General features: G+C 46.0%; 1 long non-coding RNA gene across 1 annotated transcript; it reads left to right on the top strand.

The window, feature by feature from the left end:
• The first annotated feature begins 43219 nt into the window (after positions 1-43219).
• Positions 43220-67976, top strand: LOC139075614 (uncharacterized). Its single transcript, XR_011526218.1, has 3 exons — positions 43220-43318; positions 67077-67226; positions 67886-67976. It is a non-coding gene; the product is annotated as an uncharacterized lncRNA (long non-coding RNA).
• The last annotated feature ends 4113 nt before the right edge of the window (positions 67977-72089 follow it).

Below are 72089 nucleotides of genomic sequence, written 5' to 3'. Positions count from 1 at the left end.
AAAGTAACAAAAGGGCAATAAGTACACACTTATCAATAGCTACTTTAAATGTCAATAAGCTAAAGACTCCAATCAAAAGGCATAAGGTAGCTGATTGGATTAAAAAAACAAGACCCGTATATATGCTGCATACAAGAGACACACTTTGAACCTAGAGACACTCACAAACTGAAAGTGAAAGGATGGAAAAAGATACTCCATGCAAAAAGCAATGAAAAGAAAGCTTGGGTAGTAATACTTAAATCGGACAAAATAGACTTTAAAACAAAAACTGTAACCAGAGACAAAGAAGGGTACTATGTAATGATAAAGGGAATGATCCAACAAGAGGATATAACACTGTAAATATCTACACACCCAACATAGGAGCACCTAAATATATAAAGCAACTATTAACAGAAATAAAAGGAGAAATAGACAGTAACACAATAATAGTAGAGGAGTTTGACACTCCACTTACACCAATGGATAGATCATTCAAACAGAAGATCCATAAGGCAACATTGGCCTTAAACGACACATTAGACCAGATGGACTTAGTAGATATATATAGAACATTCCATCCAAAACCCACAGAATACACATTCTTTTCAAATGCACATGGAACATTCTCCAGTGTTGATCACATATTAGCTCACAAAACAAGTCTCAATAAATTTAAGAAGATTGAAATAATACCATGCATCTTTTCTGACCACAAAGGCATGAAACTGGAAATCAACTACAGAAAAAAAATCAGAAAAGCCACAAATATGTGGAGATTAAACAAAATGCTACTTAACAATGATTGGGTCAATGAAGAAATCAAAGGAGAAATCAAAAAATACCTGGAGACAAATGAAAATGAAAACATGACATGCAAAAACTTATGAGATACAGCAAAAGTGGTCCTAAGAGGGAAGTTTATAGTAATACAGGCTTACATCAAAAAATAAGAATAATCTCAAATAAACAATGTAACAGTGCACGTAAAGGAACTGGAAAAAGAAGAACAAGCAAAGCCCAAAATTAGTAGAAGGAAGGAAATAATAAAAATCAGAGCAGAAATAAATGAAATAGAGACTAAAAAAAAAATAGAAAAAAAATCAGTGAATCCAAGAGCTGGTTCTTTGAAAAGATAAACAAAAGTGACAAACATTTAGCTAGACGCATCAAGAAAAAAAGAGAGAAGGCTCAAACAAATAAAATCAGAAACGAAAGCAGAGAAAGTACAATGAACACCTCAGAAATACAAAAGATTATGAGAATACTACGAAAAGCTAAACACCAACAAATTGGATAATCTAGAAGAAATGGATAAATTCTTAGAATGATACAACTTTCTCAAACTGAATCAAGAAGAAATAGAGAATTTGAATAGACCAATTACCAGTAAGGAGATCAAAACAGTAATCAAAAACCTCCCAAAACATAAAAGTTCAGGACCATATGACTTCCCTGGTGAATTCTACCAAACATTCAAAGAAGACTTAATACCTATCCTTCTCAAACTCTTCCAAAAAATTGAAGAGGAGAGGAAGCTTCCTAACTCATTCTATGAAGCCAAAATTACTCTGATACCAAAACCAGACAAGGACAACAGAAACAAAGAAAATTACAGGCCAGTGTCACTGATGAACATCGATGCAGATATCCTCAACAAAATACTAGCACATTGAATACAACAATACATTAAAAAGATCGTACACCATGATCAAGTGATATTTCTTCCAGGGATGCAGGGATGGTTCAACATCTGCAAATCTATCAATGTGATACACCACATTAACAAAAAGAAGAATAAAAATCACATGATCATGTCAACAGATGTAGAGAAAGCATCTGACAAGATGCAGCATCCATTTATGACAAAAACTCTCAATAAAATGGGTATAGAAGGAAAGTACCTCAACACAACAAAGGCTATATATGACAAACCCATGGCTAATACTATTCTCAATGGATAAAAACTGAAAGTTATCCCTCTAAGAACAGGAAGAAGATGAAGATGCCCACTTTTGCCAATCTTATTTAACATAGTATTGGAGTTCCAAGCCAGAGCAATCAGGCAAGAAAAAGAAATAAAAGGGATCCAAATTGGAAAGAAGAAGTGAAGCTGTTACTATTTGCAGACGACATGATTTTATATATAGAAAACCCTAAAGAATTCACAAAAATACTTTTAGAAATAATAAATCTAGACAGTAAATTTGCAGAATACAAAATCAACATACAAAAATCAGTTGCGTGTCTATACACTTAACAAAGAAGTAGCAGAAAGAGAAATTAAGAATACAATCCCATTTACAATTGCAACAAAAAGAATAAAATAGCTAGGAATAAACTTAACCGAAAAGGTGAAAGATCTGTACACTGAAAACTATAAAACATTGTTGAAAGAAATTGAAGAAGACACAAAGAATTGGAAAGGCATTCCGTGCTCTTGGATTGGAAGAATTAACATAGTTAAAATGTCCATTCTTCCTAAAGCAATCTACAGATTCAATGCAATCTCTATCAAAGTTCCAACAACACTTTTCACAGAAATAGAACAAAGAATCCTAAAATTTATATGGAACAACAAAAGACCTCGAATTGCCAAAGAAATCCTGAGAAAAAAGAACAAAGCTGGAGGTAGCACACTCCCTGATTTTGAAATATACTACAAAGCCATAGTAACCAAAACAGCATGGTACTGGCACAAAAACAGACACACAGATCCATGAAACAGAATCAAGAGCCTAGAAATAAACCCGCACATCTATGGACAGCTAATATTCGACAAGAGAGCCAAGAACATACAATGGAGAAAGGAAAGCCTCTTCAATAAATGGTGCTGGGAAAAGTGGACAGCCACAGGCAAAAGAATGAAAGTAGACCATTATCTCACACCAAATCCAAAAATTAACTCAAAATGGATTAAAAACTCAAATGTAAGACTGGAAACAATGAAACTTCTAGAAGAAAACATAGGCAGCACACTCTTCAACATCGGTCTTAGCAGCATATTTTCAAGTACCATGTCTGAACAGGCAAGGGAAACAATAGAAAAAATAAACAAATGGGACTACATCAAACTAAAAACCTTTTGCACAGCAAAGAAAACCATCAACAAAATGAAAACACAATCTCCCAATTGGGAGAAGATTATTTGCAAACCACATATCTGATAAGGGGTTAATATCCAAAATATATAAAGAACTCATACATCTCAACAACAAAAAGCTAAGAACCCAATTTAAAAAGGGGCAAAAGATCTGAACAGACATTTCTCCAAAGAAGATATACAGAAGGCCAACAGGCACATGAAAGGATGTTCAACATCACTAACTATCAGGGAAATGCAAATCAAAACTACAATGAGATATCAACTAGCGCCGCTCTGAATGGCTGTAATTAACAAGACAGGAAACAACAAGCGTTGGAGAGAAAGAAACTCTCATCCACTTCTGGTGGGAGTGCAAACCGGCCTAGCCACTATGGAAAACAGTATGGAGATTCCTCAGAAGATTAAGAATAGATCTCACATATGATCCAGCTATTCCACTGCTGGATATTTGTCCAAAGAACATGAAAACACAAATGCATAAAGATATATGCACCCCTATGTTCATTGCAGCATATTCACAGTAGCCAAGACTTGGGAGCAACCTAGGTGCCCATCAATTGACGAATGGATAAAGAAGATGTGGTATTTATACACGATGGAATACTATTCAGCCATAAGAAACAATGAAATCCGGCCATTTGTGACAACATGGCTGGACCTTGAGGGTATTATGCTGAGTGAAATAAGTCAGAGGAAGAAAGTCAAATACCATATAATCTCATTCATGAGTAGAAGCTATAAACAACAAAAAACAATCACATAGAGACAGAGAGTGGATTGGTGGTTACCAGAGGGGAAGGGGGCAGGGAGGAGGGCAAAAGGATTATTAGGCACAGATGTGTGGTGACGGACGGTAATTAGCCTTTGGTGGGTGAACATGATGCAGTCTACACAGAAATCGAAATATAATGATGTACACCGGAAATTAAAAGAAAAAAAAAAAAGAAACCTCAGGCCAGCAGTGAGAGAGTAACAACAGGTTTCAACACATGTATGTTTCTGGGGATATTGAGATTATGGTTTGGCATTTTCCATATTAAAGAAATGAGAGATTGCAAAAGAAGAAGAAGGGAGGCGGGAGGGGGAGGACGAGGGGGAGGCAGAGAAGAAGAAGTTAGTTCAGGCCCCATCTCCAGAAATGCTGGTTTAACTGGTCTGAGCAGGATCGAGGGCATCGGTGAGGTCTGAAAGCTTCCCAGGTGATTCTAATGCACACTGAAGACTAAGAACCAGTATTTGAACCTACATAAAAAACATCTGATGCAGCTGATGTGAATTTGCTATTGTCCACCTGATACATAGGAGAAGAAGTCAAATATGCTCATCCTTCATGATGACATGATTTCAGCGTCTTTTGGTTAATTAATGAAAATCAGAGTGGTTCAACATCAATGATATCAAATAAAATTGCTGTTTGTTGGGCAATCCCTAATGTGTGAAAGGGCAGTCCTCTAAAGTCAGTTCAGTTATACCCGATGGAAGGTCCATTCCCAGCAACTGAGCAAGGAGGTGGCACCACCACCACCCTGCAGGCCACTCCATAGTTACATTCCATTTTGCTTGGCCTCCTGGCACTGTTTTGCATCTGACCCATTTTCTAAGCCAGATCTTGGTCTCCTACCAATTCTGTGAGACCTATATCTTTGTAAAAAGATCTTTTTTTCCCTTCTTTTTGCTTAAAATAGTCAAAGGCACTTTTTGTTCCTTGCAAGAGAAAGATTCCTAACTGATGCTTTGTCGTACCTCTAAAGGGTATGACAAAGAAAAACGTGACCAGTTTTTGTAAACATTTCTAAACCTAAGAACATAAAAATTCAAGAAGAAAAAAGTTGAGGGTCTTGCCCTACAGAAAATAAATATTACAAAGTATATACAAAAAGATAAGTGGAATGGGACAGAAAATCCAAAAGTAGACTCAAACATGTAGAAACTCAGGTGTCACAGAGACGCATCACATGTTGGAGAAAGGATAGACTGCTCAGTGAATGGTGCTAGGGAGAACAAGCTACCAAGATAGGGAAATAGGTTACTTCCAGATGTATTCAAAACTCTAAATGTAAACAGCAAAACTTTAAAACATTTGGAAGAAAATATGTCAAATATCTTTATGCCATCATGGTGGGAGAGGATATTTTAAAATGAGATAGAAATACACCTAAAACTGAATGGGAAAGACTGATGTACTTGACTACAGTTAGGTGAAAAATTTTATATGAAAAGACACAATGGACTAAGTGAAAAGACAAGCCATGAATTGGGAAAAGATTTGCAATTCATGTAACCAGACAAGGACTAGAACCTGGTATATATAAACAATTTCCACAAATCAATTAGATACAAACAGACTAAGAGGAAAACAGGCAAAGGATATGAATGGGCAAAACACAGAAAAGAAAAACTGAATAGCTAGTAAATATGTGAAGACATGTTCGTCACTAGTAATCAAGAGAGTGTCAATTACATAGGAATGAGTCAGTTCATAGTCAAAAAGCGTTGACAATGGTGTAGAGAGATGGGAACTCTCAGACTGCTGGAGGAAGTGTAAATTGGCTCAAAGACTTTGGAGAGCAGCCTGGCAATATTTGGTCAAAGTAAAGATGTGCACATATCCTACCACCCAGCAGTGCTGCTTTTATGGTTCTATCCTAGAGAAACTCTCATGATGGAAAATGCGTGAAGGTGCTCACTGTCGCTTTGTTTGTATCGGCAAAAGAAGGAAAAATGAATGGGGCCAGCCTGGTGGCATAGTGATTAAGTTTACACACTCCTCTTGGGCGGCCTGAGGTTCGGATCCTGGGCATGGACCTATGCACTGCTTATCAAGCCATGCTGTGGCAGCTAGCCCACGTATAAAACAGAAGAGGATGGGCACAGATGTTAGCTCAGGGCCAGTCTTCCCTAGCAAAAAGAGGAGGATTGGTGGCAGATGTTAGCTCAGGGCCAATTGTCCTCAAAAAAAAAAATAAGGAAAAATCAAAATGTCTGTCAATAGTAAATGGATAAATTGTAGCATATTTATATACCATATATACTATATAGGAGTGAAAGTTTATGAACTAAAGCAACATATTTCATCACAAATGAATGCCAAAAACATAACATCAAGGTAATGGGGAAAAAGCAAGTGGCAAAATTACATCATTTAAATCGATATCAATTATTTTAAATTACTACAAACAGTATTATCTATAGGAAAAGTACAAAAACATGGTCAGGAAGAACATTCACTAACTTGAGGATAGCGGTTACACCTGGCGAGGGAAGATGGTGATTGCAACCACGGAGCCTAAGGCAATGAAGTTATATCTGTAATTTCTCTTCCGACCTGGGTGGTGATACGGTGATGCTATATTATTTTTTGTACTAGTTTCTCATATTTTAAATATTTTTGTTGATAAGCTCCCCAACTTGGCTTTCTTTCCTTTTAACTAAGATACTCCTTTGAAAGTTCTCATGCCCAAGCACGTAGTTATTTTAGTTACCCACCTGGGATCCTCACCCTGTGTTATTTCTTGCTTCAGTTATGAAGCCCCTGGTAATCCTGGCCAAGCTGGCGGGAGGGCAGAAGGCCGTCGCACATTACCAGCGTCCTTCCACCTTCCTCGTCCCGGTAGTCAACAAATCTCTGTGTGCCTGTGTTCCCCGCAGCCTGGTGCTCCCTCATTACCTGTCTGTGTTTGCTCTCTCCTGGCCACACTTACAGCTAACACCCTCTTCCTCTGTTAGCCTGCAGTTGCTCTCACTGCATTCGGGTCCTATCTTTCCCCACCCACCAACTCTATGAACACTCTCTGTTTATAATGCACGTTACTGATGGGACTGTTCATATCAGGATGGAGAACGGACGTCTGTGTAACTCCCTCTCCATTCTCAACTTCTCCTACCACGGGTTAGTAATCACCTTTTGCGAATATTCCTCAGATATGTCCATCATTTGTGTGCCTCTTCTAGTTGTGAAATACAGTATATTGCTATATTTAATGTCTACCATCTATCTATCCATCCATTTTAGTGTCACATTCCAGAAGCAATCAAAAAATAAATTTTTTTTCATGAGAGATAGGTAGTGGAAATAGGTTTATTAAAGGGATAATAAAGATCCCAGATTGGGTATATATATTTCCAGATTTTTTCTTAACAACGATTGTATTGTTCACTATATAGTACTTTGAAACCTGCCTTTTCTCTTAATAATTTATTCCAGACATCTTTTTCAGGTCAATGACCTTAAGCCTCATATTCCCAGTAGCACTTGCAAGCTGGAACAGGCAGGGATGTTCCCAAGATGACATCAGGCATCCCTTGTTACCTCTGGGCCTCTCAGGCACGCCCACCCCAGTTTTTCTGCCTGGCTCAGGGCAGCAACAGCTTGCAAGGGGTGTGGGCAGGGCTTGGACGTCCAGGCTGAGGCATTGACACAAACGCATTCGAGGCCTTTGGTCTTGCTGAGGCGGGGCTGGGAGCGGAAGGAGAGGGGAGCAGGCTGGGAGGTTATCCTCGCACCATCACATCCTGGCGTGGAATGCCGAGGAGTCTAAGCATCTTGTATCTGAGTCTGGTCTCTAGGATGATACAAAGATAGAAGGGTGGAATCTATTTACTAGTTTGTTAGCTTGATTTAGAACTTAAATATTTAGACACGTGCTAGGTAAGCCTCTTTTCCTGGACTGGCAAATCTTAGAGATCGACCTGTGACCTTGTATATATAATTTTTAGGCAGCTAATTTTGTAGCAATATTTGCAAATTGATTAGGAAATCATGTGTTTCCGGTATCACCTTTCAGATTCACAGGTTCGAGCACAACCCTGTTTCTTAAATATCTGTACTTGAATCACACTTTACAGATTATGAAGAGTTTCCATATATATCCATGATTTAACTCAAACTTCTTCTGTGTTGAAAGGGCAGTCGCTTTTCTTCTCTTTACACTGCAGGCGGTTTCGAGGTTCCTCAAGGCTAAATGGCCTGCCCACATCTCACTTCACCAGGTCGGCTCACGGGTCCTCAAGGGTTCTTAACTTCCCCATGCTGCTTGTCAGCGCCATCCTTGTTACAGCTTCCCTGGGGGCTTCACAATCGAGAGCTCTTCTGAAATGTTTGCTAGGATGGCCTGTTTGAGAATTGCCAAGTGCTCTTTCTTTTTTTTGAGGGAGGACGTAATCATCTGTGTTGTATTAAATATAAGAAAAATAGCCACATTACGATGCTGATATGCACATGTGAAATTCCTTGATTTATATGATAGGTTTTTTATTGAGATATAATTGACATATAACATATTAGTTTTGCGTATACAACATAATGATTCAGTATTTGCATATTTTGCAAAACGATCACCACAATAAACCTAGGTAATATCCGTGACCATACACAGTTACAAAAATGTTTTTTCTTATGACAAGAACTTTTAAGATCTACTCTCTTGGCAGCTTTCAAATATGCAATACAGTATTATTAACTATAGTGGCCACACTGTATGCTATATCCCCAGGACTTTATTTTATAAATGGAAGTTTGTACCTTTTGACCACCTTCACCCATGTTGCCCACCCCCTGCCTCTGGCAGCCACCAATCTGTTCCCTGCATCTACAAGCTCAGTTTTTGTTTTTAAATTCCACATATAAGTAAGATCACACAGTATTTACTTGTCTCTGTCTGACTTATTTCACTCAGCATAATGCCCTCAAGGTCCACTCATGTTGTCACAAATGCCAAAATTTCCTTCTTTTTTATGGCTGCATAATATTATATATATATGTGTGTGTATATATATAACGTTATATATATATCACTTTTTTTATTCATTCATCCATTGATAGACACTTAGGTTGCTTCACTGTCTTGGCTATTATAAATAATGCTCCAATGACTATAGGGGTGCAGACGTCTCTTCACTGTGGTGTTTTCATTTCCTTCAGATAAATACACAGAGAAGTGGAATTGCTGGATCTAATGTTAGTTCTAGTTTTAATTTTTTGGGGAACCTCCTTACTGTTTTCCATAATGACGGCACCAATTTACCTTCCCACCAACAGTGCATAAGGGTTCCCTTTTCTCTACATCCTCACCAACACTGGTTATTTCTCATCTTTTTGATAACAGCCATTCTGACAGGTGTGAAGTGGTATCTCTTTGTGGTTTTGATTTACATTTCCCTGATGATTAGTGGTTTGATCACCTTCTCAAGTGCCCATTGACCATCTGAATATCTTCTTTGAAAAAATGTCTGTTTAGATCCTGCGCTCATTTTTTAATTGGATTGTTTGTCTTTTTGGTATTGAGCTATATAAGGTATTTATATATTTGGGGTATTAACTCCTTATCAGATATATGATTTGCAAATATTTTCTCTCATTCAGCAAGTTGTCTTTTCATTTCGTTGATGGTTTCCTCTGCTGTGCAGAAGCTTTTCAGTTTGACACAGATGCCACTTCTAAGAAGGCTGTTCGTTTGCCTTGTTACCTCTTCTAGTTGTGTGATTTATGACAAATCACTGTACTTGTGAACATGAGTTTCTTCATCCAGGTTGGGCCAGCAGTCCACTCTCTCCCAGGTCCATTTCCATGGGTCTGTGCTTTCCTGGAAGAACCTCTTGTGAGGCAGGTAAGAAGCAGAGGATAATTCTTCTCGAAATCAGTGGCAGGAAAACACCATGAATTTCCCACGTCCCAACAATAATACTAAAATAGGAACAAAAAAATAAAGCAGACATTTAACCCCTTGAGTCCTTCACTTCATGCCAAGTATGTGCCTTGAGTCCAATGCACTTCCTGCATTGGCAGCAGTGGCATGGCGAGATCGTTTGCACTTTCCAGCTTGCATGGGCGCAGGGGAATGTGGGGGTTTGTCTGCAGCCCTTTGATCTCATCCGCCTGCCCACCCAGGTTTCCTTTACAACTCCTTTACGCCCAGCCCCTCATTCCCATATAACCCAAGACCTGAATTTCTCTCTTTTCTTTCTATCAAATCAACCAAGCCTATGTCTTTGCGCCTACAGTTGCTGCATGGCCCGCTGAACTCATTCAGTTAGGGTAGGAATAGCGGCCGGTCACTTACGTGTGACCTCTTTGTCTTCAAACTGTTGACTTACCACTGTCAGAGTAGACCTCAGAGAGCACAGACTTCTGAGTCATCTCTAGTTAGTTCCCAGACTGAAAGGTTAACTGGGAACGTCTGCGTGTAATTCTCTTAACTCGGGAATACATTATTCTTGCAAAGGTTTTAAGCAGGCCTAGTACCCTTCACCACTCTCTCCTCCCCTGCAGCAGCAGTTTCATCTCCATCAGGAAGGGACACACAGCTGTGCCTCTGCTCAGAACGCAGGGACCCAGCCCCGCTCCAGGCCTTTGAGGAAGCCGTTCCTCCACACGGGCAGTCTGGGAACAGACCGGCCCGCCGGGTGACAGCTCAAATACCTCAGCAGCTTGCACGGCTTTCACGAATAAGACCAAACACCATGTTTTTCTCAAGACATCCTTGAGCGCTCTGAGCTCGGGCTACCGACCGGCCCTGTCTGTTGTGGGGTTCACAGTCTTCCCCGGGTCAGGGCTGCCACAGGAGCAAGGACATGCTGCTCCTGTCATCGCCTCCCACCACCCAGGCCTCCAGCCTCTCTGCTGTTTCCTCTCTGCTCCCCACAGCCAACTCTTATCAGGCAACTGCCTCTCCAAGTGCTTGTTACTGTAAACCCCAAAGGATTCTGAAGAGAGGATGCTGGAAACATGCAAGGGTGAAGACTAAGAGAGGAGGGCTCTGGGGAGCAGCCAGATTTCTATGTGAGTGGACACTGTTTGGCTGACTGACCACTTGACCTTAGCCCCAGGCCCCTGGGAAAGCGCTCCCTCCTCTCTTTCCTTTTATTTATGGCTTCATGCAAGCTTCCTATTTATGTTAACTTTCTGACAGAAAAAGGCTTTTATTTGGCCGGATACCGAAACTGGAGGATTCTACCCCCTCTATGTGACCAGCTGCCACTCTTGCAGGCCTGTCACTCTGCCAACATCTCAACTGGGTTTCAAGGTCTTTCCATTTGGAATTTTTAATTTTAAACATGCTGAGGTATTTGATACATGAAATCTCTGTGACGTGATTCTGGAAAATTCAGCTGTACCACACCCATTTTCATCATTGTTAATTAGGATGAAAGTTTAGTAATGAATATTGAATATTTCTTCCCTGTTTGGATTTTGCACACAATGAGGAAAATTGCAAATGTATGAGGTTGGCTTCGTGACTATCTGAACACAGCAAATCCCGAAACCAGGTTAGACTAACCATGCGCTGATTTACTAAGGTTAGATTTCCGAAGGGCGAGTTTTTCTATTCTAAATGGCTGGAAAGAGAGCGAGAGGCAAAGGAAGCCAGGGGCCAATGTGCAGGTCCGTGTCTCCCATGGCAAGTCATGGCAAAAAGAAACTAAATTCATACGGGATGATAAGGCTTCAGTTTCAAAGTGAATGCCCTCGGCTTGACCTCTGCTCCAGCCATGTCAACAGAAGGGAGACGGGAGAGCCCCTGGGGGCCTTCCAGAGACACCTGGGCTCTTTGTCACCCTGTTCTGCTGCTTCAGACACCACAGAACACAGAAGCAAACTCACGACACCGTCCTCTGACTAAAAGGCTCAGGGTACCACTCCAGAGGTTTCCATTTTTAATTTGTGAGTGGAGCGGCTAAGCTTTCAGGAATAGGAATTTACAAACGTAAATTGAGGCTTTGTAAATGGGCTATACCCAACCCTGGAGACAGAAAGCTCTGGAAGTATTTGTCAGGGCAGGTGGAGAAGAAGTTCCACAGACAAAGGTGCGACCCTTCTCGGTCAAGCCTGGCTCTGCTCCGTCCAAATGTGGGAGGGACCACTTTTTTGTCTGCAGAGAGCATTTCGCTGATTTTGTTTATTCGTTTGCCTTACGTTCAGGGAGCGCTCTGCACAGCCCGTTGGGTAATCACCAGTTACTCCTTTCCTCTTCCTTCCTGTTAGGCGGGCACCCCCACGCTTCAGAGGAAGCTGGCACCAGATGAGAAGGACTCTGCCCAGTCTGAGTCAGCTGGAATATTAAATTAGAGTCGAGAGACCAACTACGTGTATGAAGAAGTCAGCAATAAAGGATTCTCTGCGATTGGTGTCCTTGTGTTGTCGGTCTGGTGCTGTCTGTGCTCCCAGCCCTTCCCAGCCCTTTGTTCCCTGCTCCCCACTCCATGCTTGCAGGTGGCAGCACGAAAGTGCCGACCTCTGAAATCAGCCCCCTGAGACAGAGAAAAGCATTGCGTTTAAATCAACCTGTTCGTCCTTCACTGTGTTTCTCAAGAAGAGGATCAGAGATAAAGAGAAATATGAAAATTTGAGGTAAAGGGTGATGATGGAGAGATGAGAAAAAGTATCTTTGGAGATGACAACAAAGGAATGCAATAGAACGTAGGGCAGTCTGGTTACTGGGTCAAAGGAAGCTGCAGAGAAACAGGAAGAACAGTGGATAAAAAAATTACGGAAAAATCCTATTACTGTAGCCAAGTGAATGACACATCAGAGATATAATGAAAACAATTGCATATGTTGAAACTTTGTGAATTATCAAAGATTTAAAACATCTTAAAATGTTTTAAAATATTTCTTTATTGTTTGAAAATATTTAGAGCTTTAAAAAATATTTCCAAACCCCACCAAATGAGGACATACCCAAATTTCTAACCCAGGTGATAGTTTTGAAACATAGAATCTGAAAGCAGTCCTTTTAAAAGGAATAGGATGCCTTTCATGTTTGACATAAAATTTCCACGTGCTTTAGCGGTAACGTGATACCGAATCTCTTGAAATGTGCAGGGATTGAGGGCAAAGCTAACACAGCATTCAGAGTTTTAAATAAATGTATAACTTTTTGGAAAACAATATTTTGTTGGTTAGTTTTCAATGTCTAAGTTCACCTGTCAGCCATAAAGATGGGAACTTCTGCTTGTCAGGACTTGATGCCTCCACGAACTTGCAAGAGATGAGTCCTGCCTTGGCCCGCTTGCTGACCCACAAAAACTGAGAGGAAGAAGCCCAAACAGCCGTGACAGCTCACTTAAACACGCGGCGGCATTTGTACAAGTCATTTCAGATTTTAAACCTAAGAGCTGGGGTCCCGTAGGAACACGGCTCCAAATCGGGCTCTTAAAATCTGGTTTTGGAATATGATACATTGCTGACCTGTCTGTCATTGTGGGTTTGCTTATTAGGCAACTGTGTGCTCAAGAAGTGGGAGTAGAGGGGCCGGCCTGGTGGCTCAGCGGTTAAGTTCGCACGTTCCACTTCTCGGCGGCCCGGGGTTTGCTGGTTCGGATCCCGGGTGCGGACATGGCACTGCTTGGCAGCCATGCTGTGGTAGGCGTCCCACGTATAAACTAGAGGAAGATGGGCACGGATGTTAGCTCAGAGCCAGGCTTCCTCAGCAAAAAGAGGAGGACTGGCAGTAGTTAGCTGAGGGCTAATCTTCCTCAAAAAAAAAAAAAAAAAAAAGTGGGAGTAGAAATCAAGATTGGACAAAGAGGTTTTTTTTTAATGCCGTACATGGGACATTCAAAACCTGTGTAGGAACCACGCGATTCTTTGTTACAATAGGATGTCCTCTGGACAAACAGTTATTCTTAAACTGGTCAAACTCTCCTGATTCCTGAACTTAGGTAAAGCATCTGTGGAAGACACTGGGGGGTGAGCTTACAGAGGGGGAGCCCATCCTGTGTAATGTTCACTAAGATTTATCCCACAGAGGGTGCCAGCGCACGGCCCACCTTCTTCCACAAGAGGTTTCTCTTCTCCCCCAGATGGCTCAGCTTCCAACTTAGAAAAGATGAGACGTGACTTGGAACCATCGATCTTTAGCCAATAACTATGTGTATAGATGTTGAGGACTTGAGGTCCTGCCTGGTTAGGGGCCAATCCCAGGCACTAACGGCAGCCATCGGGGATGAGACAGTCCAGTTGTACCCAGTAGGCTTTTTCCTGGGGAAACTGCAGGCATAAATCGTGTAATCTGAACACCGAGATGTCACAAATCATGATTTATATTTTTCAATATTATTTGCAGATATATAAACTTGCAGTAACTCTATCGTCCCAGTGATGAGCAAGCCCATCTTAAGAGCAAGCACTCAAGATTTCTAAGTCGACCTTTTCAGGCCAGGACGACTTTGCCCTCGGACATGGACAGGAAGCCTGGGCTATGCTTTTTATGGATAGGGTCTATGTCTTGCTCCTTGTTCTGGAGCCCAGCACAGTGCCTTGTCCAAAGCTGGTGTTCAATAATTGTTCATACAACTAAATTGGGGAACTAAATTCCTAGGTGGCCTCACTTGCTCACCATTCATTCTATACATTTCTATCATTGTCAATCGTCCTGATACATTGCATATGAAAAAAAGGCAGACCTCTCAATCTGGCTTTGAAAGCCCCTATTTCAGGCCTTAAAACCTAATACCCTCTCTGATATATTCTTCCATTAATTCTCTAGGTATCCCCTGAATGCCTTCTACACATCCGCAGTAGCACCTATTGATGACAAAGACAGCACCTGCCCACAGGAAACATAGACCATTCAACTGATAACAGGTGAGGGGAGGGGGGAGGAAGGGGCATGTGGGCCTGGGCACCGTGTCACCTACCTTGACTGCTCTTTCACCCACAGACTGGCCCCGCATTCTTGTCTCAATTCCTGGCCTTTCAAAGCATACTTTCAGGCTGAAAGTGTTATTTATATATAAATAGAAGGTAAAAAACTGAAGAGACGCCTGGGTCTGACCAACTCTGAAGGCAAGATGGGAGGTTTCCTGGGTGGAGAGCGAGGCGGGTGCGTCAGAGTTATGAACAGTTCACAACTGCGTTGACAAGATTTGCTCTCAAATTTGATTGGCACGCACACGGGTATGCACCGTATTATAATTTATATCATGTCTGTGTCTCGAATACCCACAGTAAGTGTATTTCAGGAAGGCGTCATTTGCCTTCCTAGCATGCCCGGCTCTGCGTCTTGCCCCGGCTGCCGCCTCTTTGCTGCAGACAGCACGTCCGTCTCTCCCCTCATCCAGGCCAGCTCCGGCTGCCGGGTGGTGCCTGGCATTTTCTGCTTATGCCATGTCTACTTTGCACCCACGAAGCACTCTTTCACAAAATGAGTAAAAGCAACAGCTCCGGTGTCTTTATTCCGAACTTGTCTAGAAATACGGTCTTCAGGCCTCGCCCTTGCTTCTGAAAGGTCGCGTCCGTCAACAGTCGGTAGCCACACAGCTGCACTAATGCTTCTAGGGAAACTGAGGCAGGGTCAGGACTCTCACCCAGAGGCCGTCTCCCGTCCCGACGGAAGGCAGCCTGGCGGTGTGCCTGCTCTTGTTTGCTGTCTGTTTTTGGTGGTGAGGAGGATGGTTTTCTCCCTTCAGGTGGCAGCCCTTTCATTTCCTGATTCACGTCTGGATTATTTTCATCTCTCTGCCTTTCCTGAGGTGCAGCAAAGCACCTACATGGCCTTGTCAACGATCACAGAGAAACACTGTGCCAGGGAGGGCGGGCTTTGCGGCTGCATCCCCTGCCATCTCTTGTGCTTTCTGGTTTCAGCATCATGTCATGCAGAGGCCTTCAGGGGCGAGTGTACAACAATGATGCAGGTTTTGGGTCCCTCAGCCCTCTTACCCATCCTTATCAACTGCTCCAAGCTGAGCAGACACCAAGACCCCATTCGGATCGCCTTTCTGTACACTGAAGCCTTTTGCCACATTGACCTTAATCTCCTACCTTTCAGGACGTTCACACAGCCCTAAGTATCTTTTTTCTTAGAGCTCGGTTTTCCCTCTTTGGTGTGATATTTCTTTTGTGGGAAAGTCTTGTCTTCGTCTACTTGGGCTGCCATAACAAAACATGATTGCCTGGCTAGCTTAAACAGCAGAAACTTATTTGTCACAGTCCTGGAGGCTGGAAGCCTACGATCAAGGTTCTGGCAGACATTGTTCCTGGTGAGTGCTCTCTTTCCGGCTTCTTCTGCTGTCTCTTCGCAGCTGTGGCCCCTTGGAGGAGGGAGCTGGGCCTTTCCACGCCTGGTTCTGTTCATCACACAAGGAGATTACCGAGGTAGGTGCAACAGTTCCAGAGTCAATGCTGGCCTTTCCTCCTGCTCCCTGATAACTCCTGCCCCGTAGATGCCTTCATGCTGTGACAGTGTGCTCGAAAGTCATTTTAGCCACAGATAAATATGTATAACTAGATGAACTACTCTATTAATGCAGGTTGCAAATATAATAACCATCACTATTTTTCTAAATAATTGCTCAAGCCCTCATCTCACCTATTAACCAAAAAAATTCAGTATGTTCTTCAAAAGGCTCCCTTCCAAAAGAAAACACACACACCCCAACATATTTTCCAGGAACCCAAATGGTAACCACCCAAGATCATGGGCCTGGCCCTTGCTGGCCCTCAGCGTTGCCATTGCACACAGGTCATGAAGAGTACAGTGGACATTTTCCTCACTGCCGCCAGGAGCCTCCCAGGGACTGATCTCTCCACTGGCCAACCAGGATTTTTTTTTTTTTTTTTTAAGATTTTATTTTTTTCCTTTTTCTCCCCAAAGCCCCCCGGTACATAGTTGTATATTCTTAGTTGTGGGTCCTTCCAGTTGTGGCATGTGGGACGCTGCCTCAGAGTGGTTTGATGAGCAGTGCCATGTCCACGCCCAGGATTCGAGCCAACGAAACACTGGGCCGCCTGCAGTGGAGCGCGCGAACTTAACCACTCGGCCACGGGTCCAGCCCCCCAACCAGGATTTTGAGACAAGAGGAGTCCCCTCTGCCAAGGACCCTCTCCCAGCTGGGCTCCCAAGGCTACTGTTCTGACTGCTCAACTCATTTCCCAAATGCAGCTGGCCCCCGCACCTGGTGCAGGACCACTGCAGGCCTCAGGATGCCATCCTTCCCTCCCTCGGGCTCCACCCCAAAGGCTCAGGCAGATTTTCCTTTTAAACCTACAAAATGCAAAGAGTCTAGCTGCCCTCATCTCCCTTCTCCAGACCACGGGGCTCCCTTCTCCATACCACCCACCCTTCTAAGGGGGCACCCCTCCTTGCCTCTATTTCAGGGGAGGTTGCCTTCAGTGACTCCAAAACGATGGAGAGAAGGAGGAATCTCACAGCTGGATCTCTGATGAGCATCCCACAGCACCAGAAGGCCTGACAAGCACGAAGAAGTTCACGCTGGGCTGCTGGGGATTGAGGAGAGCCCCGGGAGGCCAGGACTTCCCAGAGTGGACTGTGGAAACCCCTGGCCTGGTGGGTGCTCGGCCTTACTGAGCTCCTGGGTCACAGCGGTCTTCTGGGGCTCCATCTCAGTCCCTCGGGCCCTGGGAAATGACACGTGTCATGGATCCTGCAGTGCTGCACCCAGACCCCACAGGGCGCTTGGCTGCTGACCACTCTCCCCTCTGGGACTTACCCTTGGCCAAAGAAAACTGCCTTGCCCCAGGTCGTGCCTCCTCCCAGAAAGAGTCAGCATCCTAAGAACGGTCAGTGCCAGGGTACAAAATCCAGGTCTCTCGCCTCGATTTGGGGCATCTGTAAAGGGCACCCCAGTGCTGAGCTGCCTGTGGGACGGGCTGAGGCATCTGCTGCGACCTCTCGCTCTGCCCAGTCCCACTTGCACGCCCCATGGACATCGCCCTGAAGCTCTCTCCACAGCACCTCCTCACGACAGTCTCAGCTCAGGGTCTGTTTCCAGGGATCCTGACCTGTGACAGCTACTCATTGTGGCACACCCTACACCCAAGCCCAGCATGGCCAGGGCCACATCTTCTGCAACCAGAGACATGAGATTAAAAGGGTGAAACCGGAGCTCCCTCTGGCCAACAAGACCGTGATATAAATAAAACATACTGGAGCTAAGTTTGAAGACATTTGACATTTGAGGCAGAAGAGCTACGCGGACTGAGATGGTTAACGGTGGCAGGTGGAATCCACACGCTTTATCTCCTCTCCTTCCAGAGATCCCAATGAAATCATAGGAAAGGAAGAAACAGTATGTAATTGCAAAATTAATGACGAGAATCACTAACAGACACAGCTTCAGCAAAACTGCCCTGTGGGAACCCAGGGGCTCCAGGGAAAAGAGTTTGACAACTCCGGGTAAACTAAGGGACGAGAGACTTCATCTGCCCTTAAGTGGTTGTGTTCCCTTCCGGGAGGGGGGCTGACATCTCTCAGCCCCCCCTGGGGGCCCCGCATGGCCTGAGTTGGACCGTAATTCAGCGGCCCTTTAATCACTTTCTTATCTGAAACCGGAGGCCTTAGGGACTCAAGTTAAAAAGAGAAGCACATCCTAAAACAATCCAGGGGAATGGAGAGCCTTGAGACTCCTGGGGTTTGTCACAGTCGTGAGCATCCTTCAAAACAGCGAGAGGCAGTCTCAGTTTCAGGCCGAAGCACCTGAAATGCTTCAGGAGACTGTTGGCAGATTTTGGAGTGTGCCACAAAGCAGCAGCTGGAGACACAACAGCGCAGGAAGGAAGACGTTTCAAAAAGGAGGCCTAGATGGGGCTGAGGAGACAGAAGAGGTTTAGTGTGAGCCGATTTACAGACGGTCTGAATTGATTCGAAACATCCTCACTCAGGGAAACGGGGGCTGGGAGCAGCGTGTCTGTCTCTCATCCTGAGAGAGTCCCTCCTTCCTGTGTGATCCGCGGCCTCCCAGGTGGTGGTGGGGAGAGACCACTCAGAGGAAAATGAAACAGTGAGCACAGAGACACACATGACCTTCAGCGAGCGGAGAGATCCATTGCCTCGGTGTGGTTAACAGCATTTCAGGTCGGTGTTATACATGGCTTTTTCACAGCTTATTCTAAAGAAGCTACAAAGATTTGGTGAAGCCAGCTAAAAATTGTTTTTTATGGAGAGGAGGAATCCGTGAAGCAGGGCCCTGATTGTGGGGACTGTTCAGATTTGGTGACACTTTGTGCATTTCTGATGGTCTCTGTCCTCCGCACGAACACTGTGGATTTCACTCGGTTTGCATGACCTCCCAGGAGGTGGGCCTGGCAAGTGGTCTCCTTATTAGATGACAGCGGCAGACCTTGAAGCCAAGGGCCCCTCCTGCAGCAGGCTCCCATGCTGTGTTCTCAGGGAGGAGTACACGCCAAGCCCCAGGCCAGGCCTGGGGGAGGGCACCCTCCCCGCGGGGGTGCGTGGGTGCACTTTCCCACCCCCAACACTCCCGTAGCTGGCCCACCCCCGACCATGTCAAAATTTACTTATTCTCTGTGCTTTTCTTTCAGTGATGCTCCTGAAGCTTTCATCCAGGGAATCTGAGGATTGAAAGTGTGGGAACCCCCTCCAGGAAAGAAGTATTTATTGTGGCCAAAATTTTATGTGGATGACACCTTAGCCCCTGGACAACTCGCATGGTGGCAGAAGACATGTCTGTGCAAGGGGACGGTCCCTGTGCTTCCTAGTTTATGTCTTCAGGAAGTGCCGGGGTGGTTCCTCTACGCATTTGTGGTTTGGAGGCAACTGAAAACTAGGCTTATCCAGAAACTAGAACTAGCTGTGGCAATAATGTCTTAGGTGGGTCCCCAGAGCAATTTGTTCCACCCTGGCCTTGGGGAGGGAGTGGTAGCTCTTATCTGAATTGCTGGCAGGGTTTGGGGAGGTCAGGATATGGGCTGGGAGATGCTTTAACCACTGTGCTCCCCTCTTCCTCATCTGGCCATGGGACCCTATAATTTTCACATAGTTCTACTGGTTGCTCGGCGTTTCTTTAAACAGCCAATTACAGTTTGATTCATGTTCCTCAGAAGCTGGACCAGGAACGTATTGAAAGCCATCCTCTTGTGTGTGCAAGAGAGCCGTGTTTTTCCTCACAACCATGCCCGGGCCTCGCCCTGCAAACCCAGTGACCACGTCATTGTTGCAGGCACACTGCTCAGGCCCAGGCACCTGCTCGTTTAAGTAAAGTCTGGTTCTGTCTTCCATCATTACGGGCCTCAGCCAGGCTCACCTTCACTTGCAGACGCAAACGCCGTCTGGTCCCCTGGGGTGGAGAAAGCCTCGTGTTTGTGCTCCGGAGCTCGCAACCAAAATGGAGAGGTCGAGGAGATACCGTTTATCGTGTGTCTGAGGATTCCACTGACTTCTGGAAGAACCATCGTTCTTTATTGGGATCAACCTTTATAGATCTTTCTTAAAAAAGTAGTTCACTCATGATTCAAGTTTACAATATCTCCATTTGACTTTGGTCCAGCTCAGTGGTTCTCAGCCTTGACTGCCCGTTAGGATAACCTGGTGTTCTTTAAAAACTATGAATGCTTGAGCCATCGGGCACTTGGTAGGATGCAAATTCTCAGGGTCTACCTCAGAACTACTGAATCAGAAATTCTGGCGGAGGGTTTGGGCCAACTGTGTTGTAACAAGCCCTTTAGGGAATCCCGATGCCCACCCAGGTTTGAGAGTGTACCTGCCTCAGAACAATTAATCCCAGATCTCTGGGGTGGAGTGTGGGAGGCTAGGCTGCAGTCAACGTTCACCAGGTGGCCCCAAGGGGCAGTTAAGGCTGAGAGTGTCCTGACCCCGTCTTGAAACGAAGGTGTGACTAGAAATAGGATCAAGGAGAATCCTCAGGTTAAGAGACAAGGAAAAGGAGAAACGGGAGGAAACAGGCTGAGACAGGAAGTCGTTTTGGAGTGTACCCAGCATTGTGTTTTAATCAGATGGGTAAGATAACAGACAGCTGCTTTGAAACAAGAGTTATTACTCATAGTTCCCAAGAGGGTGGGGGCAGCCCATGCCCCAGGCCACATGGGGAAGTACCAGGCACAGCCTGGGGGCAGAAGATGCGAGGGGCCAGCGTGGGCCAGGGCCTTTAGTGTGGTTTCCTTGGTAAGAAGTGGGCGAAGCAGGGTAGGTACGCTGAGTCAACTCAGGATTGGCTAGTCTGAATAATTTCAGTGAGATCTGGGCTACGGGGTGCTCCCCAGTTTGCTGGGACCTGGCCCTGGGGTGCCGTGGGCCAGGGGGACACTTGCTCGCTGTGAGTTAGGTAAGGAAGTGGTTGGGCTCTGGACCGGGTAGTTTGCATATCAAAGGCAGGCTCACAGGCTAGCTCTTTGCTTTCTCTAGGAAATAGCTAACCCTGGGAGAGGCAGTCCCTCCCCGGGTCCACAAGGCCATGAGATGTCAAAGCATCATAAAATGTAAGAAATTAAAAACATAATTAACACAGAAACCAAGTCAGACAGACCCCTGTTGACTCTCAGGCTTGCTACTCACCAGCCCTGTGAACTTGACTTCTCTCAGCGTCAGTTTCTTCCTCTCTAAAACCGGCATAATAACATCTATCTCATAGGGTTTGCAGACGGTACATGAGATGGTGGACTACAGTGTGTGGTTCAACTGGCAAGCCTTAAAAATGAGAGCTATGATAAAACTTAACAACAAAGCAATGGGCTTAGAACTTGAAGTGAAGCAATGAGTCAAATACAGCCTACACTTTCAAGCTTCAGGAAATGATAGAGCCACTGCTGGAGGCAGGAATGCGGGCAGCCCTGGCTGTTTGGGTGAGGACTAGCTGTAGACTTGTGTGATGTGGCATCAAGACATCGGAGGGCAGTCGTCTCGGCCCAGAGCCATGAGGTTGGCACTTGGAGGGCAGGGTACCTCTGAGGGAGAATGCACGGAGTGAGCAGTGGAGGGCACACCGAGGCTGGGTCTCATTAGGGGCAAAGGAGAAAGATGCTAGTGAAGAGGAGGGGACCGTGGGTGTCCGAGGGGTGGTTGTTTATAAAGACCAAACAGATGGAGCTTCAGGACGGCGAGGCCAACAGAGCCCTCACTAGGGAGCTTGCTCGCTCTGTTCTTGAGCAACTTCATAATAAACTAAGTACTCCAATCCTCTCCTCCTTCTTCTCGATCCAGCCGGCTGACCTACTCAAGGCAGAGGCCGTCCTTTATCATCTCTGATTTATAAGGCAACATAATGCATAATTCAATAAATTCTTTTTGACTGAATTAGCTTGAAACTCTGAGGTAATTTAGGCATTGTTCTGTTTAGAAAAGTGATTTAAATTGAGGGACAACCTTAAAGAAAGCTTTTTTCCCCTTTATTTTGGGGGTGTGTGTGACAAGATTTTAGCAAGAACAGAACACATGCAGTAGATGTCATGGGACAAAGTGCACGGGGAAGGCGGCGCTGAGCCCAGCTGTCCTGGAGGGACAGGCTGATGGAACCCACAGGCCCAGCTCCCAGAGCCAGAGCCGCCTCCAACTGCCCATGTGGTCTGGAGCATCTTCCTACTCCGTCTTTGTGTCGATGGCTTCCTTAGCAAGAGTCTTGGAACAGGTACCCTGCGCTTGCGCTGCTTGGGTTGGTGACTAAGAGCTGTAGTGGTTGCAGCCACAGCCATTTGAAGGGAACCTTACTGAACGGATTTCATGAATTTCACTTTCGAGGACTGTATTCGTTTCCTCTCGCTGCTGTGACAAATTACCACAAACTTAGTGGTTTCAAACAATTCAAATTTATTACCTTGCCGTTCTGTATGTGAGAAGTCTGACATGGGCTTATCTGGCTAAGAGCAAGGTATTGGCAGTTCCTTCCGGAGGTTCCGGGGAGAATCCATTCCTTGTCTTTTCCAGCTTCTGGAGGCTGCCTGCATTCCTTAGCTCATGGCCCCTTCCTCCTTCAGAGCCAGTAACATGGGCCAAGTCCTTCTCACGCTGCCATCTCTCCACTGTGTGCTTCCCTTGTCACATCTCTCTCTGACTTGGACCTCCTGCCACCTCTTTCCCTTCTCAGGACTCAAGTGATCGTCAGGACTCCTGTTGGGCTCAAGCAGGATCATCTCTTCTCGGTTGTCTTTAACTTAATCACACCTACAAAGTCCTTGATGCCATGCAAGGTACAAATTCACAGGTTCTGGGAATCAGGATGTAGATATCTTTGGGGGTGGGGTGGGCGGGGCATTGTTCTGCCCATCCGGAAGGAGGAACAGGGGAGCATACACACACACACAGGTTTGTGGGGAGCCTGTACTTTTCTCAGGGTGTGCGGAGAGACGCAAAGACAGTCTCCTTGGGATTCCTGCCTGATGTCATGAGAATGTGGGTAGACTGCTTTATCGCAGGCGGCCCACTCTGATCCTGAGTAGGGGATGATTAGCGGGTGAAAAAGGACAGTGCAGTCATAGAGTGTGATAAAAACATGGTAATTCTGGTCCATGCACTCCTGCGAATAGGGGAAGTGACGTTCTTCTGAGAACAGCCTTCCGTTCACCTTATTGACCCTCGAAAGCAAGGAAAAGTCATTAACTCACGGATGCTCCTCACAGAGCACGCAAACTTCAGATATAGTCTAAAGGTCAGAGGCCAAAAAAACACTGGAGCCTAAAACAAGTCATGACCCCAGCCTCACAGCCTCCTTTGGGGAAATCAAGGTGGACAGAGGTGACATGAATTCCCCAGAGCTAGGAAATGATTGTTTTGAGTGTGCTTGAGTTGAAATGGAAGGCCCATCAGGATGTAACACTGGCAGATGGGGGCAATTGGGCCCAGAGAGAGGTGGTGGAGACAGCTGTTTCAGTCAGAAGCGTCTACGCAAAATAAGAAGCAATGAAATTCCATTTGCAGGTCATTAGTTTTCGTTTTGTTGCCATGCACTGTGTGTCCCAGGGAGGTGATGCCAGCAGGCTGCCGGCAGTAGGGCGGCCCTTGCTCTTCCCAAGGAGAGCTGGTCGGGGCCAGGCCTGCCCTTGTTCAACCGCCCTCGTGCCTGAAGGTACCCTCTAAGAGACTGAAGGCCAAGGTTGTGCACACTCTCTGTGTGGCGCTATGTGAGCCACCAATGGAAGGAGCAAGAAGCCACCCAGTGATGTCCTCTGAGCTCAGTCACATCTCCCCCAGCCCAGTGTCCTCTCTGCCCCATGACTCTGCACCCAAACTACCACATTCGACCTGCTTTGCTTTGGGTTAAGCATTGCCCTCTCTGGGCAGCACATTTAATGTTCAAGTTCTCTGGACAGGAAAAATTAAAATCAACTATTCTATCTTAATCTGGAGGCCAGGCCCTACCTGGAGAAGGAGCTGGACACTTAGTCTTCGGGAATGGAGAAGAAGTGCTGGAACATTGTCAAAGAGGGTCCTGGAAACTCATTTACTGAAGGTCTTGCATCTCCCAGATGCTGTGCTCTGCACACTCATTCAGTCCTTTCAAAAGCCCTATGATCCCAGGGATTGTCACCCCCAGGTATGGTCACTCCCAGGTATTGTTACAGATGAGACAACTGAGGCTCACGAGGCCCCAGCACACACTCAGCTTATTTCCCAATTCTGCCCCAGCTTGGCTCTCAGCCTACGTAGGGATGAATCTGAGAGCTGGCTCTTCCCAGAGAATGTTCTGTGATTCACTGCATCCAAAATACTCCTCAGGTCTGGCTCCGAGGCTGAGGACTGGATGCGGCAGAGCAGAGGTTAAAGACTCATGGGGTCCATCAGATCTCACAGGGCAGGTTGGCTTGCTTTGGAACACTGAAAAATCCCTTTTGTAGAAGATGCAAAATGGACCTGATTCCCATAACACACCGTGTGTGGTGTTTAAGCCCCTTTTGCTATCTGAATGTTATTCAAATAAAGGATTATAAGCCATCTTGGCAGCTTACGTTACCATCTCCAAATGCAAAAACAAAAAAACGATCCAGCGTTTACAGCAAGGGATTTGTTACGTGATCACAAAGAAGAAAGGCGCTTTTCTTTTTTAATTCAAATAATGAAAACTCAGGTATGGAAAGCACTGAAGAGGACATTCTAGACTAATCCCTTCTTGCCCCACCTCCCGCATGCTCAGAGGGATGAATCCTTTCCAAGACATCACTGACAAGTGGCCTCGAGCTCCTTCAGCAGCGGAACAGGCCTCCCGTCGGAGGCAGCCGGCTCGTTTAGTTTGGTGGTCGATTGAGTCTCTGCTCACTCTTTTGGCGGTGTAGGAAGACGCAAAGCTGATAGGTTTGACCCCCTCACCCCTCACTCTGCCCCTGCTCAGGAACGGCTCTGTATAGTCTCCTATGACTGCTGTAACAAATTATACAAATTTAGTGACTTAACATGAATTTAACATCCTATGGTTCTGGAGGTCAGGAGTCTGGAACACGTTTCCCTGGCCTAGAATGAAGGTGTCAGTAGAGCCGTGTTCCTTCTGGAAGCTCAGGGGAGGATCTGTTCCCTTGTCTTTGCCAACTTTTAGAGGCCACCTGCTGTCCTTGGCTCATGGCCCCTTCCTCTATCTTCAACCCAGCATCTTCAAATCTCTCTGACCCTCTCACCTCCCTCCTTCACTTATGAGGCCCTTTGTGATTATGTTGGCCCACCCAGATAATCCAGGATAATCTCCCCATCTCAAAATCCTTAATCACATCTGCCAAGTCCCTTTGCCCTATAAGCTTCCAGGAATTAGGACATGGACATCTTGGGGCCGTTGTTCTGCTTCCCACAGAATCTCAGCCCCGGTTTGAAAAGCAAGCTGAAGGAATAGCATGTAGAACTCCCCCGGGGCTTGAGGAGCTAGAGGACAGATTTGCAGGCATAGAGGAAGCTGACGCACCGCCTCAGTAGCCCAGAAAGAGGCAGGGCCTCAGAGTGGATGCTGGATGGTTCACCTCTCCAGGTGGAAAGGAACCCCAGGCTATGGCTCTCCACCGAATCCCAGAGAGTCCTAATCCCGAATTTGGCATGGGAGCGATATAAACTCCCTTCAAGGGATGTCAGATCTTAGACAATCAAGATATCACCAGGGGTCAACATGGACCGGAGAATATGGGACCTTTCCACAAGTTCCAGGCATGACTCCAAATGGTGCTGAGGTAGCCCCATTATGACTGAAATTGGAATTTCTCTGCATCCTGGCAAGTAAGACTTGGGGAGGGTTTCAATAAGACTTAGAAAAATTGAATAATGTGGCATTTCTTCACCTGAGTACAGAATTCCTCAGTCTTAATTGTGCCTCGCTGATGGTTGCACACTATTGAAGTGCCCCTGAATGGACAGTAAGAATCAACCTGAGAGTTTTCTTCTACCGATGGGGGTGGAGAGGCCATTCAAGACTCACCTTCAACCTCACCTTCTCTAAACACTGTTCCCAAAAACTCTAGCCAGAGGGACACCTTCCTCTTTCCATGGCATTTACCGACTCTACCTTTCGTTTGGCACTAGGTGTATATGCTCTCGTATTATAATCATCTTTTATGAGCACACACTCAATGTTCCGATCTTCCCAAGCTAACTGTAGACATCTGGAAGGGCAAATCCACAAGCTCTTCATCCTTGGGTCCCCTTCAGGGCCTGATACCACTGCTGGCATGGTAGGTTCTAGAAAGATATTTATTGACCATGATGATTCCAGTGAAACCCAAGAGAATTGCATCTGGAAAGTGCAGTCACCTATAGTTCAATGGAGACAGGAAGGCACGTGGAGGACTTCTTGATGAAGAAGCTCAATGAAACTGAGATTAATGGACTTGGTCTTCGTGTCTTTGTCTAGTTTATAGCTTTCCTGTCACCCTAGATTTCACTGTGACGGCTCATCCTAGTGTAGCTGACATTGTTGTCTTTCTGAAAAACAAAGCTCTTCACTCCTAAAGGCCTCTTAGCTTGGCTTACACAGTATGACTCTTCTTAACCCTCAGCTCTAAATCACTCTCTTTTCCTTCGTTTCCTCCTGAGTTTCTAATAAGCTCTCGGGTGGTGTGATGCTGCTAGTTCAAGGCACACTCTGAGGAGCTAAGGTCAACAAAATAAACAAGAACGGAGTGTATTTTAAGGTCATTTGTTTATATGTAAACCGCTTCCACCCGGATGAGAGATCCCAGAGGCAGAAACTTGGGTTTCCTGAAACACTCAGCCATTGTTTGTGAATGACAGACTGAGTCTCTGGGTCCCTAGTGTTTAGCTCAGTGCCTGAAACACAGCAGGTGCTTGTTAGATATTTATTAGGTGGATGAATAGATGGTTGTGGTAGGATTTTAGAAACAGTCGCCTTTAAAATAGTCGGGTTAATTTTGTCGTCACTTTTCAAATAAAAATACTGGGAGTACCCTTCTTATGTTATAATGTAAACCCAACTTCCCATTTAAACAACAATAATAATAAGGCCAATTATTTAACTAAAGAAACTTTGGATATGTTGAGCTTTGTCATTCATTTGAACGAGAAGTAATAATAGCGACCTTACTTTATTCACTGGAGTTAGAGAATTAGGAAAGGAGAGGACAGTAGGTCTTGCTTTCCAGAACCTTCTGTCTTCCACCAGTGACTTTGTGCTATTGATAGAAACCTGAGGTTGGGCTCTCTGAGGTTGTCAAGGTTTAACTGTCAACAAATGAAGCTGTGGATGACCAGACTGATGTGTATATTTACGTGTCCTTTTCCATCAATGCATATATTACAGTTTTTTAAAAAACAAATGCCAAGCATATGCACTAAAAAATGTATGGAAATTACCCACAGTTTCATTTGAGGGCCACATTCTCTTGCCCTAAAATATGCAGATAATCAGATCCTGCTTCTTTCAGTAAGCAATTCCCCCGTCCCTGAATAGAAATTGCTACTGTTGGGAAGAAGGAGCCAAAGTAGAATAGGTACCTCCCTCCTCACCTTTTAGGATGTGTATTAGTCAAGGTCCTTCAGTCAAAATCAATAGAAACTCGCTCTGGCTAACTGGAGCAGAAAAGGAATCTAATGGAAGGACGAGAAGAAGCTGATAATCTGGGAAAAAGCTAAAAGGACATGACCAAGAGCAGATGTGGGGCTCTAGAGTGTGGGAGGCAGGGAGGCATCTCCTGCAGGTGCCACTGGCTGCACAAATCAGCTTCACCCACTTTCCATCCTGCGTCACTCAGCTCAAGAGTCTCATTCCCAGCGAGGAGATCCCTATGGCTCTAGCTTGGGTGGTATGTCCATGCCTTGGTCATAAGAGAACAGGACTGTTGACTGAAACACCATCAAGAAGGCTCATTGTGGAGGAAATTTCTCCAGAGCAGTTTCTCCAGAAAAATGAAGCAATGTTATCAGAAAAAAAAGAAACAGAGGCTGAAACAACAAGTGTTTGCCACAATGGGCAAAACTTAACTTCACCCCTAGTTCCTAGAATAAAGGCAAGACTGAAGGAATACATTTAAAATACAGGCGATCCTCAGTATTTGTGAATTCTGTATTTATGAATTTGGTTACTCACTGAAATTTATTTGCAACCCCCAAATCAATGTTCTCGGTGTTTTTGTGGTCATTCGCGGACATTTGCAGGGGCAGAAGAGACTTGAGCTGCCCGCCGCGCGTGGTCCCAGTTGAGGTGGAGCAAGGCAATGCTCTGCCTTCTTTCAGCCCTCATGCTGTATAACGGTGTCCCCTTCCCAGTCTGTCTAGTATCACTAAATTTTTGTATTTTTGTGCTTTTTGTTGTGATTTCACTTTTAAAATGGCCCCCATGAGTAGTGCTGAAGCGCTGTCTAGTGTTCCTTAGCACAGGAAGGCTGTCATGTGCCTTACGGAGAAAATGTGTTTGTTAGATGAGCTTCGTTCAGGCCTGAGTTATACTGCCGTTGGCCATGAGTTCAATGTCAATGGATCAACAATAGGTATTAAACAAGGTTTCTTTAAACAGAAACACACATAAAACAAGGCTATGTATTGATCAGTTGACCAGAAGCTCGCAGGAACCTATTTCCGTGTTTCTCTTAGGAGCAATGGCTCAGTTCTCACTAACTCAGTGTTCACGGTGAGTTTACAGACTATGACTACTGTGCATTAGGACATTAGACTGTATGTTTAGATTCTTGGTCTTTGGGCTTTTAATTTCTGCATTATTTTCCCCTCAGATTTATAGTTATTTCATTTCACTTCAAATCAGCTATTTCCCAACAATTCTTGCATATTCATGAATTGTGCCGTGTCAACATCTTGAGCCTTCTCACCCCAGTGTAGGGAGGGGAAGACAAGATTGGGGAGACAGGCAGAGGCTTCCTGAGAGAAATATCAAGGATCTCCTGTCAGGTTTAAAAGACGACAATCTTTTTCCCATTTAAGGAAAGCAATCAGCTCAGCTCACACAAGTGCTGCATTTCCCTTGCAAATGAGCTTCATTATCAGCTTGTTTTATGACTTCTCTCTTAGCTAGAGGCTCTGTGTCCTAGTAGAAAATTGTCTCAGCCCTGAATTATGTTCTCATCTGTAACCACATTTAATGATGAAGTTTGACACGAGGTTGTGTGTGAGTGCACGGTTGTGTGTGAGTACATGTGGTCCCGTGAGATTTCTCTCAACTAAATACTTACCCTGGATTTACAGAACACATTCTTTTTACATATTTTATCTTCAATATAAAACCTATTAATGCCAGGCTTATAATCACCAAGAAACATCAAGTGACTTGGCTCCAACTAAAATCAAAACCAAAGAAGCCCAAAGCTCTGAGTCTGTGTAATTATCTCCTAATGGTACCACGTGACTTGATTATCAATACTCCGATCTGGTGTACACCTTTAGACAAAATCGCTCGTTTGCTTAGAGGAAATTTTCCTGCAATCGTATTGAGAGAAAATTTGCAATATTTTCAAAGTTCAAGCTATCTCATTCTGTACTCAATATAAAAACAGGTAATAAGAATGTGTTAATAATTTACAAAGTAAGAATTAGAAATAATCAATAAACATATGAAACAAAACTGAATTCACCAATAAGGAAGTAACATGCAAATTTAAACAAGTTAGAATTGTTCCCTATTAAATTGATAAACACTGTTTATTAAATAATATTAACCCACTGTTTATAGAAGAGCAAGCAAATAAGCAGACTCAGAAGTCACTGGGTGCTGAGCAACTTTGTGTAATGTACGTCTTCACACATTTCTCCTAAGGAATAGTCATCAGCCATTTGCTTAAAAAATGATGCACAAGGATAGTCAATGAAGCACCGTTTATATGGTGAAAAGCTAGGAGCACACTGTTTGTTCAATAATAAGGGAAGAATGAAGAAATTGTAGTCTCTTCCTTAGGATGGAATATTATTATGCATCCATTAAAAACTGTGTATTTGAATAATGAGCAACGCTAGTTAAAACCACAGTGATGTATCATTTTATACCACCAGACTGCTAAAGTTCTGAAAGTCTGACCATCTTGGGCATTGGGAAGGACACGAAGCAATATGAATTCTAGGCACTGCTTGTGGAATAAAGCTATTACGACCACTTTGAAGACGACTTTGGCAGTATCTGGCGAGGTGGAAGGTGCATGTACCCAGCAATTCCACTCCAGGTATATTCCCTAGGGAAACTCTCAACTATGTGAAAAAGAAGATGTGGCCAAGAATGGTAACGGTGACAACGTTTATAACAGAAGACACACTGGACGCAAGGCACATGTCCATCAGCAGGATGTGCACACACGCAGCACCTTCGCACGATGCCGCACCAGGTACCAGTGGGGTGAATGGCCCAGAGCGACACAGTCCAGAGGATGACTCTCCCAAACAAAGTATTATCTCTAGAAAAGAATGGGGGGACAAAAGCAAAATGAAGAAAAATGTATAAAAATAAGACACCACTCATTTCATTTTAAAAACATGAAAAACAATATTATATCTTGCTTAAGAATATGAATATATGAGGGAGTGATACAAAGAAATGTGTGGGATAGTAATCACCAAAATCTGAAAGAAGGTTGCCTCTTAGTGGGGAAAATGAGTGAGAGCAGGAAGCAAGCACCCAGGACGGTTCAGCTGTGTTAGAGGTTGTCCTTTGGCTGGGGAATGGCTAAAAGGATGTTCTTCCTATCTTTTGTAAATGTTAAATAATGTATAATTTTTTTAAAGAATATGTGATAGTATAAGAAGATACAATATAATAATAGCATCTGAAAAGATAAAATATGAAAATACATTCAACACAGCTTTATATGTGTGTGTATACACGTATTATACACAGATCACCCCCCCAAATATTCCTAAGTCACTACCTCTAGGTATTGAGATTATCAGTGATGTTCATTTACTTTTTCTCACATTTATGCCTTTCTAAATTGAATATACTATTTCTATCACTAGAAAAAATATATTTTTGACATGTTTTAAATTTAAAACTCGTATCCTATTGGGCCTTTGATTGGCGTCTGCTTTACTCAGAGTTTCAGGTTAAACTGCAAGCTGTCTGGGACTCCTCAGCGATGGCTGTTGGAGTGGAGCTCAGATGCTGCAGAAGCAGCCTTGCAAGTCTCTCAGGTACAAGGAAATGTTCTCCGTGGAGAAAAAATACTTACAGCGGTCAGAATCGGTGAAGGACCCCTATTACCGGTTATCAGTCTTGGAAAAGCCATTCACTGAGAGAGAGAACAGGTCTGTCAGGGGGAGAGGAAAGAATCCTGACTTCATTTATTTTTAATCCCTGCACACATACCGGGAAAGGAGAGGGGCGACAGCTTCCAAAAATGTGCTGGGACTGGTGAATAGTTGGTACTCTACCAACAGAAGTAGACCTTCCAAATGCTTTTCTACCTGGTTTTCAGTTTTCCTTTAGCATCTCTTCTCCTAAAGGCTTTCACACGTGAGAGAATTTTACAACAGAAAGGAGTTACTCAAGGTCACATGCTAGTCAGGGGTGAAAAGAAGCCTGGCACCCCACCTCCTGAGCCTGGTTTGAGCTCGGGCTTGGGGAGTCTGGGGCAGTTTCACACACAGAGGCCGGGGCTCAGAAGGATTAAGTGATCTCTCGGGTCTGCCTGTTCAGCCCTGGAACCTTCCTTCAGGATTCTGCTTCAGAATATGTAGGCCATGCAAGCAAGCAGAATAAGAGGCAGTGAGCTCTGCTTATGAGCTGCAGAATATTGCCAGCAGACTGGAAACGTGCCATAAATAATTGAGGAGTGCTACCTCATTTTCAAACCCACTCTATTGATCGCTGAGACTCACATTCATGGAAGACTGACTATTTTCTTTTCATTTGTCTGGGTTTCCCCTTTCTCTGCGACCTTAGGTATGCTCCCAGACGGGTATGCCCGGGTGGTGGCTGCTGGGAAGCAGGCAAGCTGCCTGCCTGGATTCACCCGGTGCAGTGGCAGGCCAACCTAAGAGCCTCCATCTGAACGTCACGGGTGGCTGAAGGGCAGCCACTTTGTCCTGTCCTCGTTGACTCAAGAGCAAGGCGGGAAAAACCCAAGATTCTCATGAATGCTGGTGATGCTGTGAAGGTAAAAATGTGACACTATGTTTCTTTTCAGCATTTTATTGAAGTATAACAAATACACTCGATTGCACAAATCAGTAATACACAGCTCGACAAATTTTTGCCAGGTGGCATAAAATGAATCAGTAGCTCATCTTTCCTTTTTTCCTCATGTAAAAACACACACCCCTCAAAATCGTACCCAGGAGCACAAGCCAGAGCTGATGAGGAAGCGCTGCCGAGCCCCGTGCGTTCGGCCGGGGGAGGCTCAGAGCAGCCCCAAGGAGCCCCCAGAAATCTCTGCACGGTGCTCCCCCGGCCAGCGGCCCTGGCCGCCCGGCGCATCCCACAGCGCTTGCGGGCTTTCGGCGGCCAGCAAGGCCCACCCCGCACGCCTCGGCCGCCCCCTGCGCGCAGCCAGCGTGACCACGACTGCGGGACAGCGCGGCGCGGCGACATGTGAGCGTGGCCGCCGCCCCAGGTGGCGGTGTGGGGGGCTGGGGAGCACCCTGCCCTTCGCGCTCCTGGCGGGCGGCCCGGCGGGGCCTCTGGCTGCCTCCCTGCCCCGCTGCCCTGGCTTCCCCCCTTCCCGGCGGGGCCTGGCCGTGGAGCCTCCGAGTCCATGACGTCTTGGGGAGCCCTTGAAGGTGACAAGTGTTTCACTGTGTATCGTTCCCTATCTTGCGCTCTGGGGGAACAGGAGTGGTAGGAAGCAGGAAGGGTGGGAGCAAGGGACAGCCATGGGGAAGGAGGGACGGCAGGCAGCCCCGTCCTAAGCCGGCCGTCGGTCCTCTGAAGGTCATGGAGGGCACTGGGACCTGATTCTGCCTGCCTCAACATGTGGTCTGTAGGAGCCCCTGTGAGTGCTCCCCCTCACCCCTCACTCCGGCTCTGCAGACGCCTCCCATGACCCCAGGGAGGGTATGAACACGGGGCTTTCCTGTCCTCTGGCCAGGCCAGCTCTGAGGGGGGGCCCTCAATGTCCGGAGCTCCCTGTGGGACTCAGCGGACGTCCCCTCCACGGGTCTCGGGTGGACATTGCAGCTTTGTGGTGGCCTTCTTCCCTGGGCCCCCAACTCCTCAACTACAGGTTTTCCTGGGAACCTTTTTTTTTTTTTTTTGAGGACGATTAGCCCTGAGCTAACCTCTGTTGCCAATCTTCCTCTCTCTTTTTTTTCCTCCCCCAAACCCCCGTCCATAATTGTGTATTCTAGTTGTAAGTCCTTCTAATTCTCCTATGTGAGCCACTGCCACAGCATGGCTACTGACAGATGAGTGATGTGGTTCTGCGCCCAGGAACTGAACCCAGGCCAGCAAAGCAGAATGCACTGAACTTTAACCACTAGGCAGGCTGGATCTTTGTCTTTTAAAATGCCCCTGGTTTACAAAACAAAATGTGTTTCCTTTACTACCTCCAAATTATTTTTTTTTCTCCATTCCCTTCAACTCAACTTATTTTTCCAGTGTTTTTTCTCCCTTTAATTCTGTCCATGATCTGATGTCTGGATCACCAAGTCATCTTCATTTCAAAAGTAAATGAACTTACTAACTTTTCAACCAAAAATATGGACAGCCATTTGCCTCTTTCAACCACCGAATGTCGTGGTGACAGGGCTACCATTTCCGGCCCCTTTCTGGAGGACGTTTCCTCAGTCACACTCCACCAGCCGTCAGGAGGTCTCTGAGAAATGCGTTCATCCTCTAGGAGGGTAACTTTTCCCTTGTTATAGCCTGAACATCAGTCTCCAGGTAGAGACTGTTGTGATTTTGATGATTAACATACTTGGCAGCTCATGCATTTATTCATTTGCTTACTTATTCATGCAACAGAACTTCATGAGTTTGCTGCATATCGTTATTAGACTTTACTAATAATGACGGTCAAAAATTGCAGAGGTCTAGAAGTCTGGCTAGAGGATAGCGTCAAAGGGCTGGTAGGAAAATAAAAGAGAGTGTGAATTAATCACCGTCCTAAGGCTTAGGGATGAACCAGAGAGTTAAAGGAGAAAAGAAGAAACAAAGAGAAAGCTGGAGTCAAACTCCTCTTCAAATGTGAGAAACAGGAGCCGCCTGAGCCCATCTCCACTCGACAGCTGGATGAGGCAGCATGCACTCTCCGTTCCCCTGTCAGGTACACTGATGGGGCCCAGGCGGCCGGCCCGTGCTGACGGCTGGAAGGTCCCTTCTCTACCCCAGGATGTCTGGCTCTGCTAGTTGAGTCATATGTGCCCCATAAGCAACTTGTGTTGGATCCCAAACTTGTTCTTAACATTGTGTAATTTGCTTGAGTATTATCTAAACCAACGAAATAGGAGCACAAAAGGAAAGAATGATTGCTTGAATAAAAGTAAGCCACGTGCTTGGGAACAATCACTAACCAGAACCCTCCACGACCCACAATTAACTTATATTTACAAGTACAATCGATCCATTACAGACACAGTCCAGTCGTCTTTGAAAAGGTCAACTGTTAAGATCTTTTAAAAGGGGGTAGAGGTTAATAAAATTTATAACATATGCAAATGACAAGAAGAACTAGTTCATAAAAGAAGCTGATATACATAATGCATAGAAAAGTTCATCATAAGTAGTTATCAAAGATAATGCAAATTAAAACTAGAATTTACTGCTTCATATAAAATTGGCAGATGAAAAATAAATTAAGACTCAGTGCCGTAAAGGGTGACACGGGCGGGTCACTCTCATGAAATCAGTCTGTACAGGAAAGTTTCCTTAAAAGCAACTCGTTCATATGTATCAAGAGCCCTAAGAGCTGTTAATTACTTTAGACGTGATGAGCCTGCTTCTAGTACTTTATTCTAAATAATAAGCGGATATATGGTCAAAGATGTGTGCACAAAGACATTCATCACAGCATTATCACAGCAAAAGATTTGAAGCCACTCAAGTGTGCTAAATTAGGAGAAATATATATTTTTTATGTATTTATGTACATATATATGGAAATTACATAGCCATTAAAGACTGGATACTTGAACAACATTGAGTAGTATGTGGAATTGTTCATTTTATAATTTTAAGAGAAAAAAGTTTACAAAATTATATGAAGGAGTTTTTTGTTTAAAAATACTCTACATATTCATGGGCCCTACCCAGTGGCCAAGTGGTTAAAGTTCTATGCACTCCGCTTCAGTGGCCCTGGTTCACAGGTTAGGATCCCAGGTGTGGACCTACTCTGCTCACCAGCCACACTGTGGAGGCATCCCACATACTAAATAGAAGAAGATTGGCACAGATGTTAGCTCAGGGCTAATCTTCTTCAAGCAAAAAAAGAGGAGGATTGGCAATGGACGTTAGCTCAGGGCAATCTTCCTCAGCAAAAGGAAAAAAATATTATCCTACATATTCATATTTGTGAACTGAAAAAAAAGTAATAAGAAAATATACCAGAATTTTTGCTAGGATGTTGAGATTATTTTTCTTCCTTTATATTTTTGTTTACTTTTCTAATTTTCTGCAGTAACTCTGTGTGTGTGTGTATATATATATATATATATATATATATATATACTTTTATAAGAAAAATATTTTATTTTTAAACAGGTGCTAATAAGCAAAGTGTCACACCCCCCCCCACACCCCCCCACACGGCATTCCAGGAATAGCTGGGTGATGTTTTCTAGACCAAAATACAGCCCTGGTAGTTAAAAGTCTCAGGTATCAGAGAAAAGGCTCTTTTCTGTGCTGAGAACACTGGGCGGCCCTAACCTGGGTGACCACGTGGTCTCGCAAACGTATCCAAAGGCCTTTTTCCAGATTAATTTCCATGTCTGTATAGAAAAGTACATCTGACTGAGCTTATAGGCCCACCCACTTAAAGCCAGCCGTCAGGTAGTTGCATAGTGGGCTGCTCCGTCCTGTCTCTCTGGACTGGAGTCAAACTCCCCCAGATGTTCCTGGCTGTACCCTCCCGGCCTCTAGCCTCTTCCTCGTGAATGACACCACACCTGTGGTCCTAAAGACTTCAGCCGGCGACCTGGAATAAGAAGGCCTCAGTGTGCTTCTGAAACTTAAATCCAGCCTGGAGTTCATTGTCAAGGGCTAAAATTGTGTTTCTACTTGAATCCCAACACCCCCACAACAAGAAACTTACCAAAAAGTACAGATGGATTTGAGAATGTCTGCAAATTCAGTAACTCCGGAAAGTCATCTGTGAGTCTCGTAATTAATTTTGTTTCCAGTTAAGCAAACCAGACAGCAGCTTTGCGCTCAAGGCCATCAGCGTCGTTCAGTTGCTCGTAGCCCCTTTGCTCACATACCCCAGTTTCCCAAACACAACAGGCTGATGCATTTGAAATAATCCGCACACTAGACAATGAGCAATGGGTGACCAGAAGAGAGTCACCTTTAATTTAGATCATAAACACCATGTATCCACATAGAAGATACATTGTTTTTAGAAACAGAAGTACTACAGATGGTTCTTTTTTTTAAGTTAAAGTATTATTCAAGCCACGTAATATTCAAAAGTATAAAAAATTTCTAAACAAAATTTCCTATTGCAGAATCTTTTAACCTTTTAAATCAAATAATAAATAGTAGCTAGTAAATTTTATTCAATAAAAAATTAAATTAGAAAAATAATGCCTGTTAACACAGCTGGGGAAACAGCTTGGCTTTTTCTGTGAAGAGGGCATGGAGGTTTTAGATAACCATATGTTTATTTGGAGCTAAACATGGGCCATGACTGCCAAAAAAAACTAGTGCAATTTTCAGCTGTATTAATAAAAGTACGATGTCCATTACCAGGGTGATAATGGTCCCATTGTTCTGTGCACTTGCTGGAGCACCGTCTGGGTACTGCAGCCAGCTCTGACCAATGAGGCATGCCCGGGCACAGGACTGGCAGGCAGGCCGGCCTGGAAAGCATGTCAAACAATGAGCAGATGCGAGGGCTGGAAAAGGCTAACCCGGGAAGTGGAGTGGCATGTGACATCCGCATGCCAGCATCTCTAGAGTTGTCGTGGGAGAGGCAGATTCCACTGAATATGTGGCTTCAAAGGCGGAACTGAAGACCAGATTTCAGCTCCAGAGAACCAGGCCTTCTGAGGGAAGGGGAGCCCTGAGCCCTCCATCGGTGGCAGGGTGGGCAATGTGGGGCTTCGATACTGCAACTTCAGGGTGCTTTAATTCCATAAAATCATCTTTTCTTACAAGCCAGGAAAGACAAGTGTTAATTAGCACAATTTTAGTATTGGAAGAGACCATTATAGGTCGTCTGAAACCATTTCCTCCCATTACAAATGAAAACAGTAAGGCCAGAGCAGTTATGACGGAACCACACACAGGTAATTCACGCAGTAGAGTGGAGACGGGTCCCCTTCCCTGATGCCTAGGCAGTGCTGTAACAACCACACAGCTTGACTGCTTCATTGTCACCGGAATCCAACACTATCTGTGCCTCCACCTCGAATGTTGACATGGGATGTAGACTGAATGGGGAAGGAACAAATTCTCTTAAGTCCCTAATACTTGGAAAGCGTAATGGTGCAACCATAAAACGTGAACAAAAGGTAAATGATGTCCACCCCTGACACTGAAGAGTGTGTCATCTGGTTGAAAGAAGAAAAATTACATGCAAGTGAAAATAATTCCATTGCAAGGCGATTTATAACAGTCAAATAGTTGGTCCAGATGCCAAATGCTCTAGGAGTTCTGAGGAAGAGAGGCTGGGCCGCCACAGGGAAGACGTAGACTTGAAGGTCAAGAAGACACGAGGAGTAGGAGTGAGAGAGAAGGGTCTACAGGAGAGAAGATGGAGGGGGCCGCCCACCGTCAGCACAACTGCTAGTACCCTCCTCGCCTCTAGTTGACAGTCCTGGGGTCATGAGTTAGAAGTGCTCATTAGTGAGCAGTTAATTCACAGTGTGGATAGCTGCGCAGGTGCACTCACAGCTTGTTTTTCGCACGGGCCCCCTGCGCAGGGGTGGCTCTGATGAGAACCCTGGCAGAGCTCGGGACATTTCTCACCAGGGTGGTTTGGTCAGCAGGTCATGATGCCCTGGGGCCCACATGCAGCAATGTCCACGTAGCCCGGGAGAGCCAATCGGAGAAAGGGGCTGACACGTGGAAAACCTATTCAGGTCACGCCAACTCAGTGCAGGCAGAGACGGGGGTGTGTGCTGGAAAGGGCTTTCTGCAGGATTGTTGTGGGGCGTCAGAATCTCGAATTTACAACTTTGGCTATTCCTAGCAAAAATGTGGAGGCTATCAGGACCTGGGGCCCAGCTAAAGGCAGGCAACTATGATGCCTTGATTGGCTAGAAAGGGATTTTCCTTACCGTCAAGGCACAGTAGAGAATAAATGACAATCTGAACATCAAGACAAATAGAAGAACTGCTCAGGAAGAATGAGGCTCCTTCTTTGCCAGGGTTTTCTCTTTCTCTGAGTGTTCAGAACGAGAGCAGAGAGCTCATTCGAGACGACACAAGCTGCCTCTCTCCTGTGTTACATTTTCTTTTTTCCCAAACTGAGGGGACAGTGGCCACCCTCGGCCCTTCGTCATGAGGCGATGGCAGGCAGCACAGCTCCGTGGGAGCGTCTCAGCTGACTCTCAGAGCAGATGATCCAGGGTGTCTACAAAGTAGCTGTGAGCCAGAAGGAATTCTTGCAAATGAATAACAAACAGCTCCAGGTGTTCAAACGAGGAACGTACAAGGTTGGGTCTTTTTCTAGGCAAAGTTGGTAATTTTAGTTCTGGGAACAAATTTTTTAAAGATGGGCATCTTGTTTATCCTCCCGCTTGGCTCTTTGCAGGACCCTGAAGGGGTGACTGTGGAAGCCGTACTTTCAATACTCCGGGCTTCTTGAGAAGGGCACTTTTCTCTCTGTTTCCACACTCTTGTTTGTATTGATCCCCAGATGACACGATGGTGGTTTATTCAGTGGCAACCAAAATTGCAGTTTCTAAAGGGTCCTGATTCCAGGGAGGGAGAGAGAGCTCCGCTGTGGGCCCCTGTCCACATGCCTGCCTGCTGTGAGAGAGGATGAATGACTTTGGAGACCACCATTTTCTGCAACCCTCAAGAATGGGGAAATGCCTAGTTTTTGCTGATCAGAAAGCTCTGGTGTGAGAGTCCTCCACTGCAAAGGAAACCGCTCTGCCAGAGGGTCGCTCCTTCACCCAGCCCGGGGCCGGGGGCAACCTGAGACACGAAGGAGAGGAGCGCGGGTGGCCTCAGTGTTTGTCGTGTTCCATTTTCTCCTCACCATGAGCCCTCCTAGTTATGGGGAGCCCATGGATTCATAGGCAGATCCCACTTGCTCAGGCTCAGAAAGCTCCTGCAAACTCAGCGTCTCGTTCTGTTCGGAATGCGTCACAGCAGGACCAACAGGAGGGGAGGATAAAGAGCGGGCAGTGGGTCACCGCAGCTGGGCCTGAATGAAAAACTCACTAGACGTGTCCTCGGAAAACCTGAGTGCAAACCAGTGCTGGCACACAGCAGATGTTTACTTCAGACAAGATACTGTCAACAAAGAAGGCAGAACAATTCACATTTTCAGAGAAAAACAACCAAAATACCAAACCGAATGTCTCTAAGATTCGGCTTCCTTCCTAAGAGATGTTTCCTTTTTGTTTAGTTTTTCCCAATTTTGAACTCACGGTGCTGGTCCCCTGCAGCCCTTTCACTTCTCGGCTGGTTGGCGGGCATGTGCTCCTGTAGCTTCTGTCTGGCCTCAGCTGGGGAGCACCAGGAACAAACCTGCATTCAAAGCTGACGCTGACGCTTTCCAGCTGCGTGACTTGGGGCCGCCAGCTCCCCAGCCTCGGTTCCCTCCTTGAGGACTGTAGATGAGAAATAGGCGGGCCTGTGAGGGCCACAGAGGCCGTGTGTGGATCGGTACTTTCTGAGCCCTGACGTGCTCTGCTATGAAATGGCGAGATGTGGGATGAGCCGGAGAAGAGTGGGCCTGCCCTTTCCAGGCCTGCCTGCATGCAGTGGCACCTTGAAGCAGCAGAAAAGCTGCACGCTTCACTCGTGTCTGTGGGCCTCTCCAGAGAAGAGGTGAGCCAAGGAGTCGGACCCCTTCTCAGCCCCCCTGCTCCTTTGTACCAAGGGCATCTATTTGCAGGGCCTAATCATTCAAACTGACCCTGCTTGCATGGGCTTGAGGAGGCGTGTTGTGTTGCACAGGCAGTGACTGCCAAGAGAAGCCTCCAGGCCGCCTGGGCTCACATCCACGTCATCCCAGGGAAGCAGAGCCAGGGGCCCTGCTCCCGGCCCTCCGCTCAGGCGTCACCTGGAACATTTACAACTCCCTCTGTTTTCATCATCTGCTTTGGTAGACACTATGGCATCACTTCTGAGTCCCAACAGAGTCTATTTTGGAAGCAGAAAGCCTGCCCTGACCATTAGCACGTTGTCACCTCCATGCCTGTTGGCGTCTTCAAGGACCCACATCTTAGCAAGTGGCTCAGCAAGGCGGGGAAAGAAAATTTGCTCAGAAAGCAAAATTCTGTCATCACAGTCTGTAAAAGCTGGTGGAGAAATCTTATTTGGAGTTGTCTTTTAATCAGAGAGACTTCATTTTTCTCCTTGTCTTTAAAATCGGCATCACAGTCTTGATTGTCTCACTCGCTCACAAGATACCATCAGCGTCGTGAGAGATGCGCGTGCGCTCTGGAAACTTCGAGGTGGTACACAGATGGCCCCGTTACTCTCCCTGCGACGCGGAGCCAGGGTTACCGGCCAGTCTCCCTCTCTATAGTATCAGCCCCTGGAAGGCAAGGTGCAGGGCAGGATTCTCACTCATCTTTGAGTTTCCATTTTCTAGTACATGCCTGGTGCAGAGGAATAAATAATGAATGAATTTATAATAGGGCACACGAATAAAGAGGACTGTTGTCATGAAATAAAGACAGAATGCAAAGAGTAGCAAGCTGACAGCCCCGCCGATCGGAGGCATTGTGAGAGACGGGAGGTATTGTGGCCGTCAATATACTTCTTAATTGTTCACCTGTTGTGTGTGGAGCATATGGCAAAAAATCCCCCAAAATGGCCTTCAGGTTCCCCTTGCATAGTGCAGACATAAGTTTTCCAAAAGTAGTTCTTCTGAGGTGTTTCTCTCACCCTGGTTTCTCACTGCGGCCTGGGAGAAGGTATTTCTCTGACACGCGCTAGAGATGGGAGCCAGGTGGTTAGGAGAGAAACACTGGAAAGTTACTCATCTGTTAAAGGATCTATTTTAAGACTCTGCGGCACTAAATGAGGCCGCCTTAGCACACCTGATTGGTTGGGGGAGCTGAACGGTGCCTGCTTGTCCTCTCATCGTGAGGGTGTTAGCATTTGCTCCTTGTGGAGACACATCCACACACACTGTGACATCAGCAACAGGCATGTAAATGCATCAACAGCTCATCAAATGCCACAATAAATTGTCTATCTTCAGTCGGCCTCCGAAGGGCAGCAGAGAATTCTAACATCTTTCCACACCATGAGATCGTTGATCTCTAGTGCCCAGGTGATGGGTAAAAAAACTGGAATGTTTGAGGTGGGCAGAAAGGACTCTGTGGCTTTGCTAAAATAAGTGCTGGCAGTGACCCGCTCTCAGTCTGCTGAGAAGATCGTATTAGAGGAGAGAACATTATTGATCTGTTGGGAGAGAATGTGGCTTTCATTTATTTTAAGTCCTTAGCTGTTTATCTTCAGGCCTGGCCCAGGGCCAGCGAGAGAGGAACTGATACCTAATGATTAGAAAAATTACTTGGAGCGAGGCTTCCACAGTCTGCACCACACTGGGCCTCTCCACCTTCTATTTGCATGTTGGAAAGTCTCTTGAATCTTCAGATTTGTGGTTGTAAACTGCACAGGTTTGTTAGACTGATGAATTGCAATGATTCTGGAGTGTCCAGCATCCCAGAGGGGCCACTGTGTCGTCTACTGCACTGGTTCCTGGGCTTTAGGGGGAACCCATCGGAATCACACAGAAGCTGTGAAAACACGGCGTGCCAGCCTTCACCCTCAGATTTCTGATTCAGCAGGTCTGGGTGAGGCCTGAGACTCTGCATTCCTAGCAAGTGCCCAGGTGATGTCAATGCAGCTGGTCCAGGGGCCCCACTTCAGGTACCCACGTCTGGTGGGCTGAGCGGCACGAGTTGGGTGATCCTGGTTGAAATCGGCTCTCCTACCTCCTGGTGGGGTGACCTTGGCCAACTTTCTTATCCTCTCCACTGCTCAGCATCCTCATCTGTTGAATGGGGATAAAAACCCACCAGCCTCCCAGGACGGTTGTAAGAATTAAATGAAGAATTGTGAGTACAGCCCGGAGCCCAGCACAGATTCAGAGCTCAGTATCCTCTGATGGTCCTATCTACCCTTCCAACGAGAAGTTAGAACCAGGGGCGTTGTAACAATGTCCATGCCCACAATGAGGTCACTTTGCTCAGGTACTTTGTGCTTGAGGAGTGAGTGTGAAGGAATCAGTCTGGGTCTGTGACTGGCGAGGCTTCGGATAGGTGGAAGATAGATGCCAGGCGGGATGGCAAAAACAGGGAAGGTCTGATTCCCCGGGAAGCCCAGCAAGGTGTATGGTGGGAGCCCTGGGGACCGAGCCATGTGTTGGCAAAGGACCATTGCCTCAGGGGTCAGGAGGCCTGGCGTCTGGTCCCAGCCTCACTGTGACCAGCCATGTGCCCTCAGCTCCCGGTAAAGTCTCTGCAAGGTCATGTTCTCATTCACAAATCAGGAGGCTGCCCTGGATGACCCCTTGGGCCTCTGAAGTTCTAAGAACCAAACCCCGAGAGTCCCAGCTTGAGTGGGGAGTGCGATGTGGGGGAGGAAGTAATTCCTGAGAGATGGAGGGAGAAGCCGGGGCCCAGGGCCTGGGGGAGGAAAGAGGATGTGCCTGGGGGAGGGAGGGGCGGGAGGCACACGGAAGGGAGGGTGCGAAGAGAAACTTCCTTCCTAGTTTGCCCAGCTGCAGCCGCCTGAAGGCAAATTCCAGGGGGAAGAGAGCCTCACGTTGCCTCAAGCCTGAATTGGACAGAATTCTGCAAGGGGCTCCCAAGTTCGGTGAGTGCTTAAGCTGGTGTAGCTAAACCCGGGAAGAACTGAAGTCTGGGAAGTTACCGGAAAACGAGAGGGGCCACAGGGAGCACACATCCAGGCCACTGTCACAGAGAGGGCTATTTTTGTGCTGAAAAAGGCAAAGGACAATGTTCTGCTGGTCCCTGTGGTGTGTGGTCCCTGCAGAGCCCCAGCCCCAGCGTCCCTGAGGCTTGGTTAAACACGTGCTCAGAGACCGCTAAAGGTTGAATCATAACTAGTCTTTAAACAACAACAACAAAAAGGTGGGCTTCTTGAGAAATATTCCTATGATGGATTCAGTTGGCCTTTTCTTTCCCATGAAGAAGGGCAGACATGACGTGCTAATGAATGCACAGCCACTCTCCAACAGCCTGAGTCCAAAGGGCTCGAACATTGTTGTTAGCGACACTTTACCCTTAAATGTCACAGAGAAAGTCATGTGTAGATGCTACAAGGGATCTTTGGGGATGAAAAAGGGTGAAAGTAAGATTTCCTCCTAATCAAATGGAAACCAGTTTCAGGCTGGGCAGCGTGCCCCATCCTGGAGCTTCAATGGTGAAAGCCCCCCGGAAGGGTGTCCTGTCTCGGGGGCAGGGGTAGGATGAGGAAGGGGAGCCCCGGGCAGTGCTTCCAGCAGGCCACTGATGGGACACAGGGAACCCTAGGAGGGGAAACCAGACCCAAAGGTAAAGGGAATGAGGGGGGATCTTCCTGACCCTTGGTTACCGCAGCTTACCCTGGACTGACCCTAATTCCGGAGTAATAGCTCATCGTTTATGTTGTATTGTACACATATTGGTTCATCAGTCCCGCAAAAGAGTCCCATCTTTATTATCCGGACTTCTTGACAAGGAAGCGGAGACACGGAGAGGCTAGGGGCCCTGTCCATGTCTGCAGTGGCAGAGCAGTCAGAGTGTCTGCAGTGGCAGAAGCAGGCCTGGCTCCAGACCCTCTGCTTTTCCTACCATGCTACACCCTGTCCTTCAAGGTAGCCAGGCTGGAGCAGGCCACCAGGGGCCTGGCAGCAGCCGGTGGAGGAAAGAGCCACGCTTCTGGCTGCAGATTCTCTCCTTCCCTCTTGGCCCTCAGCAGTAAGGAAGCCCCCTGCAAGGGGTCTGTGGTGAACTGGAGTGTAGACAGTCAGGATTGTCCAGAGGAGAAGCCTCCACACCTATCTACTGAGTTCAAACTTTGTTGTCACGCATACCAAAGGGGGTGCCTATCAGGGTGGCAGCTGTGGACAGGGCTGCAGTAAACCTGGGCTGGGGGTGGGGAGGGGGCAGGCAGCATGTCAAAAAGCAAATAAATCTTCATCTTCGCTGAGCATCTGCCTGCACTGAGCACTTTCTCGAGCGAATTACAGAAAGGCTTTGTTGATGAGACCCAAAGAAAGACAGAGAAGGAGGCCTCAGTCTGCCCTGCAGGGTGAACCTTCACAGGCAGGAAGGCTTTCTAGCCCACCAGGATGGGGAGTGACAGCAGGTGCGGCCAGGTGCACTGCAGCACCAGGTGTGGGGCCCCGCCCCTGCCTAGGGCTCCTCGCTCACTGGGGGGATGGGAGGGTGGGCGATGGGGATGCGTGTATATTCTTTCATCTATCTACCTGTCATTTATCTATTTATCTATCTGTCCTCTATCTGTCTATCTATCTATCTATCTATCTATCTATCTATCTATCATCTATCTGCAGTGGGCACCCCTCTCCAGCTTTTCCTCTGTCCCTATTCCCTCTGGAGCACCAAGTCCTATATTTATTAACGCTTCAGACTAATATGTCACAAGCAATTCTATCTCAAAGTGTCTAAGACAAGATCCTATTATCACTTTTTATAACATGTCCATACAAGTCCCTCTGTCCATTCCCACTTTTAGCATTCAGGAACAGACATTTTCTGCCTCCCACCTGACGTGGCCTCCAGCCTCTTCCTCAGGCCTTGGGGGACTTCCCCCACCCCCTGCCCCCTGGAAGGCCAGATATGCCCTCCCTGATGGATGTTCAGTCCCTTCATGGTAGCATCACATTCCTAACTGTCCCCTTACTTGCTGTCACCCAGTCCTGGATGTTTGGATGAAACCGCCTGGGCTGTCTGTCCAGCGTGCAGGGCTACCCTCTGACTCGGTCTCTGCAGTCTCCTGAGCTCCTGGCTCGTATGCCCTGCACTCGGGGCATTTCTCAGTCGGCTGCCTGCCTTGGTTTCACACCTCGTCTCCTCTGCCCGGCCACTCTCTAGCCATCTTGTCATCCAGGACCCGATCTCCCCCGGGAAGAAGCTTTTGTTGGTGCTACAGCCAGCGCCACTGCTCCCTCCCTTGGCACTTGTTCTCCAGAGCTCCATTAGCTCTTGGTACCTATGGTCCGATTCACCGTCTGCACTGCCAGTCGAGCACTGTCTGATCTAGCTAATCAGATGTATGGTTCCATCAGGCAGACGGATAGTTTACCGTATTCTTCTATGGCTATCTCACATGTGTGTATGTCTTACTTAACTAACTGGTCTATGAGTTCCTCCAGGCTATACTTTCTAAAGCTAGCACAAATGTGAAAAATAACAGTAAAAATAATATAATAGCTTGGTAAACTGTGGTACATTCAATCAATGGACTATCATTCAGTGCCCAAAAGAAATGAGCTATGAAGCCGTGAAAAGACATGGAGGCACCTCAAATGCGTATTATTAAGTGAAAGAAGCCAGTCTGAAAAGACTACATAGTGTACGATGCCAATTATATGATATTCTGGAAAAGGCAAAACTATGGAGATGGTGAAACAATGAGTGCTTGCCAGCTGTGGGGGAAGGAAGGCATGACTAGGCAGAGTGCAGAGGATTTTTAGGGTAATGACACCGCTCTGTATGGCACTATACTGGTGGATTCATGTTATTACACACTTATCAAAACCCTTAGAATGTGCCAAGAGTGAACCATAGTGTAAACTGCAGACTTTGGGTGGTAATGATGTGTCACTGTAGGATCATCAGTTGTAACAAAGGTACCACTCTGGTTGCTATGACAGTGGGGGAGGCTGTGCCTCTGTGGGGGTAGAGGGTGTATGGGAAAGTCTCTGTACCTTCTGCTCACTTTTGCTATGAACCTAAAACTGCTCTAAAAATAAAGTCTATTTTTTAAAATTATATAACAGCTGATACATATTGAGCACTTTCCTATGTCCTCATATAAAGCACTCTGCATGTATTATCTCATTTGATCCCAACAATGACTCTGCAAGGTGAATACCATTATTAGTCTTATTTCACAAATACAGAAACTGGGACTCAGAGAGGTTTAGAAACTTGTTCAAGGTTGCACAGAAAGTACCATCTCCACAGGCTAGAAAAAGTGGCCTTCTTTTCAAATAAAGGCATCTGGATCAGGGTTGAGATGGCAGAAGATTCTGGAAGCATTTGCTGCTGCTCTCTGTGTGTGACAAGTGGCCGACTGTGCTGTCTCGGTGAGACGCAGCTGAGGTTTATTACAGAAGTCTGAAAGTATCTGTTCCTCGCATCGCTAAACAAACCGTGAGTCACTGACTGCAACCTGATGGAAAGAGATCACCAGGCACCTCTCCACAAACACGTGTTTCCTCGAGCCGTGGCTGTGGTTCACTTTGAGCAGGGAGCTGCAATTCTCTCCCCACCAGACCTAACCTGCACCTTCTTGTGCCGTCTGTCTGCTTCTCCGTGGTGGTTTAGGGTCAACAGCCGCTTAGGGGGTTGACCCAACTCCTGATTATTCTTGAGAGGTGTTTCATCTGGTACGTTTGGCACTTGGATTTTCTCTCCAGTTGTTCTGGAAAGTTCTGTTCCAGTTTTTTAGTTATTAAAAGGTAGTTAGTGAAGTTGACCATCTTTCCGGTTTGCTGGAATGCGGGATCTAGCCGGCCCCAGGCTGAGAAGGGCGTGACCGTGTTGAGTGAGGCTTGTCTGGCCTGAGCTTCTCACTTCTCAGAGGAGACCCAGGCCCCAGCGAGGCTTTCCGACTTGCACGAGCCGCACAGTAGGGACAGAGACACCTTTAGAACCCAGGGATTCAAACTCGCAGTCCACGCTCTAAGTTCTCTGCATCTGCCACACTCTCTCCTCTACCGTGCGAGTTCAAACCCTCAGCCCTGTGGCTACACCTGGGCAGCCTGGCAGTGCGGCTGGCACCTACCCCTGCCGCCGCGTCTCAGGGTCCTGCTGCCCAGTTGCCCGGCCCCAGCGGCCGGGTCTGACCGCTCGGCCTGGCGGGCCCCCAGCCTGCAGGCCAGGGCGCAGAGGAGCCACGCTCCCCGCGGACCGCCACTGTGGACACTGCGTGGCGCGCTGCCTGTCCGCACGCTGCTCCTCTCTCCCTCTCCACCACCAACCCAGGGGAGGGGTGGCTCTGCTTAGGGGAGAAAAGCGCTGCTGTAAAGGGTCAGCGCAAACCTGGCTGAGCCGGCCCGGAAAGCGGCCATCGCTTGATGGGAAACTTTCTTCCCGTGAGAAGCCAGGCAGCAGGAGGGAGCTGGCCCCGGAGCCCCGGAGGGGACTGCAGTGTCAGCTGAGCAGCGGGTCGGCCGGCACTCCTAGTTCACAGGGGTGGTGTGGTCTCAGATGAATCTCAGGGAATTGTCCGCTCTCCTCAGGGAGCCTGGGCTCGCCCTTGGCCACGCTGGAAGACGCTGCTCACCCGCTTCAGGAACTTGGTTTGGGTTGGCGTCCCGGTGTCGCTAGCTCCTCCTCCGGCCCCTTCCCCAGCATCTCAAGGGTGGGGGCCCCAGAAGTCCGGCTTCAGTTTGAGTCTCTCCATCTCTCCAAAAATACAAATTCTTGCAAGGCCCCTCCTGCCCATGTCTCTGTTTCTTTGTCACCAAGGTTTGCTACAGGACTGCTGCCGATGGCCGCTACCCTTCTGTCACTATGGGTGTTCCCCGGGGCTCCTGCCAGCCCAGCGACTCCTTCACTCTCCTTTTCTCCAGCTCTCACCTTCCCGGAGACGCACGGCCTAGGACCAAACGCGGCACAGCCTCACCGCCGGTAGACCCAGAACTCAGGACACAAATTTGCCCTGAGTTGCCTTTAAATACTTCTTTAATTAAAAAGGCTGCGGGGTGTGTTATAGAGTGTGTGTATGTGTGTGTACAGTGTGTGTATGTGTGTGACATTGTTCACAGAGTGTGTGCACGTGTGTGTGTGTGTGTGTGTGTTGGGGGGTGGGAGGTGAGTCTATAGGGGATGTGAGCCTGGTGTGGCAGCCTCCCGGGAAGTGGGTTTCTGTAACTGAGAGCCGCTTCCCTCTGGAACCTGAGACTTGTCTGCTGCAAAGGTGCAGTGGCCTGAGGCCTAGAAAGATACGGTGTCAAGTTGAATGTGCTCTGGGGTAGCCAATCGGTGAAGCAATCGGTTTCCGTGAATGAATGAAACCAGATCCCGACAAGACGACCTCCATGAGACAGGCTGAGGAGGAGCTTTAAAAAAAAAAGGCAAAATTGTCCTGAGTTTGCGGCCCTCCTGCCAAGGCAATGGGGAAATGTCTGAACCTTAGTTTTTTTCAATTCAAGTTTTAGGTGGTACTTTCATCATCCAAAAACATAATGTCATCAGCAACCAGACCGCACTGTTAAATGGCAGGAATAACCATGCAGTGAGGGACGGTCAGGTGATGGGCGAGAGGGTACTTTGCTTATGGCTATTTACCTTTTTTCTTTTTGGTGACGTCCATTTGTAGAGATTCCTCTTGATTTCCAAATGGAGGGTCTACAAATACCAAATCTATTCTTAGTGACTAACAGCAGAAAAATCTGGCTGCTGAAACTCACCTGTTTGGGGAGTGACAGGACCAGCCTTGAGGAAAACTCAGGTAAAACCCAGCTTCTTCACGCAAATCTAGCCGGCTTAGGGCTTAGGAGACGGTCCCGTGACATTAGGACCAGGGCTGCAAATTGAAGTTTTAAGTTCTGTCCTTTGTGGAAATCTTAATATTTAGCGAAAGTCTCTGGGATTATATGATCAAAGAAGAGAGTCTTTTTGCTTTTATTATGGCTGCAGGAATTGTGACATGAAAATTTCTCTTGCCCTTTAGCATGGTCCTATGTGGGCAGAAAAACTCATCTTAGTCTGATCTCTATCTTCTCTAACTTAAAAAAACTTAGCCTTTGTTCTAAAGTTGTATTGCATTTTAACTAAGTATTTGATAAATAATGTTTTCTATAGCATGTCCCGTTTATTTTCTGAAAACTTTAGCATATACATTAAAAAAATCAATTAAATATGTTTTTGTGTAAGTATATAATTAAATATTTGGAAATATGTATAAGTCATAAAAATAACCAATATAATTGTCTTCATAAATTTTCTGCCACATTTTCCTTGAAGGGCTCTTAAAAATGAATACCATGTTTTAATTCAATAAGGGAATAAATATAGAGTGCATTTTAATAAAATAAATCTCTGTGATCCATAATAATGTATTTTTTTAAAACAACTTCCCAAACCTACTTTACATGAATTTTATGCTTGTAAAATATCGTAATGACATGGACAGTCTAGTCCTTTTTCCTTCTCATTAAAAAAAAAATCTACCTTACCATTGTAATTAAAACTCCTAGGAAGCAAAAATCAGGTAGTTACAGAAAATTATTGCCACAGAAAGAATGACTAACACTTTTAAGGACAAAAAAAAAAAAATCGAACGACTCAATGAATTGTACGAAAATTGTATGTGCAATGGAACGAATATCTGTGTCCCCCTAAAAGTCATATGTTGAAATCTTAATCCACAACGGGATGGTGTTTGAAGTGGGGTCAGTGGGAGGTGATTAGGTCATAAAGGGGGAGGCTTCATGAACGAGGTTAGCGCCTTTATGAAAGAGACCCCAGAGAGCTCCTTGGTCCCTTCCACCACCAGAGGACACAGGTGAAGACAGCTGTCTATGAACCAGGAAGTGGGCTCTCACCAGACACCGCATCTGCTGGCACTTTGATCTTAGACTTGCAGCCTCCAGCATTAGGAGAAAGAAATTTCTGTTGTTTATAAGCCACTCAGTCTATCATGCTTTGTTTTAGCAGCCTGAACGGACTAAGACAGCACTCTAATTTCACATCTTTCCATAACATCATACAAATAGAGGTGGGTGGTGAGCACTAGTGTATTTGTTGGCTTGTGAGAGGAGAGAAATCCAAGTCCACATTCTCTGGAATTACTTTTTGAGACAGCTTTGTCTTTTCAAAAAGGTTGGAAAATTATCTTGTGTAAGGTGACATCAGATGGCATCATCCCCGATCTCTCCGTCCTCAGAAATGGACCTGGAAGTTTCCTCTAATGAGATAATGGAACGCAAGGATCAGCGCGGCCCTGCCTGTGTGCTATAGCGGTGGTGTGGGCTGTGGCAGAGACCTGTAGGCCCTGTGCGGTTTGCTGCCGCCAGCCCCGGCCTGTGCAGGGCAGGGAGGAGCATCTGGTGGAGCTGGTTTCACCAGAGTCCCAGATCTCTGCAAATCTGCTGAAGTCTTGGCCAGCTGCCTCTTTTACTGCAGAAAGTGACACCGCATATGGAAAGAGGCCAGCTGGAAGCAGTGGTCCGGTAGGAGTCAGAAGACCTGGTTTCTAGTCCCTTTTCCAGCATTTAATTATTCATGTGACTTCGGGCAAGAACTTAACTTCTTGGGAATCGTGGTTTTTTAATCTGTAAAATGAGGTGATAAGTGTAGGTGGTCCCTGAGGGTCTTTCCAGTGGTAAAATCCTATTCTAATTTTAAAAAACCAAAATCTGAAATTATGTGACAAACAGAATGCATCCAGTTGCGGGGCAATCTCTAACTGGACATTAAGTTCTAAGCCGTTAATTTACGTTTATGTTAAACTTGTTAGGTGTTAACTTCCTTATGCTGAGGCGAAAGTTGGAAGTCCAGGAATTAATACAAGGATGCAAAAGTTGTACAAAAAAGGTAAAAGAGTCAGGAATGCAGCCCAGATGTTAGGATCAGGGGCACTGCCCCCTATGTTTTTGGGATAAATATGTGTTTTCATTGTACAATTCGTTGTAACCTTATAGTTAGAAAGGAAGTAGATTGTTTTCTTATTATTTCACAAGTCTGTTTTCTCAGAACCACTGTCTTCACCAAAGAATTTCTCTCTTTAAAAAAACGCAGCTTTAAAAGAATTATACACTATGACCAAGTGGGACTTATTCCTGGAATGCAAATGTTATTCAATATATGAAAATCAATCAATAGAATATGCCCTATTAACAGAACGAAGGAAGAAACCTATTTGATCCTTTCAACTGATGCAGAAAAAGCATCAGACAAAATTTAACATACTTTCAACGTAAAAAACACTCAACAAACTAGGAATAGGAATACACTACTTCAACATAATAAAGGCCACAAATGAAAAGCCCACAGCCGATAAAGGGTTAATATCCAGAATATATAAAGAACTCCTATAATTCGACCAAACAGCCCCCAAACAACTCAGTTAAAACATGAGCAAAGTTCTTGAATAGACATATCTCCAAAAGAGATAAACAAATGACCAGTAGGCACATGATAAGATGCTCAGTGTCATTAATCATTGAGGAAATACAAATCAAAATCACAATTAGATACTACTTCACACCCATCAGGATCACTGCTATCAAAAAAAAAGACAGGAGCCAGTCCTGATGGCCTGGTGGTCAAAGTTCAGTGCACTCCACTTTGGCGGCCTGGGTTCGGTTCCCAGGCGTAGAACCACACCATTCATCTGTCAGTAGCCATGCTGTGGCAGCAGCTCACACAAAAAATCCAGAAGGGGGGCCAGTCCAGTGGTATAGTGGTTAAGTTTGTGCACTCTGCTTAGGCGGCCCAGGATTTCGAGGGTTTGGATCCTGGGGACAGACCTACACACAACTCATCAAACCATGCTGTGGAGGCATCCCACATACAGAACAGAGGAAGATTGGCACAGTTGTTAGCTCAGGGACAATCTTCCTCAAGCAAAAAAAAAAAAAAAGAGGAAGATTAGCAACAGATGCTAGCTCAGAGTGAATCTTAAAAAAAAACAGAAAATGACAAGTGTTGGGGACAATATGGAGAAATTGGAACCCTTGTGCATTGTCAGTGGGAACGTGAAATGGTGCAACCACTATGGAAAATATGGTGCAGTATGATCATTCCTCAAAAAATTAAAAATAGAATTAAAATATGATCCAGCAATTTCATTTCTGGATATATACACAAAAGAATTGAAAGCAGGATCTCAAAGAGATGCCTGTATATTCACGTTCATAACAGCACTATTCATGATAGTGAAAAGGTGGAAATAACCCACACATCCATAGCCAGATGAACAGATAAACAAAAGGTGGTGTATATGCACAATGGGGTATTATTCAGTCTTAAAAAGGAAGGAAACTCTGACACATGCTACAACATGGGTGAACCTTGAGGACGTTATGCTAAATGACATAAGCCAGACACAAAAGCCCAAATACTGTGTGAGTGTACCTATTTGAGGTACGAGAGTAGTCAAATTCATAGAGACAGAAAGTAGAGAGGTGGTTCCCAGGGGCTGGGGGAGGGGCTGAGTTAGTGTTTATTGGGGACAGAGTTTCAGTTTTGCAAGATGAAAAGAGTTCCTGAAGACCGGTTGCACAACAACGCAAATGTACTTAACACTACTGAGCTGTACGCTCAAAAAAGGGTTAGGATGGTAAATTTTCTATTATGTATATTTTAACCCAATTTTTAAAAATGTGACTTTAAACGTGTATGGAATATACTAGATTTTTAAACATGAAGAATCAGTCACCCAGATTTTATTTTTTGTATATTTCCTCCCAGTCTCTTTCACTGTCTGCATATAACTTTAGAGTTATAATCATAAGATATCTACAATGTAAATGTCACTTTTTTCACTCAACAGTTCGCCAGAATTTATTTCTGTGTGTGTTTTTAGTGGTTGAGTGCCAGGATGGGGTTCTGTCTGGTGGAGCTTGGGACGGGAGATCGTGGAGAGGCAGCTGGGAGAAGACAGGAGCCAGAGCGCCAGGTACCCAGAAGGAAAAGGAGGAGAAAATGCCTGAGGGAAGTCTGAACACTCAGTCGAGAGGAGCTGGAAGTGGACATCAAGGTGGATGCCCAGATCCGAGGCTCGGAAGGAGCGCTGGGTGGGACAGGACGGGAAACAGGCTGACTGAGCAGGGACACTTTCCCAGGCTAAGGAGACAATCTGTGCTAGGGTGGAGAACACTACAGTCTAGGTCTATTCAGAGAGAGTGCAGCTTTCATTTACTCCAGGTCCTTAGCTATTTGTCTCCAGCTCTAGCCCAGGGCCAGTAAGAGAGGAAATGGAACCTTATGATCAGAAAGAATTACGTAGAGTGAGGGCTTCCGGGATCTGCCCCAGATTGGGCCTCTCCGCCTTCTAGGAGCGTGTTGGAAGGCCATTCAAACCTCTCGGTTCATAGCTGTAAAATGAGAAGAGTAAAGTGCATCGAACACAGTACAGACTCGCTAAACTGATGGATGACCCTGGAGTGTCCAGCACCCCAGAGGGGCAGCCGTATAGTCTAGTGCGGTGGTTCTCAGGCTTTGGCGTGCATTGGAATCACAAGCGGGCTTACGGAAATGCAGAGTGCCATCCGGCCCTGCCCTCCCTGCCTTGGTTTCTGATTCAGCAGGTCTGGGGTGGGCTGGGAATCTGCATTTCCAGCGAGTTCCCAGGTGACGTCAGCGCTGTTGGTCCAGGACTTTGAAGGCCTTGTGTGAAGGCGCTATGTGTTCTTTATCTTTGTGTGCAACACAGCAGCCTGGACAGAGTAGGCCCTCAATAAATATTTGCTAAATCCCAGTAATTAGATGAGAGTGAGGTACTGTGGGAAGTGGAGGCAGGATGGAGCAGTGGTGAGCAGGGGCAGGGGAAAAGCCAGATGCCCACCACTGTCTTGGCACGGGCACTTCAAACTTGAATATCCTGCCCCCTTATAAAATGGAGGACGATAACTTCTCCCCCACAGAGTTGTTTGGGGAAAAACTGAAAAGTGGTGTACACGGCACTTAGCACATAGCTTAGCTCAGAGTAACCCTTCCACGAACGTTACCCTAAAAGGCAAGGAAGGAGCCTGGCGAACAGCGAGGTAGGCTCACCAAGACACGGCCACTTTGCAGTTCTGCCTAGGCCAGGTTACTCCCCAAGTCGCTGAACAAATGGGTGTGGGGGAGAAAGTGTGGAGCCCACCTTCCTCCCAAAGAAACTGAATGCTGGCTATGGTGAAAAATCCGTACGCAACAGTGTGCTAAACCAGTGGTCCTCTGGGGCCCCGAGTGATGTTTATCTCAAAGACCAGCATTTCGTTATGAACTAGGGTGACTGTTTCAGGCAAGGGGCTCCCACCCACGGCCCCTGTCACTTGGGCTCTCAAGGTTGCAGCAGCAGCACTAAGATGACGGGCATCCAAAACCAGTGAGGGGAGAATGAGCATGCGGGCCCCCTGGCCGCCGGCTGCTGCCCAGAAAATGTCACGTCTCACTAGCAAATCTAGATCGGCATCTCGAGAGGGATTGTGCCTGATTTTAGACCTCCTACTTACCAAAAATTCAGCTCCCATAGAAGACACTGGCCCTCCTCCTAACGCACTTCCACCAGCAGACTCCCTAGGCTGCCAAAGAAGTTTTTGAGAAAGAAAGTTGTGTCTGTGTGTGTCTTGAGTTTTTAGGGAATCTTTGGAATTCAAAGTGAGGGAAACGGAAATGGCCTCGGGGAACTTATGCGTGCTCTAGAGTCTAGGAGCCGGTGATAAGAGAAATCTGTGCAGGGCACCGGAGCTGTCACGGGAAGGGAGCCTGAAGCGCAGGAGGCCATGGCTGTGGGAGGAAGACCGAAAGGTGGCCTCTGAAGTGTGGTTCGGTGCCCAAGACGTGAAGGCACTGGAAGGCCAGCACAGCACGAGCGTGGGGAGTAGCTGAGGAATCCTGTGACTAGGATTGGTCACAAAACCCAGACGGTAGACCGCAGTTCAAAGGCTGAGCGGAATGAGCAGGAATGTTGTTTGGATGCTATTATCTGATCTCTTGAAGTCCAAACTTCAAGAATATATCCCTTTTAAAGATTTAGACTTGTCCTACAGCTAGAAAGTAGAAGAGAGCAACTGGGAGTTGCCGGAAAGGAGGAAGGAAGGGGGCATATTTCAGAGACCTCAAATGTAGAGAGTTAAGTCATACAGGATCAGCTAGCTGGGGAAGTGCTGGCTTGCAGCCGTTCACACATTAATATGATTTCACTCAATCAGACATTTTTCCTCCATACCCCAAGCTAAGTGCAGTCAGCTCCCTAGGAGTGTGGTCCTCACCATGGGTGGAAGGCAAAACAATTTTAGAAGGTATATTTTAATTTTAATATTTCACAACATTGGAAAAATATGATGAACCTACCAGTCACATAATTCCACTGATATTTAGGTTCGACAAATACCACAAATGTGCAGAAATTATTTGCATCATGGGAAACACTGACCAGAAATGGCAGAACCAAGGGAACTTTGAGGCGTGAGGTAGTTTAGGGTCTGTGTTTGGCTTGGGTTGCAGACAGTGGAGGGTTCAGAGCATCATGGAGGACTGAGAGGGAGAGGAAAGCCGGAGCGAGGAGGAATGTTTCCTAAAGACAGTTCTCAACGTGCCTTTCCTTCTTTCCTCCTTCTGGGGGTTGCACTTCCCAATATCTAAACTACTAGCTAAGTCATTCTGTAATTCAGTGAAATTATATGTTCAGCAGAATTTTTGTAACTTACTATATTCCCTTCCTGTAAATCCTAAACTATGATGACAGAAAGCAGATGAGTGGTTGCCAATTCATAAATTAGTTTTGCCTCTTCTTGAACTTCATGTAAATGGAAATACACAGTATATATACTTTCATGTTTAGTTTCTTTTCCTCAACACAGTTCTTTTGAGATTCATTCTTGCTGTTGCATGAATCAGTAATTCATTCTTTTTTTTTTTTTTTGGAAGATTGGCCCTGAACTAACACATGTTGCCAATCTTCCTCTTTTTTCCACCCTTAAGCCCCAGTACAGTACCTGTGGCACAATGTTGGCTTGTTCCCAAGCACTCAGTATTTCCCCAGTGAGTACGATAGCTACAGGATTTTTGTAGATGTCCTTTGCGAGTTAAGGAAGTTCCCATGTACTCTTGGTTTGCTAAGAATTTTTATGCCGAGTGGTGTTAGATTTTGTTCAGTGTCTTTTCTGCTCGTAATGGATGATCATCTTGCTCTCCCCTAGCCTGGTTAAGATGACACATTACCTAGATTGATTTGCTGATACTAAACCCTGAGAACAAACCCCACTTGATCACAATCAATTTCCTTTTCATATATTGCTGAATTTGGTTCACTAGTACTTTTGAAATGAGTTTTGCATCTGAATTCACATGGACATCGGTCTGTAACTTTCTTTTCACATAACCTCTGCATCAGGTTTTGGTATCAGGGTTACACTGGCCAGTACAGAGTTGGGAAATGTTTCTTTCTCTTCTGTGTTCTGAAACTTTCTGTAAGATTGACAAGATTTTTAATTAACTGTTCAACAGAATTCATCAGTGAAATTATCTGAGCCTGGAAGTTTTCTGTGGGCAAGATTTTTGTTATGAATTCCAACTGCTGAATTCTTAAGTAATAGTAATAGCACTATTCAGATTTTTCTATTTCTTCATATGTCAGTTATTTTAAGTTGTATTTTCAAGGAATTTGACTATTTCATCCATGTTCTCAAATTTATTGGCATAGAGCTGTTTATAATATTCCTTTATTATCCTTCAAACGCCTGCAGGATCTGTAATGACAGCATTCCTGAAGTTCATGATTTGTGTTCTGTATGACTTCATCATGATCATTCTTGGTAGGGGCTTATCAAACTGACTAAGATTTTTGAAAACTGTGGCTGTGTGTATTTTCATTAGTGTTTTTATGTTATCAATTTCACTGACGTACCCTTTTATCTTTAGCATTTCCTTCCGTCTACTGACTTTGGCTTATTTGCTTTTCCTTTTATGGCGCCCTAAAGTCAAAGCCTGGATCCTGGACTCAAGGCCTTTCTTCTTTTCTTATATAAACGCTTAACACTATACATTTCCCTCTAAGCACTGCGTTAGCTGCCTCCCCCAAATTAGATATGTTATATTTTAGTCATTATTGGGTTCAAAGTATTTTCTAATTTCCCTGTGATTTCTTCCTTGACACGTGGGTTATATAGAAGTGTGTCATTAAGTTTCCAAGTATTGGGGATTTTTCTAGGTATCTCATTTTTGTTGATTTCTAATTTAATTCTGTTACGGTTAGAGAAAATAATTTTAATCTTTTGAAAGTTTCTGAGACTTATTGTATACCCTTAGCTTCATGAACATTCTGCACGCGCTTTAAAAGATTGTGTATTCTGCACTTGTTGTCAGTTTCAGTCAAGTTCATTGACATTCTTGTTCAAACCTGTTGTAGCTTAGCTGTTCTATTAGTTTCCGAGATAGTGGTGTTAAAATTTCCAAATGTGATCATGCATTTTCTATTTCTCTGCTTAGTTCTATCACATATTTTGGTGCTATTTTATTAGATGCATACACATTTATGAAACGTACCCCTGATAATCCTATGTTAAAGTCTATTTTGTCTGCTGTTCATACAGTGGCACAGCTTCCGTAAGCTTGGCGTGGAACATCTTCTTCCATCCTTTTACTTTCAGCCTGTTAGTGTCTTCAGCGCATTTCTAGTAGACGCCATATAGTTGCATTTGGCTTTATTACGTCTGACAATCTCTGCCTTTTCGTTGAATTGCATTTCTAGTGGATAGCATACAGTTATATCCTGCTTTTTTAGCATTCTGACATTCTTTTCTTTTTAATTAGACTGCTTAGTTCAACTATATTAAGGGCAGTTAGTTACATGGTAGGACTTAAGTTTACCATTTTGCTATTTATTTTCTATTTGTTCCATCTGGTTTTTGTTTCTGTGTTTCTTCTTTTCTGCCTTCTTTTGGGTTAATTGAATATTTTTCATCTTCAATTTTAACTCCTCTATTGGCTTTTTAATTATCTCTTGGTAGTCACTCTAGAGAACACAGTATACATCCTTAGCTTATCGTGATCTATATAGAGCTAATATTGTCGTAAATTATGAGAAATTTTGAATATAATTCCACTTGCCCCTCTTCCTTTGTGCTTTTGTTGTCATATATTCTACAGCTACAGAAAACAAAAACCTCACAATGCCGTGTTATAATTTTTGTTTTAAACAGGTTTTGTTTTTTTTTAAAGAAATTAAGAGGGAGATGGGCAGCCTGGTGGCACAGTGATTAAGTTTGTGCACTCTGCTTTGGCGGCCCAGGACTCACAGGTTCAGATCCCAGATGCTGACCTAGCACCGCTTGTCAAGCCACACTCTGGTGGCATCCCACGTAAAATAGAGGAAGACTGGCACAGACGTTAGCTCAGTGACAATCTCCCTCAAACAAAAAGAGGAAGATTGGCAACAGATGTTAACTCAGGGCCGATCTTCCTCACCAAAAAAAAAGAAAAGAAAAGAAATTAAGAGAGGTAAAGGTAGCCTTTTTCTCTAATTTACCCACATATGTACCATTTCCAGTGTTCTTCTTTCTTTCCTATGGATCTGAGTTCCATCTAGTATCATTTCCATTAGACTAAAGGACTTCTTTTGGCATTTCTTGTAGTACAAGTCTACTGGCAACAAATTCTCTCAGATTACATTCATGTGGAAATGGTTTTTATCTCAGTCTAATTTGTAAAATAAACCTTTTGCTAGATATAGAATGTTGAGTTCACAGTTATCTTTTTTTCTTTCAGCATTTATAAAGTGCTGTTTCATTCTCATGTGGTCTTTGCTGTTTCTGATGAAAAGTCATCAACATGTAATAAATCCTTTTAGCTAGCTGCTTTTAACATTTTCTCTTTATCTTCAGTTTTCAGCAGTTTGACTGTGATATGCCTACATGTGGGGTTTTTTTGTTTGTTTTTTGGGGGGTTTTTTTTGGTGTGTGTGTTTATCCTGCTTCGGTTTCAGTAAGATTCTTGGAACTCTAAGTTGATGTTTTTCATCAAATTTGAGATATTTTCAGCCATTATGTCTTCAGATGTTTTTCCTGCCCCATTTCCTCTCTCCTCTCCTTTTGAGGCTCCAGTTAAATGCATGTTAGATTGCTTGATTATATCCCAGAGATCACCAAGATTTGGTCCATTTTTCCCCATCTTTTATATTCCTGTTGTTTAGATTGGATAAGTATTATTTATCAGTCTATAATCTGCCGCTAATAGCATCCACTGAATTTTTCATCTTAGATGCTGTAGCTTTTGGTTCTAGAATTTTCGTTTTATCTTTTTTAGCTTGCGTTTTCCTGCTGAGATTCTCTGTCAGTTCCCTAGTCCAGACCGTCTTCTCTGAGGTCCCCGGACATCTTTAGATGAACAGCTTTGAAGCCGTAACTCCAATGTCTGCGTCGTCTCAGCTTCTCTTCCTGTTGACTGCTTTTGCTCTTGACTGTGATTCACATCTTTCTGTTTCTTCATATGTGAGTAATTTTAAAAAATTTTATACTGGACATTGTAGAGGATACATTGGAAAGATTCTGCACTCTTTGCTCTTGCTCTAAAGAGCGTTGGTTTTGTTCTAACAGGTAATTGAGCTAGTGGCTGATCCCCTTGAATTTGTTGAGACTTGGTTTTATGCTCTGTTCGAGTAGATCTATTACGGCTTCTCCCTTAGTACTAGGGTGCCTCATTCAGTCCTGGGACACAGAGTTTACTCCTAAGGCATGGCATTCCTGGGGCTTCAGGGGAAAGCTCAAGGTGCTTACCAAACCTAACTTGCCAGGACTCAGACCCTGAATTCTGCCTCTTCTAAGCTACAGCTTCTGGTCTGTTCTTTCAACCACCCAGCTTTCTACTGGACTTTTGGGAGATGCCCACAGACATGGACAGTTCTGCGGTCAGCCAAGCATTTGAGAGGAGTTTATGTGCAGAATTTAGGGCTGACCTGTCTGTGGCTCCTTCCTTTCCAGGGTTCCTCCTTCAATTCTAGCTACTCTGGAAGCCCTGATGTGTCAGGTTAACATGTAACCAAGACTGTGACTTCCTCCCACTCGTGGTTTATGGACTGGGAGTGCCCCTGCAAAGAATCTTTACAAACACGGCTCTCACCAAGTGTGGCTCACTTCTTTCAAAACTCAAATCCCCTCCAGTTTTCTTTAATATCTTGTTCAGAGTTTATCATTGTTAACTGCAGGAGCCTTAGTCCAATATGAGCTACTCTACCATTAACCGGATTGCTGACTTTTTACAGCATGCCATCATGCAAATGTACACTCCAAAAATCCTCACCGAACAAAATAGCGTGCAATTTACAGAAAATCACTTTACATGTACTTTTCAAAAACAATTGTATTCCCAAAATTTAGGTGTACATCTTGTCATTTAAAAAGCGATTCGGGTTTTCCTATAAAACTATCTGAGAATGCAGTCAAAGATATAAAGATAAAAATACACAAAGATGTTTGTATTATATTTCCATTGCTGCATGACAAGTTACCACAAATTTAGACAACTATACAACACTCATTTGTTGCCTCCCAATTTCTGCATGTCACAAGTCTGGGTGTACTGTCCCGCGCCCTCTGCCCGGGGTCTCACATGGCTTCAGTCAGAGCGTTGGCCGGGCTTCAGTTCTCATCCGAGCCTCATGGTCTCCTTTGAAGCCGATTCAGGTCAGTCCTGTGGAATAGAACTGATGGCAGCTTTTATCTGCTTCAAGGCCAACAGGAGAGTATCTTTCTGACACTTCACCTTGTTTAGAAGGGTCACCTGATTGGGTCAGGCTCACCCAGGATGACATCCCTCTTAGTTAACTCAGAGTCAACTGATGGGTGCCCTAACCGGTAGGTCCTGTCCACGTTCAAGGGAGAAGATTATACACGCTGTGTCCACATGGGGGTGGGGATCTTGGAGGCCGTCTGGAATCCCGCCTACCACAATGTTCATTGCAGCATTGTTTGTAGTAGCAAAGAACTGGAAACAACCTAAATGTTCATTCACTGGGAGCTGGTTAAATAAGTTAAAAATGTTAATAATTTTATACTAAACTTACTAAGGCAAAAAGGATTTTTAAGATATAAGTGAAAAATTGCTCTCAAAGATTATTAGGGTTAGTATAATTCTAATCATGTAAAAAATACGTATATATATATATATATATATCTATACACACACTAGTTATGATATACATCTTATGCTAGTATTTAATATGCAGAGGCCCGAAGTCTATCATTCTGTACTTCTCCACGGCTGGGCCCAGTTTAGCTCACATATCCTCATTTCTGCTAATGGCAGAAGACAAACCCGTCTATTTTAAATGTGTGAAATTCAAGGTTTGAATTCTCTCTCTCCTTGTTTTCTCCCTGCTTCTCCCGGGGTTGACGAAGTTCCTGGCACGTGGTGTGTGACCTGGGCGTCCAAGGAGGGCTCGAGGTGCTGGTGGGCCCTGGCCACCTCGGCTGCTCCGGCTCGGCACTCCTGGGCTCGGCCTCGTCCTGCACTGGCACCCACAGCCTCCCACTCAGGCCCCTCCGGGCTGCAGGAGCCGCCCCCTCGGCTTGTCCATCGCTCTCTCTGAGGAAAGAGTCTGCGAGGCTGAAAGCCCTGTTCAGGCGAAACCTTAGCAAGTGCGATGTCGGATACTGGACATTCCTCTGAAGCTCGCAGCCCCCGGGTCCCACCCCCCCGCCCCCGAACCACATTAGTCCCCTGACGCACGTCTGAGTTTGCACCCCGCCGTCAGGGGAGCACGGCTTGCTCGGAGTCATGTCATCCGGACCTGTTCGTCCTGTGGCCCTGCAGAACTGGCTTTCTTTTCGGAGAGAAAACACTGTTGTCCCATGCGTGTTCTTCCCTGTTCCGTGGATTTGGTCATAAACAGCATGGTTTCAGCCGTGGAAAGAAAGAAGACCCCCTAAATGAGAGCGAGCACTGTTGACTCCGAGCTGGCGGCAGCGAGGGGGCGGCCTGCAGACTCGAAGGCCGGCAGCGGACTGGGGAGCTTTACGGTGGGAAAGGGGGAGGCCCTGCTGGGCCTGCGTGGAGGCTGGGCCAGGGTCTCACTGTGTGACTGGTGAGGGTGCAGGTCTGGCTTTCTCTGGCTGGTCCCGAGTTGGAAGCAGAGGCAAAAATTAGGGAAGCTGTCAGTTATTATCAAGTCCTGGCCACTCGGGGCGGGTTGTTAGAGCGTGTGTTTGGCTTCACAGACTGGTTACTAGAGATGGTGGGCTGGCTGGTGGGCTGGCTGGCGCAGGCTGTGGGCAGAGTTCTAGTTTTATGCACATGCTGGCCACGGTCTGATTGTACATTCAGTCTTCCACAGCCTTACTCTTTATACCCAAAGGCTTACTTCTCAGAACAAAGCCTGGCTCATGCAAAATCAAACCATCTTACTTGTTTTGACTTCACAAAATCTGCTTGTCAGCATCAGTCAAGACCACTCAGGGAAACGGAAACGACACCAGCTATTTCAGACCCAGGGGATGCAAACGTAACACGGGGAATTGGTTATGTGGGTGTTGGAAGGCTGAGAAAGCAAAAGGAGACGCTGAGTCCAAACCCTCAGGAGCAGCTGCCACCGCTGAGACTGAGGGGTCCATGAGAGGTGGGGGCCACGGAAGCTGCCGCCCAGGCTCTGGCGGGGCAGGTCTAGGCGGCTGATATTCAGGACACGAGGAAGGATGTGACCTGAGAGTGAGGGAACGTGGCACAGCTGTCTTGGCAGCTCTGAGCAGATCCAGCAGGGCTGGTACGGGCGGAGCTGAGAGCAGCCCGAGGCTGGAGCCCTGTCCTCTGCTGCTGGGCAAGGCTGATGTCACCAACAGAACAGAAGTCCCTTCTCCCTCCTCCCACCAGCCAGCTCCCTCCGGAAACTTCCGTTGGCAGGAACCATCTGGAAACCCATGCAGAGGGAGTTTGGAGAATGCAGTTCACCAAGTCCCAGCTGCAGCATCAGAGAGGGAAAGCTGCGCTTGGCGCTGAGGGGCTCTTGGTAAAGGAACCCTCATGGTAGCCAAGAGGGCAGCTTAGACTGCAATGACCGCAAAGGCCTCCAGAAGAACATGTGCAAGGAGGCAGAGGAAGCATCCTCTTATGGCACCAAAACCCTCCTGTCATGTTAGCATATGTGTGAGCTGACTGTGCATACGGAGATGTCTATACACATGGAAAGCCATGGAAGGATATACACATCGTGCTGAGGGTGTCTCCTTATGGACAGCAGAGAAGAAAAAACCGAAGTAATATAGCCAATATCACTCTGTATTGGTTTTTTCCCATAAGCATACTACTCTTACAACTTTTTAGAAACTTAGCAGTGCATGTGGAGCTGCCCTGTGCCACGTGCTGGCAGTGGGCCCCAGGCTGCCAGGGCGAGAGCAGCTGGAAACCTTTGTGCGTCATTCGAACCAGCGCTCCCAGTGTGCCTGCCTCCCGGCTCAGCCGTGCGCGCATCTCAGTGTGAGAAGGAACGAACGGGGCCAGGAGCAAACCTCAGGCCAGTGTTCTGCAGAAGCCCAACTGTGCAGTGGTCAGAACATCCCAGAACATCCCCAGGAGCTGTGCGTCTGCTGACGGCCGGGGAAAACAGTGCATGTTCCGAGGGTCTGTTTCATGCAAAAGATATTCCGTTTGAAAGGGAAGGCTGCGGGAAACTTGGTTTTTCTTCTTTCAGGTCTCCTCATCTGTGAGCTGTTCCCATCCCACCCCCCTTCTGTCCATCAGAGCCTCCTGCAGGGCTCTCTGTTTCATCTCCCTGAATGAACTAAAGTCATGAGGTGCGTAGGACTTGCCGGGGAAGTCCTTCTCCAACTGGAATTGGAGTGTTGTGAGCCTGCCCAGGAGTTTGTTTATAAATGTACATGCTGGGGCTGCACCCACAGAGACCCCATATAGGAGGGCTGGGTGGACCCAGGAGCTGGCACTTCAAACACCCTATTATAAGGCAAATGTCCAGCACTCACAATTCTTCAAAACTTCAGAGAGAAAATGAAAATCTAATTCAGGGATCACATATTCCGACAGAGGGCCAACGTGGTTATAACAGTCGTCTCAACTGCACTGCTCGTTTTTCATTTTGAAAATAGAGATTATTTAATGTATTTTCCCCCTGAAACTTAAGACTTGTCAATATATTTGAGCTAACTGAAGAAACTGCCACCTTGGTTTATGGTGGCTCGTGTTGCTGTGGTCACACCCACCTTCCCAGGCGGGGCTGCGTCGGCTCCGCATGTCACGTGGGGGGCTGTTCTAGATGTGGGTGGCTGTGAGAGGAAGCGTTGTGCAAGGAAGCCTTTCCAATTATGTCATCCTGAAAAGTGAATGTGTTCACCTTTTATCTGCATTTCACGTTTTTTCCCTTGTGCTGACACTCATGGAAGTTTGTCTGTTGAATTACAGCCTTTTATCCTGTGGTTAATTTTCTCCTTTCACCCACATGGAAGTCGTTCCCTTGAGTTGCCCTGAATTATTGCCGCTTTCATCTCGGCTGCCGACAACGGTGGATGCACGAGCCTGTAGTGCTCATGGCCGGCTACGTGGGGGCGTGATGAGGTCCTGCCCGTGGAGCACTATTGTTTTGCACAGTTTGAGGGTCTGCAACATCCTAGGAGACCTGAGAAGCCACGTGTGCTCTCGAGGAAGTGATGCTGGTAGAAAGAGGCAAGGATTCAGGAAACAGGGGGTGTTGCTTAAGACAATACAACCTGGCTTTGGTTTCAGTTCTGGTCAACTTGCTGATCAGCGCTATGAGGAAGCCCCAAACCTAGACTGCTGTGGCAAATTGTTAATTGAGAAGATGCTACAGAATCAGCAGAGAATATCACCGAGTACCAGCTCCGTGCTGTCTCGGGTGAGCTTTGACCTCAGGGATACAGAAGTTCTTGACATCGTCTTTGTCCTACAAATATGGAATGTATACTTAAAACCAAGCTGTCCATATATGAAAATAATAATATGAAATATTACATAATTAAGTGTAGACAAGATGATTTGAAGTGCCATGGAACATAGAGTGGAAAAGCTCATTGTGGGCTAGAGAGGGACGACCTCCTGGAGATGGAGGGAATTCATGACGGGAAGGGAGCGTGTGAAACCGTGGACTGACCACAGACAAAACAGGGAACAGGCAGAAGACAGGGAGTTGGTGATAAAGATGGTGAATTCACCTTGAGTCACACTGAGTCTGGGATGCTGGACAAACGGCCCCTGGGGGGCAAAATTGCTCCCCCCCCCACCCCCGCATTTAGAGTAACTGAGTTAAACATAAAAGAAACTTGCAAATGGCAGCTTAAACAAGTGAGGGGTTTATTTTTTCACAAAACAAAGAATCCAAATGTCAGAAGTCCAGGACTGCTGTTCCAGACCATCTCTTGCTCCACTGTTCTGTTCTCATGGTCACAAGATGGCTGCTCAAACTCCAGCGTCACATCCACAGAGCAGGTGGAACAAGAGGGAAGGCAAAGACAAAAGGCACATGCCAGCACAATCTATTCATTTTTATCAGGAAAAACTATGGCTTTCCCTGAAGGCCGCCACCACCAGGGTCTTCTATGTCATCGGAACTTGGTGCCCTTGTCAACCTCACTGCAGCAATGCTGGGGAAGGGAGTGTTTTCACAGCTCTAAACAGACATGAAGCTCTGTTGGCAAAGAAGGAGAAACCCATATCAGATGACCAACTGGCAGAGTCCCACTGAACAGCCACCCACTTGCCACTACACTTTACCAAGTGAATACTTCGTGTCGGGCACTGGGCCAGGGACTGAGAGTGGAAAGATAAGAATACCCATGACTGTCTGTTGTGCATCCAATGTGGCCTGAGCGCTGTACTCAAAACCCCCCTCGCCTTAAATCGTGTGCCATCTACCTTTATTTACACAATAACATTTTATCCTTACAACAAAAAAGCAAAATGAGAGTCCAGGTTCACTTGTCACATTCCTCTGGTAGGTGGTAGGGATAGAGGGGAGAATAAACAGTTACTGTAATTTGTGATAAATACCGTCTAGGCTCAGGAAGTGGTTAGGAAAGGAAGGATTCGGCGCCTCCTTTGCCCAGGATGTTGTGGGATGAACTTCAGTCTTCCAGGGTGAGCGGAGGGACCCGTGGGGGCCAGGCGAGGAAGACATCCCGATTCTGTGCAGAGGGAGCAGGAGCACCAAGGCATCACGGCGTAGGAAGTGCTCTTTATCCCACAGCTGCATGTGTTCGTTGTGACTGCATGAACACAGACAGGAGGAGGGCCCAGGAAATCACTTCCAGAGACCAGGGGACCATCCAGTTTGCTCTTTCCAGGCAGGAACCAACGAGGCCGTGATCCACAGCAGTGTGAGTGATGACGGAGACGAGGAAAGAGGGTCTCAGTGAGGACTGTGTGCGCGTTCGGGGAGGAGTTAGGGGGCAAGTACGTAAACTCCTTTCCCAGGTCTCTAACGCCGGTCACTGGAAGAATAGTAACATCTCTAAGTAACCAGAGGGGAAGCAGAGTTTGTGTTGGAAAGAAGATAATGAAATCCATTTTTTGACGCTTTGAGTTTGGACGACCTGTGTAACTAGGGTGTGAAGGGCCCGGGCAAATTTTGTGTGTGTGTAGAGTCCTTCTCCTCAATTTCTTTGTTGTCGCATGCGCCACTCCTGTCTAATTTCATGAATCCCTCAGTGCCATGGCCTCCCAGGGCCTGTAGGTATTGAGCGACATGCACCTTCTTGCCCCTGCAGCTCCCTCACACCGTTTATTTCACCCTGATTCCCTGGCGACCAGGACACTGCATGGTGACCCTGCCGACGGCCCGTGATGCTGGCTCCTGGGACCTCTCACAAGTTCTACCGCATTTTGTCAATGATGGCCACCCGGGTTTGCCTGAAAGGGTGAATGATCGTTCCTTTTCTTGTCATGTTGAACTCACCACTGGGTATTTTATAACATAAATGTGGAGCAACACATCTCCCAACCGGGTCTTGTCTTGGACTCTCCAGGCCATCACTGCTGTGTTTCTAGAACAGGGTCTCCTTGGGTGTTGACCACACCCCTGCCTTCCATGCCAGCTTCCAGTGGGGACTGTGGGATGCTCTCTGACATCGTCCAGACACTACTTTAACCACAGGCGCATTTGGAGCTGAATGATTCTTGTTCCTGCGTGTAAAAAGAGAGATGTTTTTAAATCATTTATTCTAGAATAGGAATAAATGTTAATAGTCTAAGTCCCAGGATTTTTGCCTTGTTCCTCTGAGGCATTTTAAAAAACACATTTGCATTTAACTCGAGCTCACTCCTGAATATTCAACTAATCATTTTCTAAATGCCAGAGAGAGGAGTGTAAATACAGTCATATTCCTTGTCACCAACATCAGTGAATTCAGAACCCCAGTGAACTGTTTCTATTCTGCTCACCTGTCCTCTCAGAGGCTGTTAGGAGACAGCGGACTCTGAGCGCTGCCGGAGGGGCCTCCCGGGGAGCGTGGGGAGACCTCATGGCTCTCAGATTACCTGCCATCCTGTGCTTTCGTTTTCCGTCTCTCACCTGCAGGGTCACATCCACGTTGGCGGATCCCGGCTGAAACCCCAGCCCGTGCCCACTGCTGACTTCTGGTCCCGCTGGAGTGAATAAAGGCTTTGTTTGTATGCACGTATGTTGGCTTCCCCCTCTCTCTTCTTTTTATTAAGAACTCTGTCTTTTAGAGATTTTACTTCAACGCTCTAGACAGGACACTCTTCCAGTCTGTCTCCAATAAACGAAGAGTAAATACGCAGTCATGCCATGCTTCGGCACAGTTGCTGCTTTTCTTTTGTATAAACCGAAATACAGCGTGCCAGTCTTCCAGCCAGTGGGAAAATGTCTGTCTGGATAGAAATAGTCTTTGGTTTCCGATGAAGGAAATTTGAGTGAGGACAAGGGACATATTCTCTAGATGTCGTTTCCGCTTTGTTGGGATCACTTTGAACAGGGCAGTGCCTGGAAGCTCGGCAAACAAGATCCTGTGGTCTTTGGCTTCAAAAATCAGGAAAACTGACTCAGGATCCTGAACGCCAACACCAGAAGCATTTCCTGAGCCCGTGAGTGGCCCCCGAGCTGGCAGTGGGGGCGTGTGGCTGCTGTGGATGGAAGGAACCCTCTGCGCCTTGTGGCTGCCAGCTTTGCCTCACGGCTTTGCAGGCCAGTGCCCCCAGACCCACGTGCAGCCCTCTCCTTGAACACATAATTCAAATGTCTCCTAAGCACTTTGCTTTGAAAATGTTCTCCATTAACTATCCTGCAAACTTGATAGATTCATGGGCAATGGGCCTTACGCCACTCATTTTTATGCAATCTTGCTGTGTCACTATTGAAGAGAAAGGCAGCTAACTAAAATGTGACCGTTTATGTTTGAACGTTTTTCTAGGATCCTGAATGGAACCCTGGAAGTCATCCTTGCTACCCTGCCTTTTTGGGGTTTCCCCAGAGTGGACTCTCAGAGGAGTCTAGGGCAAGTAGTTTCTTTGCAAGGCAGTTCCAGGAGAGGACCAGGGGAATGGGGCAGGGAAGAGAAGGAAGCCAACAAAGGATACACACCATGGACTGAAGGTTTGGTCCCCCCAAATTCATATGTGGAAGCTTTAACCTCCAGTGTAGTGGTACCTGGAGGTGGGCCTTTGAGAGGTGCTTAGATAATGAGGGTGGAGCCCTTGAATGGGACTAATGCCCTTAGAAGGAGAGACTTCAGAGAGCTGTGTGGAGACACAGCAAGAAGGTAGCCTTCTACAAGCCAGGAGAAAGCTCTCACTAGGACCACCCAAATTGGCGGGCGCCTTGATCTTGAACTTCCCAGCCTCAGGAACTGTGAGGAATCAAGGCCTGTTCTTTAAGCCACCCAGCCTATGGTATTTGTGTTGTCGCAAGCTGGGGCAGACTAAGACAGTATGCTGTTATTAGGCAAGTTACTGGTGAGGGCAACTGGCGCTCAATCCATCTGGGCACCTCTGAGAGACTTTCTGAAACATATGCCTCACATGGGAGTGAGGGAGCTGGGGTATTTATCTACCAACTCAGGTCAGCGGTTGGCGGTTGCTGGGTGGTAGGGTGCCTTTCCGCTTGCTGGGGCTCTGGAGTTCAGAGAAAGTCCTTAGGCTGAGAGATGCAGGGGTTGAAGTTGGCTGTCAAGGCTCCCATTACAAGGCCCGAGGGGAGGGGCAGGCCAACCATGGTGTCTGCTGCACTTGCCCTCGTAAGTGCTAGTGCGAGCCTGGGAAGTTCTGGGAAAGCAAGGCCATCAGTGCAGGTGGGGTCTGGTGAGCAAGGATGAGAGTCGTCGGAAATGAAGTCAAGTGGAACTGGGAGACCAGATGAGTAGAGTCTTGTAGGGCACAGAAAGGTCTCTGGCTTGGTACTCCCAGTGAAGAGGAGTCATTGCAGGAATCTGTGCAGAGCAGGGACATGCTCTGATGCACAATTCAGAGAACAACCGCCCTGAAAATCTAACTTACGGAGCAAGGAGACCGCTTAGGGAGCTATGATACTAAGCCCCTGCAAGGCAATGAGGACGGCTTGCGCCAGGGTGAAAAGGTCATAATATGTGGTCCTACTGTGGTTATGTTTTGAAGGACAGCTGCATGAGAAAATGCATCACACTATGCACTATACGCTTACCAGCTAAACAAGCATTTTTCTTACTAGAGGGAGAGAAAGGATGGGACTGGGGTTTATTACAGTTGGCCTTTAGGAGACTCGGCATCCAGCCCCAGGTCAGCTCTTACAAAGATTTTTGGTTACACGATTTGGGCCAAATCAATTTATTACTTTGAACTTCAGTTTTCTCATCTGCCAAGATGAGCGTGGTCACTTCCACTTCAAAAACCACGTGCTTCTTTCTCTTTAGTAGCTTCACTCTTAAGTAAAACACACCTCCTGGATTTGTCACTGCCACTGGGATTACCCATGGTGGCAGTTTCTCAATTCTTCCTCATCTCACACACATACTGGTGTCTTGGCCTCATTCTGACACAGGTAGTTAAAATTAAACAGATATGGCTTTGTTGAGAGGTAAAGCATCAGCTAGTCATACAAAGCCCACATTTAACTTTAAAGACCCCACCTTTGAGGGAGGTAAAAACTGGAGAAGAGGGGCCGGCTCCGTGGCCGAGTGGTTAAGTTCGCGCGCTCCGCTGCGGTGGCCCAGGGTTCAGATCCTGGGCGCGGACATGGCACCGCTCGTCAGGCCACATTGAGGCAGCGTCCCACATCCCACAACTAGAAGGACCTGCAACTAAGACATACAACTGTGTACAGGGGGGGTTTGGGGAGATAAAGCAGAAAAAAAAAAAAAGATTGGCAACAGTTGTTAGCCCAGGTGCCAATCCTTAAAAAAAAAAAAAAAATAAACAAACAGAAAAAAAAACTGGAGAAGAGCTGAAGGGGAAGTAGCACCAATTTCACATCTTGCAAAGTGGGAGACAGGAGATAGCGTCTGTGGTGGACGGAACAAGAAAATATAGCAACAGAAGAAAAGTAGAGACAGAATCCTCCTGGGGGAGAAGGGCAAGGAGACAGGTGTGGTGTAAGAAGGCGAAATGCTCATCGATTATAGCTAGTCATCAATAGCTAAGTCTAAAGTTGGTAAATAAAGAAATCTTGGTCAAAGCCCGGGGTTTAGTGGTGTGTTGGCGGCCACATGAATAACCAAAACCAGAAGAGCTGAAGTGGGGAGTGGGGCTGGCAGAGAAGGAGAGCGGGGCTTTTAGGAACCTAAACGAACTCTGAGACCTGGAGGGTGCGCTAACAGACACAACCGTGTGGACCACCTGCAAGCGCCTGTCGTGTTCCAGGCACGGCATGAGGCACGGCCTGAGCGCTCTCCCAGTGCTCAGTGACTCTGTCCTTCACCAACCCTGCGAGGGAGTTACAGGCCTCCCACCCTCACTGGAGACTCTTGAGGGCGAGCTATGTTTCAGAATTCAGAATTTTCCTGATTTTAGAACAGAAATAGGGTGCATAGATCATATATTACCCCAAACCCTTGGCAGAGTCTGGGGCAGCACCTCAATCAAACGTCACATATGGGGACAAAACAAGTGACCTTCACATCCCCAGGATAAACGTGGAGAGGAAACGGCCTCACGCTCAGTCACAGCAGGTTTTGCCTGAAAACTCTGTTGTGAAACTCTTTGGATTTCAAAATCTCAGATGAGGGATTAAGGGACCCCCACTTTACAAATTACGAAATGGAGGGGCGGAGAGGGTGTGTGAAGGGCCCAAGGTCGTGACCGCAGAGAGCAGGAATGGGGATTTGAGTGCGGCACCTGACTCTACCATCGGGCCCTAAGCTATGCTCTCACCCGAAGGGAAACAGAGACCAAGAAGAAAGCAGCCAAATTAATGTTCATACATAATTCATTAAGTGTCTACAAAACATATTGTGTCAACTTCATTCATTATTAAATTCAATATGCATGAGAATTTTAATACACTTGAAAACACTTTGTAGATTTCTCACTTTGCAAAAAACGCCTTAGCAGGTACCGTGATTGCTGAATCACTGGAAGATAATTTCAAAAGTAGAATAATAAAAATTATTTTAATTTTTTAAGTCAAAAAATTACATTTAATAGGGATATGGGTGCATTTTAATATTTAAAAAAATTTTATTGAGACAATTGACATATAACGTCACATTAGTTTCAGTTGTACAACATTAGCAATTTGATATTTGTATATATTGCAAAATGATCACCACGGTAAGCCTAGTTAACATTGATCA

The sequence above is a fragment of the Equus przewalskii genome, chromosome 14 (genome assembly GCF_037783145.1).
Source record: "Equus przewalskii isolate Varuska chromosome 14, EquPr2, whole genome shotgun sequence".
Taxonomy (NCBI): domain Eukaryota; kingdom Metazoa; phylum Chordata; class Mammalia; order Perissodactyla; family Equidae; genus Equus; species Equus przewalskii.
This window is presented reverse-complemented; position numbering and strand designations above follow the sequence as displayed.